Below are 62,962 nucleotides of genomic sequence, written 5' to 3'. Positions count from 1 at the left end.
AGGACAGTCTAGTACCCGCACTCTTTTACTACGAAGCCACGCTGTTGTAACACGTGCAGAATGTGGCTTGGCATTGTCTTGTTGAAATAAGCAGGGACGTCCCTGAAAAAGACGTTGCTTGGATGGCAGCATGTGTTGCTCCAAAACCTGGATGTACCTTTCAGCATTGATGGTGCCATCACAGATGTGTAAGTTGTCCGTGTCATGGGCACTAACACACCCCCATACCATCACAGATGTGTAAGTTGTCCGTGTCATGGGCACTAACACACCCCCATACCATCACAGATGTGTAAGTTGTCCGTGCCATGGGCACTAACACACCCCCATACCATCACAGATGTGTACGTTGTCCGTGCCATGGGCACTAACACACCCCCATACCATCACAGATGTGTACGTTGTCCGTGCCATGGGCACTAACACACCCCCATACCATCACAGATGCTGACTTTTGAACTTTGTGCTGGTAACAATCTGGATGGTCTTTTTCCTCTTTTGTCCAGAGGACACGGTGTCCATGATTTCCAAAAACAATCTGAAATGTGGACTCATCAGACCACAGCACACTTTGCGTCTGTCCATTTCAAATGAGCTCGGGCCCAGAGAAGGCGGCGGCGTTTCTGGATGTTGTTGATGTTTGACTTTCACTTTGCATGGTAGAGTTTTAACTTGCACTTGTAGATGTAGCGACAAACTGTGTTAACTGACAATGGTTTTCTGAAGTGTTCCTGAGCCCACGTGGTAAGATCCTTTACACAATGATGTCGGTTTTTAATGCAGTGCCGCCTGAGGGATCAAAGGTCACGGCCATTCAGTGTTGGTTTTCAGCCTTGCTGCTTACGTTTAGAAAGTTCTCCAGATTCTCTGAATCTTCTGAATATATTATGGACTTTAGATGATGGAATCCCTAAATTCCTTGCAAGTGAACATTGAGAAACATTGTTCTTAAACTGTTGGACTATTTTTTCCTGTAGTTGTTCACAAAGTGGTGCTCCTCACCCCATCTTTGCTTGTGAATGGCTGAGACTTTTGGGGATGCTCCTTTTATACCCAATCACGACACACAATTAGTGTCCTCAGTTCCCAAATGCTTATTGAGTGTTGTTAGAAGGAAAGGTGATGTAACACAGTAGGAAACATACCACTGTCCCAGCTTTTTTGAAATATGTTGCAGGCATCCATTTCAAAATGAGCAAATATTTGCACAAAAACAATAAAGTTTATCAGTTTGAACATTAAATATCTTGTCTTTGTGATGTATTCAGTTGACTATAGGTTGAAGAGGATTTGAAAATCATTGTATTCTGTTTTTATTTACATTTTACCCAACGTCCCAACTTCATTGGAATTAGGGCTGTAAAACACTACCACCACCCCCCCCCCCATGATAAAATCTGTGGAATTTTGCAGATCAGCAGAGTTTTTTCACAGCCCTGTGAAATGGGTGTCTACAACACATTTCAAAAAAGCTGGGACAGGGCAACAAAAGACTGGGAAAGTTGATGAATGCTCAAAGAACACCTGTTTGGAACATTCCACAGGTGAACAGGTGAACCCCAATTCCAATGAATTTAGAATTGGGGTAGGAGAAGGTCATAACTCTGAGCATGTGCCGGTGCATTCACCAGTGTGGAACCATCTTCAGCCTAAACCTAACCCTAGCCCCTATTGGAATTAGACCCACCCCACTGTATGAGACCACCCCTAATAGAATTAGGGACAGTTTTGACAAATTAAAGAATTATAACAAGATGAACCAGGTGCGTTCAGGGTCGGCCCCTCATCACACATGAAATTTGGAGCAAATCGGTCAGTGTATGAAGGAGTTATAACAAGTTGATGGTTCATCCAATAGGGGCGCTCAGAGCATGACCAGATGGGGGCAGGTGCGTACAGGGGCAGACATTCGTCACACAGTTCAAGTTTCAAGCAAATCAGACAATGCATGAAGTAGTTATGACAAGTTGATGGTTCATCCACTAGGAAGTGCTCAGAGCACAAACAGAGGGGCCAGGTGTGTTCAGGGGCTGACCTCATTACACGTGTGAAGTTTCAAGTCAATCAGACAAAGCATGGAGGAGTCATTATGATTTGAAGTTCCATGGCGAAGGATCAAAATGGCGGCGCCATAGCAGCTGCACCCTTCAATTTGGAAAGAAACCTTTTGATAACTTTTGATCAGTATTGTCTTTGGGTGATATGAAAGAAATTTGAAGTGTATTGAACAAAATCCCTAGGAGGAGTTCATTCAAATATAACATGTGGAAATCACACAAAAATGACACGAAAATTCAAAATGGCTGACTTCCTGTTTGGATTAGACCAGTGGTGCAAGACTTTTTTGGGCGTCTATGCACACGAGTCACACGTGTACCAATTTTCATCTCCCTACTCCCAAAAAACCCCTATGGGGAGGGGGTTTTGAATGTTTCAAGGGGGTGCTATAGAGACATTTTGCGCCGCCCATGAGGGACACGCGTGCTCGACCTGTGTATCAATTTTCATGATGATTTGACAAAATTAAAGCCATCAAAAGGAAGAATGTAATTTCATGGCAAAGGGTTGATGTTCGGCACGCCGCCATACGGACGCCGTTACTCATGCTACTGGTAATGTTGGATCTTACGGCAGCTTTTGATACTGTGGACCACTCTCTCTTGGTCTTCAGGGCACTGTGCTTCAGTGGTGTCAGTCCTATTTGACTGACAGGAGCTTTAGGGTCATGATAAATGATCTTTCATCTTCTACTGTTCCTGGAACAACAGGTATGCCTCAAGGTTCCATTCTTGGTCCATTACTGTACTCCTTATACATGTTGCCATTGAGTTCTGTAATATCCAAACATAATCTGTCCTTTCATTTTTATGCAGATGATCTGCAAATTTATTTACCAGTCACACAAAATGGGTCCTGTATACTGCTGTCAATGTAAGACATTAAACATTGGCTGTCACAGGATTTTTTACATCTCAATCAGAGCAAGACTGAATGCATTTTGTTTGGCTGCAAACTGGGTGACCTGATTTAGGTGATCTTGCTCATTACCGTCAGTCTACTGTAAGGAACCTGGGTGTCAAATTTGATGTTTTTAAAATTTGACAGGCAAACTGACTGTAGTGAAAGCCAGCTTTATTCAGCTTTGTCTTCTGTCTCAAGTTGAACCTTTTCTTTCAGAGACAGACCTTGAAAAGGCTTAGCATGCCTTTATTAGCTCCAGGACTGACTACTGTAATGTATTTGTATGTGGGTGTCAACCAGAGCATTCTTCAGCGTCTGCAGAGGGTTCGAAACGCTGCAGCCCAAGCTATTCATGGACTGGCACCTTCTTACCTTTGTGAACTGTTAACTGCATACAAACCCACCAGAACTTTGCGGTCTGCTGGTCAGCATCAGCTGGAGGTCCCTAGGACCTAAAGCGGGCAGTGGGGTGAGCGCTCTTTTGTTGTGGCTGGGTCTAGACTTTGGAATTCTTTGCCCCTTGAGTTGCACTCGATCAGTACCTTGTCTCTGTTCAAAGCTAAGTTAAAAACTTACTTGCTTTTAGCACGTAGAGTCTTATGATGGTTGTTTTGTTGTTGTTGATTTTATGTATTCACGTAAAGCACTTTGGTTCAGAGGTTACTGTTGTAAAGTGCTATACAAATAAAGTTTGATTGATTGATTACTCATAACTTCACGGTGATCATCGCCTACGTTCACCATGTTCTGCGTGTTTTAAAACTGGAATGAAGTTGATGGGGTTAACTATGTGACATCACAGCCTGTTAAAGTATAAATAGAACATTTCCTGTTACCACTGGGGGGCGTGATGAGTTAGGTGGGAAGTTTGAGCCCTCATGTCCTACCCCTCCTCTGTGTCCCTGCGTTTCTGTCCCCACCCCGGCCTCCACTCTGCCCCTCCGGGAGGCCGCACAGCACAGCTCACCATGATGTTAAGAGACTGTTTTGTGTGGTAAATGTGTGTACCGAATTTCGTGAGGCTACGACAAACAAATCCCAATAGGGAGGGTCTTTTGAAAATTTGTAGGGGGCGCCATTTCACTGTGAGCATGTGCACAAACCCCAAAGTATAGAATTTCAGACAAGGCTGTGAAATGAAAATTGTGAAATCCGAGGAAAATTTGCAGGGGGTCTCCCCCCCCTGAGGAGCCGGGGTGTAGGGCCTTGTGGGGCCCCAGAAACCAAATTAAAAATGTTCATCTACTGATACATTTTCAACATCTCCTGGAAGAACAAATCTCAAAATGAGTGCACATTTAAATAATCCTATATTCAACCTTTCATTTGAACCGTCAATGATGATGTTGAAATAACAGAACATGAGGTGGAAGTTGGACCTGGAATGATTTTCCTTTTAATTGTAAACCAAATTATACATTAACTCAGAATTAAACTACATGAAATTCATGAAGACTGAAAAGACTGTTACAGTATTTCAAAAACCACAGCTAAAGATTGTAGAATATTTAAAAATCAGGGTAAAATATCAATAACATACCTTATAGTAAAAAGCCACACATTCTGTGTAAATTCCTGTAAATTCATTCAAAGCCAGTCTTTTTCCAATGAAAGAAAGTCTACATTAATTAAAAAAGTCACATAATCTTGTCTGACATCCTGTTTGAACAGCACAATGCTTATTTTCCAGAGAGAAAAAAATTCTTACCAGTTCACTTTTCCCGTTTCTTTTATCTTTCAGGTGTGTTGATGAAACCAGCAACAATTCCACAGATTCTTGTCCTTATCAGACGTTTTTAAAATGTTTTTCTCACCATCTTCTCTCTGTCTGATGTCGCGCCGTGACACAGACATGCTGCAAAATTCTTTTTAAAAACTTGAAAGCTCTAAAACTCTGTGATGTCCACATGCTACGTTCATCTTAAGCTTCGCACAGGAGCTACAGTGTCGCCGCAGCAACCAACCAGTCCCGCTTTACGACAACTGTCGTAACAGCTACGCTTTGAGTGGCATTTTTTCCTCCGCGAAACTCCGCAGATCCGAAGAAACTGACGTGTATCTGTAAGACACAGATCAGTGTCCACGGACTTATAAAACTTGCATGATGTCGTAAAAAAGAGAACGCTTTGCGATAAGCATTTTAAAAACTCAGTAACGATCACGATTAAAGTTGAGTTTTCACAGCCCTGTTCAGATCCGGCTGAACCAGTTTTTGAGCATGTGAAAGGGCCGAAATTGGGCTTGAAAAGTGTGAAGAATAAATAATAATAATAATCAACAGCACAATTACAACAGTGTCCTTGTTGGATGACTTTTACTGCTGCAAGAACAGAATATCAACATGCTAATAATCTGAGAAGGCGGGGTGGGGGAGGGGCCTTTAACTGCTTTATTGTGAAAAGGTAAAATGAGCTTCCTGGCAGTCACAGTTTATCAAAACTTTAAGTACATACAAATACTTATCACGCATACAAACTTTCTTTTGAAATACTTCATGTCTATGTTTATCATTTTGGAACTACTACAAAGAATAAATAAAGCTCACATGTTTCTATGGTAATAAGAGCACTAACACCAGAAAACATCATCAATGTGTGAGAGCAGCATGCTGTCTGACAGCTAGGGGGCGTTGCAAGAAGCACTCTGTCTGTTTAACAGCTCAGAGCAAAAGAAGAAACACTGTTTGGTGAAAAAAAAAATATATAACTTAAATAAAAATAACAGAAGCAAAATGAAGATCCTCACTGACCCGCCCACTTCACGGAAACCAATGATTCGCCGCTCTTTAGAGCAGCTGATGCCTTTGGAACATTTTATTAGCTTGGTTACATTCACACAGTTAGCATAGCAGACTGACAGAGGAGATACTTTGGACTTTCATGATGAGTAATGGGGCAGTCTCCTTTGAAGCCCTGCGTGATGTCGCGGGATTTGACCAGTTCAGGTGACAGCCTGCACAAACATAGCGCCACTTCCAAGGGAAAAATGGTGTACAGCTTTGTTTTCAGCTGTAATCACAGAAGCAGTAGTGAAATGTGCAGGGGTTTTTTTTTTGGTTCCCAGTGGAGAAGAGAAGACAGCAGGGGTGGTGGCCAAGTGGTTAATGCGCTTGGTTTCAGTTCGGAAGGTTCTGGGTTCAAATCCCACCCCTGCCACATTTCTCCATGTAATGTGGAGTTGCGTCAGGAAGGGTATCCGGCATAAAACCTGTGCCAAATCAACATGCAGATCCACCTTGGATTTGCTGTGGCGACCCCGACTGCAAACAAGTGAGCAGCTGAAGGGACTTTTTAGTGGAGAAGACGAGGCAAATGGGAGAGGTTGTGTCGCTAAGTGTTAGCCTACACAGCTAGTCAGAATAGCTGCAGTCTCTCACCTGCACAACCGCCTCGACATGTTTGAGCTCGGGTGTCGCAGCCTGACAAGTCCCCGTTTGCACACCCCCCCCAATCAGTCCTCGTCTGATTGGTCCCCAGTCTGAACGGTCACTCCATCTGATTGGGTTGCCCTGCCTTATTTGCGCATACATCATTTGTGAGCATCAGCAGCGATTCACAGATTAGCACCTCGTTTCTGCTTCAAACTGCCTCCAGTCGTCATCTGTCTCAGCCAAAGACATCTGAAGCTTTTGCACAACAATCATTTCCACATAAGTTCAGATTTATTTCATCAGAAAAGATGGGGGAGAAATTAGAGCGTGACCCCAACGTGTCTGAGTCTGACTCTACACCTACATTGATCAAAGGTGATCATTAACCATCAGATGACAAAGTAAAACCTCTTAAATCATTCTGAAGTCCTTTTGGCAAATGTGTGCACTCCAAATTGGGATGATGTTAATGAAAAAAAAATGCCTGAAAAAATTATTACCTGACCTTAACTCTTCCAATCTGATATGGGGGGGGGGGGGGGGGGGACTTTAACTGTTGGATTAACCCTTACCTTGACAGATCATCCTCTGCCCCGAGCACACTCAAAATCAGCGAAGGCAATTAAGCCTTTCATGAAAGAACTTAGAACAGTCGATCCCCGGCGCATCTTTAATCCAAAAAAAAAAAAAAAAAACTACTTTTCACTTGTCCATCATTCATATACTCATATAGACATGTTATTAATGCATACGCAACTTTTAAATCTAATCTGAGCATGTAAATGTCACCCAATAATTTTATCTATATTAAACTGAATATTCCTGTTCTGGACCAAACTTGGCTCAAGAATTGGAGAAACCAATTACAATACCTGAAAAGTCCTGGGCCGGATGGTTTTCCGGCCAAATTTTATCAAGTATTTTGGGAAGACATAGCACCACTATAATTAGAGGTCTTCACAGAATCTTTTGATCATGGCTCCCTTCCACAAACTGTCCCAGGCCTGTATAGCCTTGCTGTTAAAAATGGGTAAAGATCCAGTACTTTGCAGTTCATACCAACCAATAAGTCTACTTAAATTATCCAAATTACTGGCACGACGATTGGAAGCTGCACTCTCATCTGTCATTGCGAAGGACCAAACAGATTTATTCAGGACAGGCAATCCTTCTTTAACCTGAGGCGGGTGTTCAATGTACTATATAACTGCAATCCTTCCAATTCCACAAAGGCTGTGAATTTGTTGGATGCTGAAAAGGCATTCAACAGGGTGGAACATAATGATCTGTTTTCCATTTTGGAGAAATTTAGTTTTGGCTCTAAATTTAGATCCTGGGTTAGAGTACTGTATTCCTCACCACAAGCTACAGTTAAAACAATGGCTTAAATTCAACCTATTTTTCAATTGAGCGATCCACTAGACAGGGATGTCAACTCAGTCCCCTCTTAGTCGCGATAGCTATGGAGCCTCTGGCTGTTGCCATTCGATGTCACCCTAAATTCACAGGAATTATCAGAAATGGAGTGGAATCCAAACTCGTGCTCTATGCAGATGACCTGCTACTATTCACCTCAAATACATTTCAATCAATTTCAGTAGCACTTTCTATTATGGATTCATTTAGTAAAATATCTGGTTATAAAGTGAATCTCAGTAGGAGTGAGTTATTTCCTATCAATGGAACAACCCCAAGAAAACCATCCCAACCATGAAGCATGGGGGTGGAAACATCATACTTTGGGGGTGCTCTTCTGCAAAGGGGACAGGACGACTGCACCATATTGAAGGGAGGATGGATGGGGTCATGTATTGTGAGATTTTAGCAAACAACCTCCTTCCCTCAGTAAGAGCATTGAAGATGGGTCGTGGCTGGATCTTCCAGCATGACAATGACCTCAAACACACAGCCAGGGCAACTAAGGAGGGGCTCCATAAGAAGCATTTCAAGGTCCTGGAGTGGCCTGGCCAGTCTCCAGACCTGAACTCAATAGAAAATCTTTGGAGAAGATCTGTATGGAGGAGTGGACCAAAATCCCTGCTGCAGTGTGTGAAAACTTGGTCAAGAACTACAGGAAACATCTGAGCTCTGTAATGGCAAAAAAATGTTTCTGCACCAATTGTTAAGGTCTGTTTATCCAGGGGGTCAAATACTTATTTCATGCAATAAAATGCCGCTCGTGACTGGACTGGGGCGCGGCCGGGTATGCCGCCCCTCTCCTCCCACGCAACTCATGTTTGTGGAGAACCTGGTGCTAAATCACTTGCAGACGACCTGATTCTAATAAATTATTCAAGAATTATTATTTTTTATTAATCACACAAATTAAATCTGATTTTGATTGCTGGCCCCTTTTACATTTATCAGTGGCTGCTAGAATCAACAATTAAAATGAACATTTCATTTTATGGACTTCTTTCAGTGCATACCAATTTTCATCCACACTCATTTTTCCATAAACTCGAACACATTAATTTGGATTTCATTTGGAATAAAAATAAATTAAGATTACAATCACTTCAAATAGCGAAAGAGCAGTGGGGAATGGCGCTACCAAATGGGTGATTCTTAGACTACGGGCACTTATTATGTCCTTTGATCATATTGTATGAAAAACAGAAAAAAGGGGAAATTTCACACTTTTATAGTTATCTTTACAATGAAAGTGTGTTAAGAAATTTGTTCTAGTAGTCTATGATGACTTTTTAACCTTTTTTCAGCATCATTATATGCAAATATTGCTGTTTTGTGCTTGTCCCACACCCAGACTTTTGATCTTCAATGATAAAAATGAATGGTAAAGAAACATTTTTTCTAATGTTTTAAAATATCTCTGAATAAAATATCAGTAAAATAATCAAAACATAATTGGGGTATTCAATGTCATACAACTGTTTTTTTTTTTAAAACAAAATGTAGTTGTCCCACACTATTGCCATAATTTCCACCACAACACTGTAATGTCCCTTTAAACAGTTTGTATGAAACATTGTTTGGGTAGTTTCTATGGAGATAAACAGTGACATCAGAGCACATGTATATAGAGCCAAATCACAACAAACAGTTGCCCCAAGGCGCTTTATATTGTAAGGCAATGGTGTGGTGGAAATTACATTTACAAGGCCAGTAGTGCCCGTAGTTAAAGAATCACCCAAATATGTTATTTTATTATTGGGCAGTGAACACAAGAAATCTGAATTTTTAGATTCGGCATGAAAACATTGAGGCTCCACCTGTGTGGTTAACACACCCGATCAACACTGCGGTCTCTACTACATTCACAGCTTTCCCCTTCTGTCTCCAAGTACACAAATAATATCATTGTGGCATCATCACTGAAAATATGGGCCCCATTTCATTGCTATTTTGGTTTCCAATCACTTTCAACTAAATGCTCATTAATTGGTAACCCCCTATTTACTCTGTCATTGATGGATAAGGCTTTTTCAAGGTGGGCTCAACTGGGAGTAAGGTGCTTCAGGGATATATTCATAGATGGGGTATTCGCTTCTTTTCAACAATTAGTAAGCAAATTCTCTGTCAAAAAACCATTTTTTCAGATATCTTGAAGTGCGAAGATATCCCCTCCCGGGGTACTGATGAGGCATTTAGCAGGCTGACATCATTAAATAGGTGGCTGGGGCAATTTTGGAGACAGCAAGGCTTTAGTTTTATTGATAACTGGCATTTGTTCTGGGGCCACTGTGGCTTGCTGATGCCGGACGGCCTTCACCTTACTGGGGAAGGTGCCGCCATCTTGTCTGCGAACACAGATAGAGCTCTACAGGGAGGGTAACATTAGGAATTTACAGCAAGCCACAGAGCAGCTGATTAGCGACCCTGCAAGGCTTATGACAAATGTGGGTGTGGAATCCACTATCTTAGCGGGGAAATTAGTGCAGAAAATTCACTATGGTGATAGTGCAGTTTATCTGCCAGAGAGGAAAATTCAACAACTTGAAATTGTGGCCTGCTTCCGTGTTCAGAAAAATCATAGAGGGATATGCTTTGCAAATGTAATACCCATTACTACATTGGATGACACTGAAATTGAGGATGGCTCATTGGCTGTTCCAGCAATAAGCGATTTCATGTCTGCTACCTACAACACACATGTAATGTCTCAACCCTAAACCTACTTCCAGGCATCTTATATATGCTACTCTGGAACCACCCCTAAATCCAAACAGTTCAACTGTCAACCCCACTGAGGTTCTTAGTCTGGGTCTCATTAACATACGATCACTGTCCTCAAAATTATTGTTATAATAATCAGTCATCATCAGTTAGATATGACTGGGCAATGTGAAACCTGGCTTAAACCTACAGCTGTCCTCCCCTTAAATGAGGCCTGTCCACCACCATATACATTTAGTCACGTCCCTCGTGATGCGAAGCAAGGCGGGGGTGTTGCTCTTATTTATAAATCTAGGTTTGGCTTATTAGCTGTTGGGAGCCACAAATATAACTCATTTGAGCATCTGATTCTCTGCTTTGCCAACGATGCTATGTATTGCCAAGGTCAGAAGAATTAAAAAAAAAAAAAAAAAAAATCAGGTCTTAGATGAATTTGGTGCGTTCATCTCTAACTTGTCAATGAGTGTAGATAACATTCTTGATTGATGGTGACTTTAACATTCATATAAATAAGCCTTCTGATCCCCTCTGCAAATCAGTTATGGAAATTGTGGATGCATTAGGATTTCAGCAATGAATTCAGGACTTGACACACATTAATGGAAATACCCTGGTATTTCCCTGCTATCAAGAAGATTGACATCATGCCTCTTACATCATTGGTCTCTGATCACTCATTTATTAAGTTTATAGTTTTGCTGCCGTGTTTAGTGGAACAACAACCTTATTTCTCACTGCGGTGATGCATCAACTCCTCAACTAAGACTGAACTCGAAGCTAGACTGCCTGATGTTTTAACTTCACGTTTGGAAAATGCCCAATCAGTAGACAGTCTTGTGGATAGTTTAAACTCAGCACTCAAAACTACACTCAACAAGATTGCGCCACCTTTATGAAAACCACGCCCCGCCTCTCCCAAACCTTGGTTCAATGACGACTTGCGTGACCTCAGGCAGAAGGCTCGAGGTCTTGGATGGAAATGGCGCAGTTCAAAATTAGAAGTATTCCACCTTGCGTGGTGTGATGCTATCTTAGACTATAATCATGCATTACTGGCTACAAAGTGGACCTACTACTCTGATTTGATCAACAAAAACAAGCGTAACTCAAAGTTCTTGTTCGACACAGTGGCAACACTTTTGCATGGACAACCACCTGTAGTTCGCTCTCCTTTTACAGCACAAGATTTCCTGGATTACATTGAGAAGAAAATAGAAGACATTAGGTTAAATGTATCCCAGCATGCGTTAATCCAGCCACTACACCCTGCTATTGAGGTGGGCGCCATTACTGAGGTATTACCTAGATGTGGAGCGCCTTGGGGCAACTGTTTGTTGTGATTTGGCGCTATACAAGAAAAAAGTTGATTGATTTAAAAGAATTTAATAGTATCTCACTAGGCATGCTGACAAAACTCGTAACGTCTACAAAAAGCACAACCTGTTTATTTGATCCTATACCAACAAAACTGTTTAAGGACCTGTGGTCCACTCTTGGGCCGACTGTGCTGGAAATTATTCATCTTTGTTTAACTTCTGGATCTGTTCCTAAATGTTTAAAATCTGCAGTGATTAAACCTGTTGTGTGGGCCGCCAGAAGAGGAGGTACTGCTGGCCCACCACCAGAGGGCGCCCTGCCTGAAGTGCAGGCTTCAGGCACGAGAGGGCGCTGCCGCCATGGACACAGCCGGGGGTGACAGCTGTCGCTCATTACCTCTTGACAGCTGTCACCCATCTACTCAACATCATCTCACTCCATAAAGACCAGACGTCATCTCCACCTCGTTGCCGAGATATCATACTTCATTGGAGGTAATATCCTCAGCCGTTTTGTAATTGTAATATTTGTATATTGTGAGTGTTTGCAGGAGTACCAGTTCCTCCGTCGGTGGAAGCTGTGAGAGCGCTGAAGGCACTCTTTTCCCCTGAGGAATCCACAGTACTCTGCAAGTTATTGAGTGAGAGGTGGAGGTGGCATTCCCACCGTTGTTGTTACTGGGTGTACACACACCCACACTTGACTGTCTTTGTTCTTCGCCAGCAGTACCAGATCCGACAGTCGGGGACGGTGATCACCTGGGAATTCGGGACTTGGCGGCTCCAGTATTCACCAGGTTCTGGGGCGGCGGAAATCGTGTGGTTCCGGCTCTTCTTAGGACAGACGTCTTCTATCCTCGAGCCTGCCCACACGTCACCTTTGTGTATTGACTGTTATGATATTCTGAGATTGTCTGTATGTTCGTTGTGCACATTCACAACATTAAAATTGTTATATTTTGGCTCATCTATTGACCGTTCATTTGCGCCCCCTGTTGTGGGTCCGTGTCACTACACTTTCCCAACAAAACCATTACTTAAGAAACCTAATCTTGACCCCCAACAGTGAGAAGTTGGATGTCTAGCAACTTCCTACTTTTAAACTCTGTTAAGACTGAAATGATGGTTCTTGGTTGAGTGAGACATTGGTATCAATTTGACCAGTTAACGCTCAGCCTAGGCTCGCGTTATCATACCTCAGTTTCAATATATTTGCATTTATATAGCGCCAAATCACAACAGAGTTACCTCAAGGTGCTTCACACAAGTAAGGTCTAATCTCACCAACCCTCAGAGCAACAGTGGTAATTAAAAACTCCCTCTGAGGAAGAAACCTCAAGCAGACCAGACCTGCATCACACTGAAAGTGAGGAACCTTGGGGTAATTTTTGATCCTACGTTGTCCTTTGACCTCCACATTAGTAACTAAGTAAGGTTTATTTATATAGCACCTTTCAGGATATAAATCACAAAGTGCTTCACATAAGAACAGATAAATTAAAAACAGCAGAAACATAAAACCATAAAAACTAGGTAAAAGCCAGCCTATACAAAAGGGTCTTTAGCTTCACTTTAAATGTTTCAACAGAGTCCACGGAGCGTAGGTCCAAAGGCAATGCATTCCACATTTTAGGTGCCACCACCTCGAAAGCACAGTCTCCCCTGGTCTTCAGTCTTGTCCTAGGCACAACCAATAGGCCAAGGTCCGAAGACCTCAGAGACCTACTTGTCACATATGGATGTAATAGCTCGGTGATATAAGATGGCATTTGACCATGCAGAGCTCTAAAAGTCAGTACTAGAATTTTAAATTGGAGTCTGAAATGGATGGGGAGCCAGTGCAAGGAGGAGAGGATTGGGGTTATATGTGACCTCTTTGATGACCTCGTCAGCAGCCTCGCAGCCGCATTCTGAACCGTTTGTAAGTGGTCCAAAGAGGACTTGCTAAGGCTAAAAAATAGAGAGTTACAGTAATCCAAACGTGATGACACTAATGCATGAATGATCATCTCCATCTCCGCCCGAGACACAATGCTGCGCAGACGGGCAATATTGCGCAAATGGAAAAAACAAGACTGTGCCAGGCAGATAACATACGCGTCAAAATTGAGGGAGTGATCAATCAATCAATCAATCAACTTTTTTCTTATATAGCGCCAAATCACAACAAACAGTTGCCCCAAGGCGCTTTATATTGTAAGGCAAGGCCATACAATAATTAGGAAAATCCCCAACGGTCAAAACGACCCCCTATGAGCAAGCACTGGGCAACAGTGGGAAGGAAAAACTCCCTTTTAACAGGAAGAAACCTCCAGCAGAACCAGGCTCAGGGAGGGGCAGTCTTCTGCTGAGACTGGTTGGGGCTGAGGGAAAAAACCAGGAAAAAGACATGCCGTGAAGGGGGGCAGAGATCGATCACTAATGATTAAATGCAGAGTGATGCATACGGAGCAAAAAGAGAAAGAAACAGTGCATCATGGGAACCCCCCACAATCTACGTCTAAAGCAGCATAACCAAGGGATGGTCCAGGGTCACCCGATCCAGCCCTAACTATAAGCCTTAGCGAAAAGGAAAGTTTTAAGCCTAATCTTAAAAGTAGAGGGTATCTGTCTCCCTGATCTGAATTGGGAGCTGGTTCCACAGGAGAGGAGCCTGAAAGCTGAAGGCTCTGCCTCCCATTCTACTCTTACAAACCCTAGGAACTACAAGTAAGCCCGCAGTCTGAGAGCGAAGCGCTCTAATGGGGTAATATGGTACTACGAGGTCCCTAAGATAAGATGGGACCTGATTATTCAAAACCTTATAAGTAAGAAGAAGAATTTTAAATTCTATTCTAGAATTAACAGGAAGCCAATGAAGAGAGGCCAACACGGGTGAGATATGCTCTCTCCTGCTAGTTCCTGATCGAACGTAACACCCAAGTTCCTCACTGCTGAACAAACAAAAGGGGCCAGAGAACCAAGATTCCCAACCACAGTGGGAACAAACTCGTCAGGGGCACAAACAAGAACCTCAGTCTTTGCTATATTTAAGGACAAATAGTTGGCCGCCATCCAGTCACCAATAACCACAGAGATATTACGAGGACCGCTTTCTTCCACCTGTGAAATATAGTGACGATTTGTCCCATCCTGTCTATGGCTGATGCTGAGATCCTGATCCATGCGTTTATCTCTTCTAGATTGGACTACTGCAATGTTCTATTTTCTGGTTTACCGCAGTCCGGCATTAGGGCTCTCCAACTGGTTCAAAATGCTGTTGCCAGACTTGACAGGAACCAGAAAGTTTGACCACATTACACCCATTTTGGTGTCTCTTCACTGGCTTCCTGTCCCAGTGAGATCAGCTTTTAAGGTTCTGCTACTAGTCTAGAAAATTGTTCATGGACTGGCACCGCCCTACCTAGCTGACCTAATTAAACCTTATGTACCGGCCCGGGCTCTGTGTTCTCAGGGTGCAGGACTACTTTGTGTCCTTAGGGTGAATAAAAAGTCTGCGGGTCACAGAGCTTTCTCTTATCGTGCTCCTGTTCTGTGGAATGATCTCCCTGTGTCAATGAAACAGTCAGATTCTGTGGAGATTTTCAAGTCCAGACTTAAGACGCACTTATTTTCCCTTTCATATGGCAGGCATACTGGTATAGTATGTTACTATACTTTTTACTCTTTTCGATCACCTTAGTATTTCTTATGTTTTTCTTGTTGTTTAATGCTGACAATTAATACTGTATTTTTTGTCTTTCTGATGCCCGATTCTGTTTTTTTCCTCTCTGTTTAAGGTGCAGCTCCATCCAGAGATGGGTGTGGTGTCTGTTTCTGTAACCCTCCTGTCCTGTGCACCAACATTTCCTGTATTTTCGTTTTGTGAATTGTTCTGTAATTTGTGTTTGTATCATGGCCCAAGCAGAGGGTCACCCCTTTGAGACTGGTCTGCTTGAGGTTTCTTCCTCAGAGTTTTTCCTTACCATTATCACCTGTGTGTTTGCTATAGGGGTTGGTACTTATGCGAAGCACCTTGAAGCAACCTTGTTGTGATTTGGTGCTATATAAATGAAAATAAATTGAAATTGAATTGTGAAGCTTTGTCTCTAAGACATATGCATGTTTCCCTGCTTTACCGCCTCACTCTGACATTGACAACTACATGAATGCTTTTTCATCCCTTAAAGGAGCTGTATCGTCTATATACTCTTAATATTTAGAAATAAGATCAGACTCCTTGGAAATTTATAGAACAACTTGGGAAATGAGCTTGGGTATAGAAACCTCAGGAAATATTTGGGATGAGGCTCTACGCAGGGTGCATAAATCCTCCATTTGTGCTAAACAATGTTTTATTCAATGTAAAATCTTATAACGTGCTCACTACACCAAAGAACGTCTGGCAAAGGACGTATCACCATCTTGTGATAGCTGCCCCCATATGTTTTGGTATTGCTCACACCTCTCTAAATATTAGCAAGAAATTTTCTCTACTTTATCTATAATTACAGGAGTTTTAATCTCACCAAATCCATTAACATACATTTTTGGGGTTGTGCTGCCCCCACTCAGCCTCTCTTGGCCTTTGCCACCCTTCCTGCCTGAATGCGACATGACACGTGAGCAGTGAAGATGGGAACAGCGATCAGATGGAGGGGACCAATCAGACTGCAACACCAGGTCACATGTCCGCTTTCCACCGCGTCTTCAGTCGTCTTTGCATTTTCACTTCGTTTGTCGTGTAATTTGCCCAAAAACAGACTGTGGGGACAGATGAGTGACTGGGTGATAACGGGGCTGTCCCCGGAAGTACATTTATTGCATCATATGTGCTTTCATTTTAAGCCTTTCACGCCTGGCCTCAAACGACACGACCGTACCCAATACTGCAGCAAACTGGATCTTCAGGTTTCCACAGCTACGCTTTTGTGGAGTTTTTTTTTTTAAATATTATTTTGGTCAGATTTAATATAATTTACCAGTGATAAAAAACATCCTTTTATCACATTTGTTGATGGTGGTCAATAGTCAAAATTACTGTGGCTCCACCCACATATACTCGTGAGGGCGATGTTTTGAATTCACATATGTGGCTCTGAAAGAACAAACTCCAGCTCCTGTTGCCATGGCAACAGTGGAGTGTCTTTGGCTGAATTTAAACTGAAAGCTGTCGGGGAGGAATCAAAGCAGATTCAGACTGCAAACATGCTAATAAGGTGTTGTCCCCTCCCACTCCAGCAGGTACTGGACAGTTCCCTGTGGAGTGACGCGTCGAGCCAAAACCTGGTACCGCTCACCATTGGTCAGTCTGCCTGCCAATCCAAAGTAAGAGGAGATGGAAGAGTGAAGGTGGGAGGAGTCAGACAGAAAATGGGAGGAGTCTGATGTCAAGTGGCCGTGGTTTGTTGCTTCATGGTCTTGTAGGAGCCCAGAACTCTCCTCCCCTCCATCATTACCGTTGGACCGCAGACTGTAGCTGTTGCTAGGCAACTTCCTCTTCCTGCTACCCACCCTCTCTCTGAAGACACAAAGCACAGAGGTCAAGGGTCAGAGGTCAGGTAGGGATGCACGATTTCTTGTAAGTAGACAAAGTTTAAAAAAAAAAGCATCCATTTCCTTTAACAGCTCATTAAAGCCTTCACTCCAGCAGCACATTTCCTGCTTCCCTGTCACCTAAAACGCACGTTTCCTGCTTCCTTGTCACCTAAGACCAGGGTTCGATTTTAGCAGTTACCCGGGAACCTGTGGCACCCTACTTTGGGGACGGGCACACAACTCTTTAGACTTGCATTCCCGACTGGAATCCACCTTTTGTATTTCATAACTGTACAGAAATCTATCAAATTTGGACAAAATTTGTGCAGAATTTGACTTTGAGACAGACGCATACACAAAACGTCATCAAAAAATGTTCTTCTCTGTTTGTAATGCCGCGTTTTATTATACACAGATCAAATGGAGCGTTTTTGAGGGAAGAGCGAACAGCAGCCAGTGGAGAGTTTTTTATATTTCTCTACGTGTGCGCGCGAGCAAATCATCCGTGAAGATTATTTTATTTATTAACTACACAGATGTATAATAAAAGCAAATGGTGACTGGTTTATAAACACAATTATGACAGAGTTTTTGAGGGAAGAGCTGCCTTAGATTCTGAGCTTAATTCTGATTCTGAGGAAGAACACCTTGAAGTGCTGCAGAGAATGGCAGATGACCATGATGACTGCTAATAGATTTTCTGTAATCACAAGTGTAATCAACACTCATGGCAGCCATGATTGTTAATGGGCTGGATGTTTAATAAAACATCGGCAGCTGAGATGACCCCATGCCAATCTGCCTGTGCATATTGGCATGGGGTCATCTCAGCTTCTGACAAGGTTAGAAAATTTCGAAATTTCAGAAAATATTACTCCAAAAACACAAAAATTCCCTTCCATAATTTCATCCTGTCTGATGAAGGGCGAGGCCTGAAACGTCACCTTTGGTGTGTTATTAAAGGCTTGTTTTGGAGCTAACTGGCTGTGCGGATCCCTGTTCTTCCATAATTTCACCCCAAATCTGCCCCAGATATCAGCAGAATGCACAATTTGCATCCTTTTATATCAAAATTTTGTGGGGGGCATGCCCCCAGACCCCCCTAGTTGCTTTGCCGCTATGCTGCGTAACGGTAGGTTTGGTACCAAACTTTTCTGAGGGGCACCAAACTTTTTTTTAGATTTTGGTGCCCTTAAGGCACACAACTATTTATTCTAAAAGGCAAACCCTGCCTAAGACGCACGTTTCCTGCTTCCTTGTCGCCTAAGACGCACGTTTCCTGCTTCCTTGTCACCTAAGACGCACGTTTCCTGCTTCCTTGTCACCTAAGACGCACGTTTCCTGCTTCCTTGTCACCTAAGAGGCACGGTTCCTGCTTCCTTGTCACCTAAGATACTTTTTTTTTTTTTTTACTAATAGCCCAATTTCATAGCCTTAAGAGTGTGCATATCATGAATGCTTGGTCTTGTTGGATTTGTGAGAATCTACTGAATCTACTGGTACCTTGTTTCCCATGTAACAATAAGAAATATACTCAAAACCTGGATTAATCTTTTTAGTCACACAGCACTAATATTATTCTGAACACTACTGTAAGTGTGTATTTGATGATATTTTGAGGCTTATTTGTTTGAACCTGTAGTACTATACAGTTATAGTTTATATTATGTTATCACATTTGCAATGTTAGTGGTCTGAGCTTGCTCGATGTACATGTGTTAATGTTGTTATGCTAAGATGCTAACCTATGGCAGTGCTCTATCTTTGCAATGTTTGTAATTATGCTTTCATTGGACAATTAATAGGTTTGTACAACCCCTGGCAAAAATGATGGAATCACCGGCCTCGGAGGATGTTCATTCGGTTGTTTAATTTTGTAGAAAAAAAGCAGATCACAGACATGACACAAAACTAGTCATTTCAAATGGCAACTTTCTGGCTTTAAGAAACACTATAAGAAATCAAGAAAAAAAGATTGTGGTAGTCAGTAACAGTTACTTTTTTAGCCCAAGCAGAGGGGAAAAAAAAATGGACTCACTCAATTCTGAGGAATAAATTATGGAATCACCCTGTAAATTTTCATCCCCAAAACTAACACCTGCATCAAATCAGATCTGCTCATTAGTTTGCATCTAAAAAGGAGTGATCACACCTTGGAGAGCTGTTGCACCAAGTGGACTGACATGAATCATGGCTCCAACACGAGAGATGTCAATTGAAACAAAGGAGAGGATTATCAAACTCTTAAAAGAGGGTAAATCATCACACAATGTTGCAAAAGATGTTGGTTGTTCACAGTCAGCTGTGTCTAAACTCTGGACCAAATACAAACAACATGAGAAGGTTGTTAAAGGCAAATATACTGGTAGACCAAGGAAGACATCAAAGCGTCAAGACAGAAAACTTAAAGCAATATGTCTCAAAAATCGAAAATGCACAACAAAACAAATGAGGAACGAATGGGAGGAAACTGGAGTCAACGTCTGTGACCGAACTGTAAGAAACCACCTAAAGGAAATGGGATTTACATACAGAAAAGCTAAACGAAAGCCATCATTAACACCTAAACAGAAAAAAACAAGGTTACAATGAGCTAAGGAAAAGCAATCGTGGACTGTGGATGACTGGATGAAAGTCATATTCAGTGATGAATCTCGAATCTGCATTGGGCAAGGTGATGATGCTGGAACTTTTGTTTGGTGCCGTTCCAATGAGATTTATAAAGATGACTGCCTGAAGAGAACATGTAAATTTCCACAGTCATTGATGATATGGGGCTGCATGTCAGGTAAAGGCACTGGGGAGATGGCTGTCATTACATCATCAATAAATGCACAAGTTTACGTTGATATTTTGGACACTTTTCTTATCCCATCAATTGAAAGGATGTTTGGGGATGATGAAATCATTTTTCAAGATGATAATGCATCTTGCCATAGAGCAAAAACTGTGAAAACATTCCTTGCAAAAAGACACATAGGGTCAATGTCATGGCCTGCAAATAGTCCGGATCTTAATCCAATTGAAAATCTTTGGTGGAAGTTGAAGAAAATGGTCCATAACAAGGCTCCAACCTGCAAAGCTGATCTGGCAACAGCAATCAGATAAAGTTGGAGCCAGATTGATGAAGAGTACTGTTTGTCACTCATTAAGTCCATGACTCAGAGACTGCAAGCTGTTAGAAAAGCCAGAGGTGGTGCAACAAAATACTAGTGATGTGTTGGAGCGTTCTTTTGTTTTTCATGATTCCATCATTTTTTCCTCAGAATTGAGTGAGTCCATATTTTTTCCCTCTGCTTGGTCTAAAAAAGTAACCGTTACTGACTGCCACAATTATTTTTCCTGATTTCTTAGTGTTTCTTAAAGCCAGAAAGTTGCCATTTGAAATGACTTTAGTTTTGTGTCATGTCTGTGATCTGCTTTTTTTCTACAAAATTAAACAACTGAATGAACATCCTCCGAGGCCGGTGATTCCATCATTTTTGCCAGGGGTTGTATATCTGTAACTGATGCAGGCTGGTTGTTTGCAGTGGAGTGCATATCATGTGATATGGTTATGTTATTATTATTTCAGAGACCATACTGGCTACAGTAGTGCTTTCCTGTGCCAACTGTGCTTCCATGTCACTCTCTAACCGGAGTCCACAGTAGATAAAGGGGCCAGCTCCAGTTGAACGTGTCAATCGCTAATAAACCATTCTTCAAAAAAATATGGGTGGGCGGAGGCTCGGCCCCTCAGACACGCCCACATGGTTATTTGGTTCAAGCTGTCTACAAAGTCAAAGTGAATGTAAGAACTCCCACCTTTTTATTTTATTTCAATTTTTCACATATGCAGCAGACCGTGAACCCAGAGTACAATCTGATCATAAATATTGATCCTTTGGCCACATTCACACTACACTGGTGATGGTGACAAAGAGCCAGACTAAGTGCATCCTTGGTTCCTCAGTAAGAAAGTCTGTTTTCTTTTGAACAGACTCCACCGAGGTCATGTGACTCTCACTGAAGGTGGCTGTTTTGCGGCCCCTGTGACTGAGCTGCAGGGGGACTGTCTGGTACCTGAAGTGGTAGGAGGCGCTGCTGGTCGAAGCAGAACCTGAAGTGGAGGCATCAGTGGAGTCCTGATCCACGCTGACAGTTCTGCTGGAACTACTGAAGAGGAGGAACAGAAAATAAATAGAGGTTTTAGGATTACTGATCAGAACCACAGAACGTCTGCAGGCTGAGCCCACAATCCAGAACCAGGGAGGAGCAACATGGACGGGCCCTCACCTCTTCAGACTGTGCAGTTCGTCCATGGTGAAGTCAAAGATGGTGGCCATGTGATGGTTGGAGGTCCAGCTGCAGGACAGCTCATTCTGCAGACCAACGGGGGATCAGGGTCACCAAACCAGGACTCTGTCAGTCAGCGAGCAAAGTGCTTTAAACAAGGCTTACATTGGGGATGGCGTCTTCCAGAAGCCACTTGGACTTTTTCTTCTTCTTCCTGTCTGCTGAAGAACTGCGCGCACACACATCATACTAATTATCGATTAGAAATCCAAAAAACAAATGAGCGCAGGAAACAAGCCACGCCCCCTCTGTACTCAAACACGACATTTCAAAACAACAATAAAAAAACCCCCACAATGATTTAGAGCCAGTGATTGTCAGCTACCTGGTCCCTGCCACGCCCCTCTTATGGCCCCACCCCCCATCGCTCTGACCACGTTCAGGAAACAGCTTGGAGGGGGGGTTGGGAGGGACGCGAGACCGAAGTCGGAAAATGCACTTCCTCTTCTTGATCTCTTTCCCGCACAGAAACCTGCACACATGAGAAAACACACAGATGTGTAACACACACACACACACACACACACACACACACACACACACACACACACACACACACACACACACACACACACATTGCATGCTCTTACAGTCATGGAGTGTGTGCATGTGCTGCTTACTTGCTCTTGTACTTGTTGAGCGCATCCAGCAGGTGCTGCCCCCTCTCTGCCGGAGGTGTGTTGGTCAACTAAACAAACAAAGAGTTTAGCCTGCAGACACACATCGGTCTAAAGCTGAAGAACTTGGTGACAGGTCTGATCCTCAGAACACTAATGGATCTGGACTCAGGATCCGAGGATTCTGACTCATCCAGCAACTGTGACCACACTTTAAGGATTCCTGCTTCTGACTGTTGTTACATCCAAGCAAGAAATTCAAGTCTTTATTTTTAGATACTTTAACAGAAACATCAACAGAATAAAAAAAAAAACACCTTCAGCTGATTTTGTGTTGTTTAATCTGTTTTATGATGATACTAAAATAAGCAATTTGGAAATATCTGGTTTGTGTGAAGACGAGAGTCTTGGGGAGTCTGAACGGTTAAAATAACTGTCATGAACAGTGTCCCACTCATCGGGTACCTTCCCCAGCTGCAGACACTCCCAGTTTGAGGAGGCGAAGGCCAGGATTTCATCCAGCTCAAAGTACTTCTTCTTACTGCTGACAGACAGGTTGTAGAGGACAAGCTGGACCACATCCACCCAGCGCAGCGGCAGACGCCGGATGTACTCCGAGCCTTTATTACAGACCGAGCACAGGAACATGTAGAATCTGACAAAAGAGAAGCAACAACACGCTCAGCGCCACAACACTGACAGCAGCTGAAACCCACAAGGAACAAAGCCAACGGAGGACACCTCACATTCCCCCTGACGTCAGGCTGCTGCCATACAAGACGCTCACTACACACCAGGAGCAACTAGGGGATTAAAGACCTTGCCCAAGGGCCCTTAGTGATTTTCCACTCAGGCCGGGATTTCAACAGAGGATCCTCTGGTCTCAAGCACAACTCTTAACCACTAGACCATCACCTCCCCTAACGAAGGCATGAGACACGGGAGGTAATAGGGTCGAACCTTCTGGTGATCCCTGAAGCACTGGTTGGTGATCCAACGTTTCCTTCCTTCCACACTCTGTTTTTAAAGCCGGACTTTGCTTCTTTTCTTTGTCATACTGGTCCTGAGGTCAATGGATGAAAAATAAAACTCAGGGGAGGTGATGGTCTTGTGGTTAAGGTGTTGGGCTTGAGACCAGAGGATCCTTGGTTCAAATACAAACCTGAGTGGAAAATCACTAAGGGCCCTTGGGCAAGGTCCTTAATCCTCTAGTTGCTCCTGGTGTGTAGTGAGCGCCTTGTATGGCAGCACCCTGACATTGGGGTGAATGTGAGGCATAATTGTAAAGCACTGTATAAAAGCAGTCCATTTAGGGTTCTGCTTTTGTTATAAAAATCTTCAAGGTCATCCATCGTCAAACCTGATCGAGCCTTTACGTGATACACCTTTCCTGTAAGTTTGGAGACCCTACACCTTTAAATTTCACAGCAATCGCACTTACAAGCCAACCAATGACACAAACCAATGCCAGCCCCCCCCAGCTACAGGGGTGACAACAGTACAAATAAATAAATAAAAAATAGTAAAGAGCAGACTAAAAACGTCACCCTCTCTAGGACCTGAGGCCTGCTGGTGCTCATCTCTGGACTGTGTAGCATGAAGCAGATTAGAGTCTTTGACTTCCGTGGATGGGACACCAGTCCCATGCAGCTGATGGTGTGCTGTAGAGAAAATAACCTGCTCCTGAACACATCCAAAACCAAGGAGCTAATCATAGACTTCAGGAGAAACCAAACAGACATTCAGCCCGTTATCATGGGGGGGGTGCCTGTGTAGAAAGGGTCAGGGATTTTTGTTTCCCAACGCCAGGTAGAGTGGGTAGACCTCAGACTTTCACATCTGCATCTCCATGTGCCCACCTTTCTGGTCCTGTCATGGGTTGCCTGGTACACCCAAAACTCTACCACATCCAAAGAAATAAAAACGTTTTCAAATGTACAAACGTAAGTTGGAAGAGTCGAAACCTGGCTTGACAGTGTTAGTGGCACTGGGTACAAGGCGAACTGTAAGCAAACAAGTACTTTTATTTTTGTTTCCTCTTGAAGTAAAAATGTCCTCACTTTAGAGATCAAAAATACTGGTGTGTTTTCATTGAGTCACGTGAGGGGTACCTGGAAAATGGCTGCCCCTTAGATATGCTCTCGGTCGCCGTCGACAATTATTTATAACTAAATTACAATAACTCTCTGTAAATAGTTTATGGCTGTTACCAACAGTGTTTTTACCTAGTCATCGGCGAAGCAGAAAAATAAAGCGTTCGAAGCTTACGATGAATCAACAGAAACGAAGTGTGCAGACCCGTCTGAAAACTACTGCTATCAGGTAAGCTAGCCCTGCTAGCCCAGAGGCAAGCCAGAAAAACAACATTGAAGATCTTTTAAGATTAAAGATTACGAAAATTGGGACTACTTTAAATCAAGTGGCAACTGACGTGTCAATAATAAAGTCGGACACTACGGAGCTGAAAAACACATTGAGTGGCCTCCAGACACGAATGGAGGAAGCCGAAACATGCATTGCTAATGTGGAGGATAGCACTGCTAATGCAGCTAATGAAAACACGTGGCTAACACAGCGAGTGGAGCAACTTTGGAACCGGGCAGAGGAGCAGGAAAATCGAAGCAGACGGAAAAACATCAGGTTAATTGGACTTAAGGAAGGTAAAGAAGCAGGAACCACCCTGATTGACTATGTCAGGAAGATATTGTGGGACGGCTTCAACCTGGAGGGAGATGAGTATGAGATTGAGAGGAGCCACAGAAGCGGAGGGCCAAGACCGGAAGATAATCAACCACCACCAAATTTCTACGTTACTCAGCTCGACAGAAAGTTCTTGCAGTGGCAGAGAAAGAAAGGGGTCTGAAATGGGAGGACTGCACTCTCTCGATCTACGAAGATATGACCAAGGAGCGTTCTGACAGGCGGAGGCAGTTCTCCCGATTATGAAAACATTGTGGCAGCACCAGGTGAAACACATACTGGCACATCCTGCTCATCTGAGATTCACGTGGAAGGGGAAGAGATGGAGATTCACTGATCCGAAGAAAGCAGAACGCTTCATCCGGGAAAATATTACAACCACGGAGGGAGATGACTGACTGATGCACACATTACGGAGAGCAGAATTTTGTTTTGAAGAATACGATGGGGATGTATGGGGGGGTCACAACCATGTGGTGGGTGAAGTGAATGGACGTAACCGTCCATAGGACCCACACGGACCGGAATCAGCAAGGGATGACGGATTACGCCGTCATGTTCTTTTTAAGGACAGTGGTATTTGAGTTAGGGTTATTTCTATGTTCGTTTGTTGGTCCTGTTACAGGATGCGAGGTTATGTTCTCTTTTTATGTTTATTACGGCAGAGGTTTGGCACTCACTTGTCACAGTGAACTAGGGAATGGTCTGACTTTACAATCAAACATGGGCAAATGTGATGCTGGCAACATCAATGAGTAGTGGGCACATTAATATAGTAACATGGAACATTAATGGTTGTGGTACTCCAGCCAAAAGGAAAAAGATACTTATCTTAAAGCTAAAGGTACAGATGTTGCATTTATCCAAGAAACACATTTCAATAATGAAAATGAAGCCCTGAAAATGAAACGGGATTGGGTAGGAAAGGTGTTTCATAATTCTGTATCCAGCAAGAGATGTGGGGTTGCTATCTTAGTCAATAGAAGGCTCAATTTTATCCTTTTAAAGTAATTTAAAGACCCTGATGGACACATCGTGGGAGTGGAAGCTCTGATTAATTTAACCAAAGTGGTATTATGCAATATGTATGCCCCAAACAATGAAACCCGGCTTTCCCCCATGAACTCAATAAAATGCCGGGTGGCACGGACGGCCAAATCAGTTTAGGAGGAGACTTTAAGTATTAGATAATCACCTAGATCGTAGCAAAGATAGACCCAGCCTGACCTTTAGAGATAGAACTGCTTTACATAGTCTTCAGAAGGACCTGGGTCTAACCGATATTTGGAGACTTACGAACTCACAAGAAAGGGGATACACATTCTACTCCCATTCCCACAGAACATACTCATGAATAGATTTCTTTCTTATTTACTTGTTGACAGGGTTACAGATTGTAATATAGGGGTCACAGCAATAACAGACCATGCACCGGTGGAACTACATCTAGACTTAAATGTTAATAAGAAATGTTCATAATTGAAGAAAATAAGAATAACCTCAGGTTTCTTTTCAGCACTGTAGCTAGGCTGACAAAGAGTCAGAGCTCTATTGAGCTGAGTATTCCATTAACTTTAACTAGTAATGACTTCATGACTTTCTTTGCTAACAAAATTTTGACTATTAGAGAAAAAATTACTCATAACCATCCCAAAGATGTATCGTTATCTTTGGCTGCTTTCAGTGATGCCGGTATTTGGTTAGACTCTTTCTCTCCGGTTGTTCTGTCTGAGTTATTTTCATTGGTTGCTTCGTCCAAACCATCGGCATGTTTATTGGACCCCATTCCTGCCAGGCTGCTCAAGGAAGTCCTACCATTATTTAATGCTTCAATCTTAAATATGATCAATCTATCTTTGTTAGTTGGTTATGTACCACAGGCCTTTAAGGTGGCAGTAATTAAACCATTACTTAAAAAGCCATCACTTGACCCAGCTATCTTAGCTAATTATAGGCCAATTTCCAACCTTCCTTTTCTCTCAAAGATTCTTGAGAGGGTAGTTGTAAAACAGTTAACTGATCACCTGCAGAGGAATGGTCTATTGGAAGAGTTTCAGTCAGGTTTTAGAATTCATCATAGTACAGAAACAGCATTAGTGAAGGTTACAAATGATCTTCTTATGGCCTCAGACAGTGGACTCATCTCTGTGCTTGTTCTGTTGGACCTCAGTGCTGCTTTTGATACTGTTGACCATAAAATTTTATTACAGAGATTAGAGCATGTCATAGGTATTAAAGGCACTGCGCTGCGGTGGTTTGAATCATATTTGTCTAATAGATTACAGTTTGTTCATGTAAATGGGGAATCTTCTTCACAGACTAAAGTTAATTATGGAGTTCCACAAGGTTCTGTGCTAGGACCAATTTTATTCACTTTATACATGCTTCCCTTAGGCAGTATTATTAGACGGTATTGCTTAAATTTTCATTGTTACGCAGATGATACCCAGCTTTATCTATCCATGAAGCCAGAGGATACACACCAATTAGCTAAACTGCAGGATTGTCTTACAGACATAAAGACATGGATGACCTCTAATTTCCTGCTTTTAAACTCAGATAAAACTGAAGTTATTGTACTTGGCCCCACAAATCTTAGAAGCATGGTGTCTAACCAGATCGTTACTCTGGATGGCATTTCCCTGATCTCTAGTAATACTGTGAGAAATCTTGGAGTCATTTTTGATCAGGATATGTCATTCAAAGCGCATATTAAACAAATATGTAGGACTGCCTTTTTGCATTTACGCAATATCTCTAAAATCAGAAAAGTCTTGTCTCAGAGTGATACTGAAAAACTAATTCATGCATTTATTTCCTCTAGGCTGGACTATTGTAATTCATTATTATCAGGTTGTCCTAAAAGTTCCCTAAAAAGCCTTCAGTTGGTTCAGAATGCTGCAGCTAGAGTACTGACGGGGACTAGCAGGAGAGAGCATATCTCACCCGTGTTGGCCTCTCTTCATTGGCTTCCTGTTAATTCTAGAACAGAATTTAAAATTCTTCTTCTTACTTATAAGGTTTTGAATAATCAGGTCCCATCTTATCTTAGGGACCTCGTAGTACCATATTACCCCATTAGAGCGCTTCGCTCTCAGACTGCGGGCTTACTTGTAGTTCCTAGGGTTTATAAGAGTAGAATGGGAGGCAGAGCCTTCAGCTTTCAGGCTCCTCTCCTGTGGAACCAGCTCCCAATTCAGATCAGGGAGACAGATACCCTCTCTACTTTTAAGATTAGGCTTAAAACTTTCCTTTTCGCTAAGGCTTATAGTTAGGGCTGGATCAGGTGACCCTGGACCATCCCTTGGTTATGCTGCTTTAGACGTAGATTGTGGGGGGTTCCCATGATGCACTGTTTCTTTCTCTTTTTGCTCCATATGCACCACTCTGCATTTAATCATTAGTGATCGATCTCTGCCCCCCTTCACGGCATGTCTTTTTCCTGGTTTTTTCCCTCAGCCCCAACCAGTCTCAGCAGAAGACTGCCCCTCCCTGAGCCTGGTTCTGCTGGAGGTTTCTTCCTGTTAAAAGGGAGTTTTTCCTTCCCACTGTTGCCAAGTGCTTGCTCATAGGGGGTCGTTTTGACCGTTGGGGTTTTTCATAATTATTGTATGGCCTTGCCTTACAATATGGAGCGCCTTGGGGCAACTGTTTGTTGTGATTTGGTGCTATATAAGAAAAAAGTTGATTGATTGATTGATAAGAATACGGTTGGACGATGGAGAATGAATACAAGTTTGTTACAGGATGATCAATTTGCAACAAAACTTGGGGAAAACATAGGAATATTTTTGGACTTAAATAAAGGAACAACAGAGAGATTATCCACGGTGTGGGATGCTCTTAAAGCATTTATCAGAGGAAAGTTTATAGCCTACAGCTCATGGAAAAAAAGGAGAGCAAAGTAAGAACACAATCATTAGAAAAGGAAATAACTGGCTCAAAAAATTTTGGCAGAATGATATGATGAACATTTTCAGAAAATTTGTATTGCATGAAGTATATAATAGAAAGACAGAATATTCATTATTCCGGCTTAAAACAAATTTTTATGAAAATGGAGAGAAGACAGGGCGGTTATTAGCAAGACAGTTACAATCCCAGGATGCAAATAACACTATTCCATTAGTGAGAGAAAATGATGAGCTAATCACATCATCTACAGGCAACTTCGTTTTCAAAAAAATTCTACGAGAAGCTATATACATCTACAAATACAACAAATAGTGAAAACATATCCTCTTTTTTTCCAAAAGATAAAGCTGCCACAGGTTTCTCAAATGGATAAAAATAGTTTGGATATTCCCATAGTGAATGCTGAAGTAAGAACTGCTATTATGTCTATGAAAAATGGGAAATCACCAGGTGTGGACAGCTTCCCAGCAGAATTTTATAAGAAATATATAGATTTCCTTTGTCCTGTGCTTACAGAGGTTTTTCATGAAGCATTTCAATATGGTTCACTTCCGGATAGTTTTAACAAGGCTATTATATCCCTAATACCAAAAAAAGATAAAGATTCTGCAGACCCAGCCAATTATAGACCCATAAGCTTAATTAATGTTGATTGTAAACTACTATCAAAGATATTGGCTCTGAGGTTGGACAAAATTTTGTCAACAATTATACAGAGAGATCAAGTGGGATTTATAAAAAATAGATCATCGACTGATAACATGAGGAGACTATTACATCTGCTATGGATGAACAGGACTAACTCACAACCTGTGGTAGCCATATCTTTAGATACTCAAAAAGCCTTTGATAGGGTGGAGTGGGCTTTCCTATTTGCGACTCTGTCAAGGTTTGGATTTGGTGCTACAACCCCTGGCAAAAATGATGGAATCACCGGCCTCGGAGGATGTTCATTCAGTTGTTTAATTTTGTAGAAAAAAAGCAGATCACAGACATGACACAAAACTAAAGTCATTTCAAATGGCAACTTTCTGGCTTTAAGAAACACTATAAGAAATCAGGAAAAAAAAAATTGTGGCAGTCAGTAACGGTTACTTTTTTAGACCAAGCAGAGGGAAAAAAATATGGACTCACTCAATTCTGAGTAAAAAATGATGGAATCATGAAAAACAAAAGAACGCTCCAACACATCACTAGTATTTTGTTGCACCACCTCTGGCTTTTCTAACAGCTTGCAGTCTCTGAGGCATGGACTTAATGAGTGACAAACAGTACTCTTTATCAATCTGGCTCCAACTTTCTCTGATTGCTGTTGCCAGATCAGCTTTGCAGGTTGGAGCCTTGTCATGGACCATTTTCTTCAACTTCCACCAAAGATTTTCAATTGGATTAAGATCCGGACTATTTGCAGGCCATGACATTGACCCTATGTGTCTTTTTGCAAGGAATGTTTTCACAGTTTTTGCTCTATGGCAAGATGCATTATCATCTTGAAAAATGATTTCATCATCCCCAAACATCCTTTCAATTGATGGGATAAGAAAAGTGTCCAAAATATCAACGTAAACTTGTGCATTTATTGATGATGTAATGACAGCCATCTCCCCAGTGCCTTTACCTGACATGCAGCCCCATATCATCAATGACTGTGGAAATTTACATGTTCTCTTCAGGCAGTCATCTTTATAAATCTCATTAGAACGGCACCAAACAAAAGTTCCAGCATCATCACCTTGCTCAATGCAGATTTGAGATTCATCACTGAATATGACTTTCATCCAGTCATCCACAGTCCACGATTGCTTTTCCTTAGCCCATTGTAACCTTGTTTTTTTTCCTGTTTAGGTGTTAATGATGGCTTTCGTTTAGCTTTTCTGTATGTAAATCCCATTTCCTTTAGGCAGTTTCTTACAGTTCGGTCACAGACGTTGACTCCAATTTCCTCCCAGTCGTTCCTCACTTGTTTTGTTGTGCATTTTCGATTTTTGAGACATACTGCTTTAAGTTTTCTGTCTTGACGCTTTGATGTCTTCCTTGGTCTACCAGTATGTTTGCCTTTAACAACCTTCCCATGTTGTTTGTATTTGGTTCAGAGTTTAGACACAGCTGACTGTGAACAACCAACATTTTTTGCAGCATTGCGTGATGATTTACCCTCTTTTAAGAGTTTGATAATCCTCTCCTTTGTTTCAATTGACATCGCTCGTGTTGGAGCCATGATTCATGTCAGTCCACTTGGTGCAACAGCTCTCCAAGGTGTGATCACTCCTTTTTAGATGCAGACTAACGAGCAGATCTGATTTGATGCAGGTGTTAGTTTTGAGGATGAAAATTTACAGGGTGATTCCATAATTTATTCCTCAGAATTGAGTGAGTCCATATTTTTTTTTCCCTCTGCTTGGTCTAAAAAAGTAACCGTTACTGACTGCCACAATTTTTCCTGATTTCTTATAGTGTTTCCAAAAGCCAGAAAGTTGCCATTTGAAATGACTTTAGTTTTGTGTCATGTCTGTGATCTGCTGGATGGATAGATGGATGGATGGATAAGGATAAGGATTGATGGATAAGGATTCTGTATTCGAATCCAAGGGCCACAGTTTTTACTAATGGGATAGTGTCTCAGTTTTTTAACATATCTAGATCAACATGTCAAGGATGCAGTCTTAGCCCACTCTTGTTCACAATATTTCTTGAACCTTTAATGATAAGAGAGGAATCAAAAAGTCAGAGGAGTTACTGGAGGAGGTAGGGAGCATAAACTGTTTCTTTATGCTGATGACATTTTGGTACTGTGTCAAGACCCAACCAGCTCTATAGAAATGCTGTTGGAAATTATCAAAACATATTCTAGAGTCTCAGGGTGTTGTATTAACTGGCATAAATCAGAACCCAGTATCCCAGACACCTAAACACCTTTAACCCCAAATGGGTCCTGAAGGGTATGCAATATTTAGGGATAGAACTAAATCCAGATATAGGAGAAATTATTGTTGCAAATATGGATAAACTATTAAATAAAAGTTAATTTGGATAACTGGAGCAGGCTGAATTTAACACTCTGGGGGAAAATAAATACAATTAAAATGGTTGTTGCCCCTCAAATAAATTATCTAACGGGAATGATACCTATATGCATCCCTCAACAACTATTGTTAAGATATAAAAAGATGATAAATTACTTTCTATGGGTTGGAAGGAAACCCAGAATTCACAAAGAGAAACTATACCAACCAAAGAAGGAAGGGGGCTTGTCTTTACCAAACATATTTTATTGCAGTATCTCTTTTGAAATGGCGAAACTTGCAAAACACTGGGGTGGAGCAAATTATGATTTGGACTGGATTCTAATTGAGCAAGAGCTTACCTGGCCTTTTAAACCCACTGAAACCCCGTGGCTCAAGTGATAAAACAGAAGGACAATAATATGATGAATCCTATTCTAACACTCCAGGAAAGTTTGGCAGGAAGTACATAAGAAATGAAAAAATTCCCACAACACCCAAACATATGCATCTATTTGGCACAATACTAAAATAAAAATAGGAAAACAGACAATTTATTGGGCACAGTGGTTGAGAAGAGGTATCAGAATATTGGATGACCTGTTTGAGGGGGGTAGTTTTCTCTCTTATGAGAGATTAAGAGAAAAATTTAATCTGGATGGAAGAGGACACTTCTGGAAATACTTACAGATTAGACACTGCATTAAAGAAAAGGTTTCTGTAAATAGAGATATACACATAATCAGGTGTTACCTACAACTGCCACCACCATCCCAAAAAGCATCCAAGTGGTACGAGATATGACCGTGGAAGACTAACCAGGACTGTGGTTATTTAAGGAGAATATTGGAAAAGACCAGAGTTGTGCACTGGATGAAAAAACATGGGGAGGAATTCTTTTCAACACTGATGAGTACATCAGAGAAACCAGGAGTAAATTTATTCAGTACAAAATAATACACAGATATTATTATACTCCAGGAAGACTTTATAAAATGAAGCTAATGGGAGATGATTTATGCTGGAAATGTAAGGGAGAATGTGGCACATACATGCATTTAGTGGTTAAATGTCCAAAGGTTTTTCCTCTGTGGGAAATCATTTTGGACTATTTAGGAAACTAGTTGAACTATAAACTCCCAAGATCCCTGAGACTGTGTATCCTTGAAGACAGATCAGTAGTGCCACACTTAAATAAATTTAAATTCTGAATACTGAAAGCTGGTCTATTAACCTGCCAACGTCTGATCCTATGAGGTCTGTTAGAAAAGTATCCAACCTTTTTATTTTTTTTCAAAAACCATATGGATTTGAATCACGTGTGCTTGTATGAGCAAACCTTGAACCTTCGTGCGCATGCGTGATTTTTTTCACGCCTGTCGATTGCGTCATTTACTGGTAAGCAGCCTTTGTGTGGGACGTATGCAGTGCGCTCAGCGTTTTTTCATTCCAAGGAAAAAGACAGAACAACTGGAGCAGCGCGACTGCATCAAATTTTGCCAGAAACTGGGTGACAGCCAGGTGGAAACCATTCGGATTATTCAGACGGCTTTCTGTGACGATCCTCTGGGCATCACACAGATTAAGGAGCGGTACAACCGGTTTAAAGACGTCCACACAACGGTGGAGAGCGAGCCGCGCTCCGGTCGGCCATCAACATGCTGAAATGACCAGATCATTTCCAAAGTGAACTCTGTGGTGATGTGGGACCGTCGTGTGACTATCCGAGAAATTGTGTAAGAGGTAGACATCAGCACTTTTTCGGCACATTCCACTGTGACAGAAGATTTGGCCATGAAAAGAGTGGAGGTGAAATTCATACCGATGGCTTTGGCACGAAGCTGATGGTGCAGCAAAAGCACCACCGTGTTGAAGTCTCACAGGACATGCTGGACTCCGAAAAATTATGCCCAGCTCTTCCACCATTTGGAAGATTCAGACGGCTTTCGGTGGCTTTTCAGTCGTGCAACTATCCAAGAAATTGTGGACGAGGTGGGCATGTCACAGCATGTCCTGTGAGACTTCAACACGGAGGCGCTTTTGCTGCGCCATCAGCTTCGTGCCAATGAATTTCACCTCCACTCTTTTCATGGTCAAATCTTCTGTCACAGTGGAATGTGCCGAAAAAGTGCTGATGTCCACCTCTTCCACAATTTCTTGGATAGTCACACAATGGTCCCACATCATCACAGCGTTCACTTTGGAAATTATCTGGTCATTTCAGCATGTTGATGGCCGACCGGAGCGCGGCTCGCTCTCCACCGTTGTGCGGACGTCTTTAAACCGGTTGTACCGCTCCTTAATCTGTGTGATGCCCAGAGGATCGTCATCGAAAGCCGTCTGAATAATCCGAATGGTTTCCACCTGGCTGTCACCCAGTTTCAAAATTTGATGCAGTCGTGCTGCTCCAGTCATTCCGCCATTTCCTTGCAAAGAAAAAACGAGAGACTCCACCCATCCTCACACAAAGGCTGCTTACAAGCAAATGACGCAACCGACAGGCGTGAAAAAATTCACGCATGCACACGAAGGTTCAAGGTTGGCTTATGCAAGCACACGTGATTCAAATCCATCAGGTTTTTGAAAAAAATAAAAAGGTCGGATACTTTTCTAACAGACCTCATAAAATGTTGGAAGGAACCACAAACTCGCACACTGGCAGTTTTGAAAGGTTCAAATGATGGAAACAGCTGCATATGAAAAAATGCTGACGAGACTGAACGGAGGCAATACAGAGGCTGATGAACAATGGGAAAGTTTTAAAGAATACGAGGTCTATTAGAAAAGTATCCGACCTTATTTTTTTCAAAAACCATATGGATTTGAATCATGTGTGATTGTGTCAGACAAGCTTGAACCCTCGTGCACATGTGTGAGTTTTTCCACGCCTGTCGGTTGCGTAATTCGCCTGTGAGCAGGCTTTGAGTGAGGAGTGGTCCACCCCCTCGGCGGATTTTCATTGTAAGGAAATGGCGGAATGATTTGGGCTTTTTTTCCCATCAGAATTTTTTCAGAAACTGTTAGAGACAGGCAGATGGAAAGCATTTGGAAAATTCACATGGCTTTCGGTGAAAATTTTACGGGCTTCACAGAGAATAAGGAGTGTTACTACAGCTTTAAGGGCGGCCCACAATGGCGCACGGCGCGCCGCGCTCCGATCGACAGGCTGAGTTGGCGAGTGTTTCGGAGCACGCCGTTTCACTTCGATCAGCTGTCACGCCCACATACTTTAAACTTGCTGGACATGATGAGGTCTCCGCCCTGAACATCTGCATATATTAACTTCCCAACTAACGCATAGCGCCGCCCGGTGGTAACAGGAAATGTCCTGTTTTTACTTTAACCGGTACTGATGCCACATAGTTAACCCACTCATCTTCATTCCACTTCTAAAACATGCAGAACAAGTTGGTTAATGTAGGCGATGATCACCGTGAAGTAACGAGTAACGGCATCCGTGTGGCGGCGTGCCGAATATTGACCCTTTGCCATGAAATTATGTTCTTCCTTTTGACGGCTTTATTTTTGTCATATCATGAAAACTGATACACAGGTCGAGCACGACAACCTCTTACAATTCATAGGGGTGTCGCCCATGGGTGGGGCAAAATGCCTCAATTGTGACCCCTTGAATCTTTCAAAAACCCCACCCCATAGGGGTTTTTTTGGAGTAGGGAGATGAAAATTGGTACACGTGTGACTTGCACGGACGTACAAAAAAAAGCCTCTTGCACCATGGGTCTACTCCAAACAGGAAGTCGGTCATTGATCATGAATTTTCTTGTCATTCTAGCGTGATTTCCACAAGTTGTATTTGAACAAACTCCTCCTAGGGATTTTGTCCAATGCACTTCAAATTTCTTCCAGATCATCCAGAGACGATACTGACAAAAAGTAATCAAAAGCTTCTTTCTATGTCAAAAGGTCTGGCCACTATGGCGCCGCAATACCCTAACCCTAACCCTTCAGCATGGAACATCAAGTCATGATAACTCCTTCATGCTTTTTCTGATTGACCTGAAACTTCACCTGTGATGAGTGTCTGCCCCTGAACACACCTGCCCCCTCTGTTTGTAGACTGAGCGCCCCCTACTGGATGAACCATCAACTTGTCATAACTGCTTCATGTGTTGCCCGATTTGCTTGGAACTTGAACTGTGTGAAGAGGGTTGGCCCCTGAACAGAAATCACACTGGCCTGGGGAGGCGGTGGCGCGGACACGAGGGCCCGTATATGACTGTTTGCAGTGCTAGCTATGTTTATTACTGCACACTTCAGTGACTGCAGTGACAGTTTATCATTAACAGCTTCGTGTTAATGAAACGTTTTAAGCTTTTTTCACAATTAAATATACCCCTCCCTGGGTGGTGGTAGTGGCCCTGAGAAGCTGTGGTGGGTGTCCTTTATTTTCATTTCTGAAAGGTGGCAGAGCTAAGTGATATTTTACGATAGAGTCGATGGCTAATGCAGCAGTTAAGCTAGTGTACGCTGGGCGCACTGTTGAGCCTAACTGCAGCTAGCTATCTATTTCAAACAGGATTTCTCTTTCTGGCCAGAAACAATCCACATCTTAATTTAACCACTGCCTCTAAATTTCTGTCCACTGTTCAAAGAGGTGCACGACACTTAGCCTTAGACAGGAAGTTAATACAATCAAATATTTGACTGTGAAGGAAAAGTAACATTCATGAGGAGTTCTTATGATTTATCATGTTAAGGAACGTTAAAAACATATAATGATTCTATTTTGTGGTTCATGTTTCTGCTGAGCTTTAAATCCTGGAGGATTCTGTGATCTTTGTACAATCATCAAGACCCTGAAGTGTTTGTGTTCCCAGAGATCCGTCACTTGTTTTTGGATCTGAGCCCCAATGTGCACTACGAGTCCCGAAGGAAGACAGATGGTCCAGTGAGAACACCAACAACAGCCTGTAGGCGGCACCACAGTCAGAAGGAAGGAAAGTACCTGTCTCCAAACATCATGGCCTCCTGCAGACACTGAGTGCATGCTTCATGGAACCACTGATGACACCTGAAACACTGCAGCATCTTCAAGTACCACCTGAAGCACAAAGATCACATCAATTAAAACACAGAAACATCCTGGAAACACCAACAATGTGCACTCAGAGGTCTGTGTGGAATAATGGGTAAGCATTTCCACCGCAGCCTACAGCGGCCGGTCAGACCGCCACTCACGTCAACGACAATGACTTCCTGTCCAACATCCAGCCTGGTGCTCAGAGCAGCGTGGGACTGGAGAAGACGTGCCATGACCCCAGTTTAATGGGTGGCCATGTGAGCTGCTGGAGTCGCGGCCCTTTATAGTCTAAGCTCGTGATGAGTTTTGAGTCAAGTTCACTTTGTCAGGTGGTTAGTGCCACAGAACTAAAAGCTTCTTCAGTCCCTTTGATCTCAGTCAAGGTCACCTCAGAAATCCAGCAGTGGTTGAACAAAGGCATCTGACTGGACGAGCACCAGTCAGCAGGTCACAGTGAGACGGATTAATTTACAGACTGAGTGATGGACAGATCATCCAATCAGCCATTTCATTCTCCCGCAAAGACATCAGGCTGACCTCTGAGATCTCCCCAGAGATCCAGCGATGTCCGGAGACGGGGTCCCGCCACCTGAATAAACGGCTCCTTAAGTTGTGGAATGAAGCTGGTTTGAGTTTTGAGCAGCACTCAGTAAATGGCTCCTCAGTCTTACGTACAGCTTCAGTCACCCCGCAATTGCCTGCTGCAGTTTTTCGAGCTCTTTTAGTTGCTGAAATAACTGTGTTTGGTTTCTCCTTAACAGTGTTCACTCGCGGGTGTTTGTTTATGCGGCACACGTCTTCTCGTTTCTGTGCGGGGGACTTAAACCTGGCCTGACCTCGTCGCTGTTCCTCAGTCAGCATGAAATGTAAAACCAGGATCCCCTGACTCAGCTAAGTCAAGCTGAGCTTTTCCGCTATGCTATATTTCTGGATTCTGCTTTACTGGGTCTGTGGAGCGGTTAAGACAAACGGCTGCCTCTGATTGGTTGGTCTTACTCTCCGGGGCCTCCACAGTAGCAGTAACACTGCTGTTGGTTGGTCCGATGCTGTGAGTCCCAGTCCAGAGAGTCCAGGTCATACAGCAGCACCTGCTTCATCGCTGACAGTGCTTTGGCGATGGGCCCTTTCTTCAGAGCGCCTCCTTTCTGTCAGGAAGACACACAACACAGCCTGGACCATTACGACGCAACAACAAAGGAATGCTGAAAGAGTGTGTGTGTGTGTCTGTGTGTGTACCCTGACAGCCAAGGCAAAGACACAGCGTCTGCAGAACCAAGGACTGAGACCACTGCTGCCCTCTACAGGAGGAACATGACACTGCTGGTGGAAACCTGGACAGAGTGATAATGTGCAGTAATCTTAACTATCTATAAACTATTAACTTTTCATGCAAAAATACATCTCTGTGCTGAATCCCTCCTCCTCGAGTGCTTAAATAGAGTGGCGACATGAGTCAAATAAAACAGTCATGTGACTCGTGGTGCCATCTTTTGTTCAAAATAGTGTTGGCTGTTAATGTGTCTGCATGCAAATCCAGCTATTTTATTTATTTATTGGCTGAAAATGTCGGGTTGTTGTGCATTTGAAGGCACAAATAGACACAACAAGGGCTTCAAGATGTACAGATTCTCTTCAGATCTGAACACAAGAAACATTTGGGAAAATAAAGTCAACCGTGTGGGATGGAAGTAACTTCATCATCAAAGCTTTGAGAGGTAAATTTATTGTTCAGTCCCATGTTCAGTAAAACTCACCTAAACCGTCATCGTATAAACCAGATATTCACAGTCACCGGACAAAAAAAGTCCCAAAGTTTTTATATTGTTTTCCAGGTAATAAACACTGTATATAACAGATTTTGTACAGCAGATTTTTCGCTCACTTCAGATAAAATGTCTCGTCCGATCACAATGTGTTTCCATTAAAACCCCGAGCAGTCTGGACGTGCACAGTAACAGAGGTATAAATTAAAGTTCAGCTCTGACACTCGTAGATTTGAGGAAAGTGGGACCAGAGTCATTTCTGTGATTAAAAGTCTGACCGTTTATTTGTTTCACACCGTGTTCAGACTCGGACCTGCAGCCTGATGTGCGTTCTTTCATATTTTAATAATTTTTGCAGTGCACACACTGATAAATGGATCAGAAAAGTACACACATTTACAACATTAAGTCAGTAAAAGAGGAAATTGTTCAGTTTACCTTTGATTTGGAGGTGATGATTGTAGAAAGAAAAGCTTGTTGAGGGTCAAATTAATCCAGAATAAAGTATAATCCAGAGATGGAGAACTTTAAAACTGTCACACACGTCATTGTATGACACGGAGTTACAGAGCTGCAGCTGCATAAATCAGGCTTTAAATTCATTAAATAAATCATCATAAATTGTACATTTATATAAATTTGACAGCTTAACTATTTTTATATATATTATGATAGCACCTGTACCTGGATCTGTTGCTGTTTGTGGTTAAATGATTTTAAATATGTTGAAAACATTAAAGATTCATTCAGTAGTTCAGTGCAATTGGAACAGAAATGGCGCCATGTTGAGTTGAAGTTACTCTGTCAAGGCACTCTACCTCGCTCCCCCCCACCTGATTTGATACAAAGAAAATGAGAAATACATTTCTTATTTCTTTAATTATTTGTATAAATTGAAAAATAAAGCAAAACTACAACTCTATAACCTTGAAATATGATCAAATCTGTACCATATCAGCAACATTCCAGTTCATTTTTCAGAAAGTCCGTGCTGGGCAGCACTGCCAATTTGAACCAGAGAGCCAGGAAGAAATTTGCAGTACCTGGCGGCGCCACCTGGTGCCGTTCACCATGGCTGGAACCCTGCTGCACTGACTGCATAGATATTTATTCATGTTTCTACCAGTGGTGGGCACACTTCCGATTATCTGATAACAGATAATTATCGAAGATAATGTTTTCATTATCGGATTATCTTTTTAGATAAATTTAAAAACCATCATCGGACTAATTATCTTCCGATGAATTACCGTCCGATAACTTTTAGACCGATAACGTACCAAACTAAGCTGAACAGTGAAAAACATTTTTAAAACTGTTAAAGCTGTTGAGACTTATCTGTTAAAAGTTTCCTAATAAACATGTTATTCTAACCTCTGCAAACAGAAACCACTTTTTCGTCTGTAAACAAAGGAGAACTGGTGACCAAAAAAAAAAGTCATTTCCTTTAATACCATACTAATATAATCGCAATGTCACCAAGTCATCCAGAGGCATACATGTTTAACTTATGGTTCAAATTTTAACCACTCATTTTAGACAAGTTATTTAAAATTATTGTCATGTCTGAAGTTTATAAAGTGAAAATATCAGATATATGTTTTCGTTTTAAAGTAATGTGCTAATTTTTAAGGTTTTGTGAGCACATGCTGTGCCAGGCAGCAATGCATTATGGGTAGCATAAGGTAATCTCAGACGTTCACGACAGGACAAATGCATTTCAGACACTCTGTTCAGGGTCCACAGATAACATTAAACTCTAGTGCCTAAAACTCTCGTGAATATATTCTCTGGGTTTATAGACGTTAGTGTATTTGCGTTTGTTAAATTCCACGCATCTTAAATATAGCAGACACGGATTATCTGGAATTTTGTTTGACATTTTTTCAAGGCCGCTACTGCCATCTACTGGCCAGGAGTGTTCATGGCAGTATTAAACGTCTGGGTACATGGCTGCTCTCAAAGTGTTGGTATTGTCCATTGTCCAGGCGCTTTTTGTGTGCATATATTTGTTAACTTTGTATTCTAAAACTACGGTTAGAAGTAATTCTGACTCCTTATCGGTCCACACGAACGAGGTTGGCGCCATGTTTTTAGTTTTTGTGAAAGTGACGACAATAAGGCTCCTGATTGGATAGAATTTTAATCAGTACCGCCACCCAAAGGTTTGGCAGACTAATTACAACACATTTATACGGTTCGATGTGGATGGATTTTTTTTTTTAAATCAACTCAACCAATCAATTTTTTTTTTATATAGCGCCAAATCACAACAAACAGTTGCCCCAAGGCGCTTTATATTGTAAGGCAAGGCCATACAATAATTATGAAAAACCCCAACGGTCAAAACGACCCCCTGTGAGCAAGCACTTGGCAACAGTGGGAAGGAAAAACTCCCTCTTAACAGGAAGAAACCTCCAGCAGAACCAGGCTCAGGGAGGGGCAGTCTTCTGCTGAGACTGGTTGGGGCTGAGGGAAAGAACCAGGAAAAAGACATGCTGTGGAGGGGGGCAGAGATCGATCACTAATGATTAAATGCGGAGTGATGCATACAGAGCAAAAAGAGAAAGAAACAGTGCATCATGGGAACCCCCCCACAGTCTACGTCTAAAGCAGCATAACCAAGGGATAGTCCAGGGTCACCCGATCCAGCCCTAACTATAAGCCTTAGCGAAAAGGAAAGTTTTAAGCCTAATCTTAAAAGTAGAGAGGGTGTCTGTCTCCCTGATCTGAATTGGGAGCTGGTTCCACAGGAGAGGAGCCTGAAAGCTGAAGGCTCTGCCTCCCATTCTACTCTTACAAACCCTAGGAACTACAAGTAAGCCTGCAGTCTGAGAGCGAAGCGCTCTATTAGGGTGATATGGTACTACGAGGTCCCTAAGATAAGATGGGACCTGATTATTCAAAACCTTATAAGTAAGAAGAAGACTTTTAAATTCTATTCTAGAATTAACAGGAAGCCAATGAAGAGAGGCCAACACGGGTGAGATATGCTCTCTCCTGCTAGTCCCCGTCAGTACTCTAGCTGCAGCATTTTGAATTAACTGAAGGCTTTTTAGGGAACTTTTAGGACAACCTGATAATAAAGAATTACAATAGTCCAGCCTAGAGGAAATAAATGCATGAATTAGTTTTTCAGCATCACTCTGAGACAAGACCTTTCTGATTTTAGAGATATTGCGTAAATGCAAAAAGGCAGTCCTACATATTTGTTTAATATGCGCTTTGAATGACATATCCTGATCAAAAATGACTCCAAGATTTCTCACAGTATTACTAGAGGTCAGGGAAATGCCATCCAGAGTAAAGATCTGGTTAGACACCATGCTTCTAAGATTTGTGGGGCCAAGTACAATAACTTCAGTTTTATCTGAGTTTAAAAGCAGGAAATTAGAGGTCATCCATGTCTTTATGTCTGTAAGACAATCCTGCAGTTTAGCTAATTGGTGTGTGTCCTCTGGCTTCATGGATAGATAAAGCTGGGTATCATCTGCGTAACAATGAAAATTTAAGCAATACCGTCTAATAATACTGCCTAAGGGAAGCATGTATAAAGTGAATAAAATTGGTCCTAGCACAGAACCTTGTGGAACTCCATAATTAACTTTAGTCTGTGAAGAAGATTCCCCATGTACATGAACAAACTGTAATCTATTAGACAAATATGATTCAAACCACCGCAGCGCAGTGCCTTTAATACCTATGGCATGCTCTAATCTCTGTAATAAAATTTTATGGTCAACAGTATCAAAAGCAGCACTGAGGTCCAACAGAACAAGCACAGAGATAAGTCCACTGTCCGAAGCCATAAGAAGATCATTTGTAACCTTCACTAATGCTGTTTCTGTACTATGATGAATTCTAAAACCTGACTGAACCTCTTCAAATAGACCATTCCTCTGCAGGTGATCAGTTAGCTGTTTTACAACTACCCTCTCAAGAATCTTTGAGAGAAAAGGAAGGTTGGAGATTGGCCTATAATTAGCTAAAATAGCTGGGTCAAGTGATGGCTTTTTAAGTAATGGTTTAATTACTGCCACCTTAAAAGCCTGTGGTACATAGCCAACTAACAAAGATAAGTTGATCATATTTAAGATTGAAGCATTAAATAATGGTAGGACTTCCTTAAGCAGCCTGGCAGGAATGGGGTCTAATAAACATGTTGATGGTTTGGATGAAGTAACTAATGAAAATAACTCAGACAGAACAATCGGAGAGAAAGAGTCTAACCAAATACCGGCATCACTGAAAGCAGCCAAAGATAACGATACATCTTTGGGATGGTTATGAGTAATTTTTTCTCTAATAGTCAAAATTTTGTTAGCAAAGAAAGTCATGAAGTCATTACTAGTTAAAGTTAATGGAATACTCAGCTCAATAGAGCTCTGACTCTTTGTCAGCCTGGCTACAGTGCTGAAAAGAAACCTGGGGTTGTTCTCATTTTCTTCAATTAGTGATGAGTAGAAAGATGTCCTAGCTTTACGGAGGGCTTTTTTATAGAGCAACAAACTCTTTTTCCAGGCTAAGTGAAGATCTTCTAAATTAGTGAGACGCCATTTCCTCTCCAACTTACGGGTTATCTGCTTTAAGCAGCGAGTTTGTGAGTTATACCACGGAGTCAGACACTTCTGATTTAAAGCTCTCTTTTTCAGAGGAGCTACAGCATCCAAAGTTGTCTTCAATGAGGATGTAAAACTATTGACGAGATACTCTAACTCTCTTACAGAGTTTAGGTAGCTACTCTGCTCTGTGTTGGTATATGACAATAGAGAACATAAAGAAGGAATCATATCCTTAAACCTAGTTACAGCGCTTTCTGAAAGACTTCTAGTGTAATGAAACTTATTCCCCACTGCAGGGTAGTCCATCAGGGTAAATGTAAATGTTATTAAAAAATGATCAGACAGAAGGGAGTTTTCAGGGAATACTGTTAAGTCTTCTATTTCCATACCATAAGTCAAAACAAGATCTAAGATATGATTAAAGTGGTGGGTGGACTCATTTACTTTTTGAGCAAAGCCAATAGAGTCTAATAATAGATTAAATGCAGTGTTGAGGCTGTCATTCTCAGCATCTGTGTGGATGTTAAAATCGCCCACTATAAGTATCTTATCTGAGCTAAGCACTAAGTCAGACAGAAGGTCTGAAAATTCACAGAGAAACTCACAGTAACGACCAGGTGGACGATAGATAATAACAAATAAAACTGGTTTTTGGGACTTCCAATTTGGATGGAAAAGACTAAGAGACAAGCTTTCAAATGAATTAAAGCTCTGTCTAGGTTTTTGATTAATTAATAAGCTGGAATGGAAGATTGCTGCTAATCCTCCGCCCCGGCCCGTGCTACGAGCATTCTGACAGTTAGTGTGACTCGGGGGTGTTGACTCATTTAAACTAACATATTCATCCTGCTGTAACCAGGTTTCTGTTAGGCAGAATAAATCAATACGTTGATCAATTATTATATCATTTACCAACAGGGACTTAGAAGTGAGAGACCTAATGTTTAATAGACCACATTTAACTGTTTTAGTCTGTGGTGCAGTTGAAGGTGCTATATTATTTTTTCTTTTTGAATTTTTTTGCTTAAATAGATTTTTGCTGGTTATTGGTGGTCTGGAAGCAGGCACCGTCTCTACGGGGATGGGGTAATGAGGGGATGGCAGGGGGAGAGAAGCTGCAGAAAGGTGTATAAGACCACAGCTCTGCCTCCTGGTCCCAATGCTAGACAGTCACAGTTTGGAGGATCCAAGAAAATTGACCAGATTTCTAGAAATGAGAGCTGCTCCATCTAAAGTGGGATGGATGCCGTCTCTCCTAACAAGACCAGGTTTTCCCCAGAAGCTTTGCCAATTATCAATGAAGCCCACCTCATTTTTTGGACACCACTCAGACAGCCAGCAATTCAAGGAGAACATGCGGCTAAACATGTCACTCCCGGTCTGATTGGGGAGGGGCCCAGAGAAAACAACAGAGTCCGACATTGTTTTTGCAAAGTTACACACCGATTTAATGTTAATTTTAGTGACCTCCGATTGGCGTAACCGAGTGTCATTACTGCCGACGTGAATTACAATCTTACCAAATTTACGCTTAGCCTTAGCCAGCAATTTCAAATTTCCTTCAATGTCGCCTGCTCTGGCCCCCGGAAGACAATTGACAATGGTTGCTGGTGTCGCTAACTTCACATTTCTCAAAACAGAGTCGCCAATAACCAGAGTTTGATCCTCGGCGAGTGTGTCGTCGAGTGGGGAAAAACGGTTAGAGATGTGCACGGGTTGACGGTGTACACGGGGCTTCTGTTTAGGGCTACGCTTCCTCCTCACAGTCACCCAGTCGGCCTGCTTTCCCGACTGCACGGGATCTGCCAGGAGGGAACTAACGGTGGCTAAGCCACCTTGGTCCGCACCGACTACAGGGGCCTGGCTAGCTGTAGAATTTTCCACGGTGCGGAGCCGAGTCTCCAATTCGCCCAGCCTGGCCTCCAAAGCTACGAATAAACAACGTAGTGTGAATGAAGTTTTTTCCCCAAACTGAAAGGGTAAGATATTCGGTTTTACAAATACCCGACAACGTGTGTACATGGCCTTATGTCTGTGAAAGGCACTATATAAATAAGTTTACTTACTTACTAACTAAAAACATGCAATTGCGATGACACTTCCAGGGCTCTGTAAAAATGCCTGTTTTTACAAATAAAAATGGAATATTTTACAAAAGCACATTTATCTTTAAACCAACACACGACACACGTCACATTAACATGTTGGTTTACATAATGGATTATTGAACCAATCACTGTTTAGCACTTTTACCCAGAATGCTTTGCGGTCTGTGTTTGTTACAAAACCTCAGAATTAGTGCCTTATTCAACATTAAAAGATATATGTTATATTTTAACTTTGTACAAATGACAGAATTGACATTAATGGAGTTATTCTATCAGTATTTTCAAAAAAACATAAGTTAGTATGACTATTTTTCAAGACCTCTGCCTGACCAGAGTGTTGAAATTGATAGGGAGCTGGTCTTATGGCTGCTCTCAGTGTGCCTCTGTTGTGGGAGCACTGTTGTAAACAAGCTTCAGCAGGGGCAGAATGTTGAAAGAAAAATGATTATGATTCGTAAAGAGTTGATTTCGTGGGTGCTTTCAGGATTTGTCTGTGCTGCTTCCTGCAGGGGGCAGCATGGTCAAACATTCTTGCTTATTCTTTAGCTCTTTTACCGCTTTTGATGCTTTCAAAAGCGATCGTGTTAAAAATCAATTTCAGCTCTTTAGTAACTGCAAATGTCCCATAGACAACACCGGAATTTATCGGTTATCGATTATCTGTAACTTCCGATACATTTTTGGGTGGTTTATCTTTATCAAAGATAACTTTTCAGTTATCTTATTATCTGTTATCAAAATTTTTTGGTTATCTGTGCCCACCACTGGTTTCTACATCCGTTGGGACCAAACAGGAGGACTGAGCCTGTTGTCTCCTGCTGTCAATCATCTTATCTGTGTTCCATTAATGTGGACTGTTCCTCTGGGACAGTTTTTACTGACTCGGGTGTTCAGCAGCATGAGCCGCCTCGTCTTTGGACCGGGTGCTGACCCTGGACCAAAGACCTGATGCCCTCCTGTGGTTTCTTCTTGTCCAGAGACATCTGTCCCCCTTCACAGCATGACCAGCTGTCTGTTTGGGTGGTTACTATCCAGGACCCAAGGCGGTTCTGCGGTGTCATGATACGGTGAAGTGCGGCACCAACATAATCCTGGACTTTTTGTTTTTAAGTAGTCACCATATTTTTATATAGAAGCAACAAATTATCCATGAAAAGTTTAAACTTTTTTACACTGAAAATAAAGAAATAGATGAATTTAATAAAACTACAAAGAAATTTCAGGAACATGATCCACATTTAAAGTGTGTTTGTTTAAAGTCCCGTCCTTACAGCTGCCGATGGATCATTGATCGGTGATCATTGATCCATGATTTGGACCTTTAATTTTACTCAGCACTAATGTTGACTGAGACCTCAACTTGTCGTCTGGTTTTAAATACTTCCTCCCATCTTTCAAAATGTCAATCAAATGTTTTACTGCTGCTGTTTATTGATCAAAATGCCACCGGGGCGTCGCTACTCGTTACGTCTTTCTGAAAACATCTCAAAATATCTACTGACAGATTTCAGACAAACTGCTTCAAAGCTCATTTCCACGTCTTTGGGCAGAACTCTGGTTCGCTGAAGAACGTCGAGTCTGTGGATGCTGGAAAACGCTGTATCGCTTTGTTTCTGCCGTCCCGAGTTAACGATAAGATCTTCATGGATAATGTTCGTCTTCTGCTTCCATGGACACCAAAGCGTGTCAGCTTGTTTTGTGTAAAGGTGCAGCAGCATGTGAACCTGATCCTCTCCAGCTGCAGCTCAGGGCGGGTGAAGGTACAGATTTCAGTTTCACTTTCAGTCATGTCACTTCTGACACCACATGAAACTTTCTGAGGGACTTTTCAATCATCACCAAACGTAGCACAGCTAGCAGACAGACGGGGGACAAACTGTCCCTGCTGCCAGACAGCAAGGAGAACAACGACAACTTCAACTTACCAATGCCACACTTCCCACAAATGAGAATCTGGTTAGCTTCATCTGATTGGCTGTCAAAGTTTAGCTCCATCTCTCCGCAGACAGAGCAGCGAGGCTCCTCCCCTGGAACTCCAGCTGCAGCGTGATTGACAGACACAGAGGAGCAATGAGCTGTGATCTCCAACTTGTCTTACACATTACCCATCTCTCCCTGTTTCGCTCAAACCTGATTGGCCAAGTTGAGTGCATGGTGGCTCGTTAAGCCAAATATACCAACAGAACCAAGAAGGAACATCTGCAGGTGACCAAAAACAACCCGACGGACAGCAGGAAGCGTCTCTCTAAAGACCCGACAGAGCAGGACGCGTCTCTCTAAAGACCCGACGGACAGCAGGACGCGTCTCTCTAAAGACCCGACGGACAGCAGGACGCGTCTCTCTAAAGACCCGACGGACAGCAGGACGCGTCTCTCTAAAGACCCGACGGACAGCAGGAAGCGTCTCTCTGAAGACCCGACGGACAGCAGGAAGCGTCTCTCTGAAGACCCGACGGACAGCAGGACGCGTCTCTCTAAAGACCCGACGGACAGCAGGAAGCGTCTCTCTGAAGACCCGACGGACAGCAGGACGCGTCTCTCTGAAGACCCGACTGAGAGCAGGACGCGTCTCTCTGAAGACCCGACGGACAGCAGGAAGCGTCTCTCTAAAGACCCGACTGAGAGCAGGACGCGTCTCTCTAAAGACCCGACTGAGAGCAGGACGCGTCTCTCTAAAGACCCGACTGAGAGCAGGACGCGTCTCTCTAAAGACCCGACTGAGAGCAGGACGCGTCTCTCTAAAGACCCGACTGAGAGCAGGACGCGTCTCTCTAAAGACCCGACTGAGAGCAGGACGCGTCTCTCTAAAGACCCGACTGAGAGCAGGACGCGTCTCTCTAAAGACCCGACTGAGAGCAGGACGCGTCTCTCTAAAGACCCGACTGAGAGCAGGACGCGTCTCTCTAAAGACCCGACTGAGAGCAGGACGCGTCTCTCTGAAGACCCGACAGAGCAGGACGCGTCTCTCTAAAGACCCGACAGAGCAGGACGCGTCTCTCTGAAGACCCGACGGACAGCAGGAAGCGTCTCTCTAAAGACCCGACGGACAGCAGGAAGCGTCTCTCTAAAGACCCGACGGACAGCAGGACGCGTCTCTCTAAAGACCCGAGGGACAGCAGGAAGCGTCTCTCTAAAGACCCGACGGACAGCAGGAAGCGTCTCTCTAAAGACCCGACGGACAGCAGGAAGCGTCTCTCTAAAGACCCGACGGACAGCAGGATGCATCTCTCTAAAGACCCGACGGACAGCAGGAAGCGTCTCTCTAAAGACCCGACGGACAGCAGGAAGCGTCTCTCTAAAGACCCGACGGACAGCAGGATGCGTCTCTCTAAAGACCCGACGGACAGCAGGAAGCGTCTCTCTAAAGACCCGACGGACAGCAGGAAGCGTCTCTCTAAAGACCCGACGGAGAGCAGGAAGCGTCTCTCTAAAGACCCGACGGACAGCAGGAAGCGTCTCTCTAAAGACCCGACGGACAGCAGGACGCGTCTCTCTAAAGACCCGACGGACAGCAGGACGTGTCTCTCTAAAGACCCGACTGAGAGCAGGAAGCGTCTCTCTAAAGACCCGACGGACAGCAGGATGCGTCTCTCTAAAGACCCGACGGACAGCAGGAAGCGTCTCTCTAAAGACCCGACGGACAGCAGGACGCGTCTCTCTAAAGACCCGACGGACAGCAGGAAGCGTCTCTCTAAAGACCCGACGGACAGCAGGACGCGTCTCTCTAAAGACCCGAGGGACAGCAGGAAGCGTCTCTCTAAAGACCCGACGGACAGCAGGAAGCGTCTCTCTAAAGACCCGACGGACAGCAGGAAGCGTCTCTCTAAAGACCCGACGGACAGCAGGATGCATCTCTCTAAAGACCCGACGGACAGCAGGAAGCGTCTCTCTAAAGACCCGACGGACAGCAGGAAGCGTCTCTCTAAACATAAGTGGAAGCACCACTTACCGTGCTGGATGTCCTTCCACAAAACCCAGAATTTGGAGTTGTCCTCAAACATCACAAAGCAGCTCTGTCTGGGTGGGCTAACCTGTCAAATCAAGCACAACACAGAGCTTCAGCCAATCACAAATCACATATTAACATAAACATCTGTACAGGTTCACATAACAGAGCTTAAGTCAAAGCAGTTGACAGATTTATTCAAAGTGACAAACAGCTCGACTTAAACCCGGTTTAACCGGTTTAATCTCAGTCTATGAAGTCGCGTCCCCACAGTCACAGCTTCTGGCTGCAACAGCGCCACCACAGTCAAACTCTGGTGTGTCCCAGGGACAGCCTCAGCGCATCCTGATCCATCTTGAAAGCAGTCCCGGTCATTCTTGGATGTTGGCGGAGAGTCGTGATCCAGGGCGGTCCTGGTGGTTCCTGGTTCGAGTTGACAAACTTGCTGTTAAAAAGTCTTATGTGTTGACAGGACGTGGTGTGTTTGTGGACAGTCATGTTCAAATTTGCGTGTGTGGGTTCTGGACTTGACTGCTGACATCATCATGCCTCAGCGTGGTCACCATGGAAACAGTCACAGCGTAGATTACCTGGACTTACCCTCTGTATCTTGCCCAGGTAGTAGAGTCCATCCGACCAATGACAAAGGACAAATTGTCCCATGGTAAGACTGGACACCCCGCCTTCCTCTTCGTCCAGGCCACGCCCTGTGTGACCAGCCCCGCCCACTGGAGACACCTGAGGCTCACGACCACAGAAGACCTGAACCAGGTCCTCAAACATCCTGGAGACAGACGGACCACATCAAAGCATAACATGATGCATTTTAATGCTTTAAACGCCAGCAAGATGGTGAAAAGCCTCAGAGGCTGGCTACAGGGTCACAGGTTCAATTCCCTGACCAGACAAGTGTCCCACTGCCTTTATCCTATCCTTGCTGTGGAGGGCGGTGCCCAGACATCAGCAGTAAAGTGTTAATCCACCCACGTGCCCCGCCCCCATCTCTTACAGTTAACGATTAATCAGAAAATAAAATCCAATAATCAATAATCATGCTGAGTGGGCAAAGCAGCTTCAAAGGTGGCGAAAATCAGCATGACATACACGCCCACTTCCGGCCCAGCACGCTTCCTGACTGACGTCATGTCAGGGGGATTTTGACATGTCAGCACTGCTCACCACGTCATAAAGCAAAGCAAAAGAAATTACAGCCCAAAGTCAATGAAAATGAGTTTAAAAAGAAAAGAAAAAACTAAATTCAAACTCACCTCAGACAGACGGTCTAAGTCCAGACACACTGTTCCCGTCGCTGTCCGTGTGTCTGTCCCCTTACAGACACGCTGTCCGTGTGTCTGTCCCCTTACAGACACACTGTTCCCGTCGCTGTCCGTGTGTCTGTCCCCTTACAGACACACTGTTCCCGTCGCTGTCCGTGTGTCTGTCCCCTTACAGACACACTGTTCCCGTCGCTGTCCGTGTGTCTGTCCCCTTACAGACACGCTGTCCGTGTGTCTGTCCCCTTACAGACACACTGTTCCCGTCGCTGTCCGTGTGTCTGTCCCCTTACAGACACGCTGTCCGTGTGTCTGTCCCCTTACAGACACACTGTTCCCGTCGCTGTCCGTGTGTCTGTCCCCTTACAGACACGCTGTCCGTGTGTCTGTCCCCTTACAGACACACTGTTCCCGTCGCTGTCCGTGTGTCTGTCCCCTTACAGACACGCTGTCCGTGTGTCTGTCCCCTTACAGACACACTGTTCCCGTCGCTGTCCGCCGCTAAACTTCAAACGCAACACACCGCCATTTTTTTCACTTTTCCCGCGACTTCTTTCCACAGTTCGACGTCATCAATCTGGATGACTCATCGCTCCCGTCCGCCATGTTACCACTCCCTTTGTACCACCTGTAGAAGCTAACAAAAACACTAGAGCGGACACCGCCTTCGTTTCTGTGACCTGTTTACCCGCCGTCTTGTATAGGGAACTGTTTCTGAAGCGGGCGGAACCGCAGCAAGACTGTTTGAACGGACTCCTTGTGCTGTTTGTGCACAAGAAGAATAATAATATTAGACTTTGTTCTGAGGCTGTACTTTGTGGTGAAATATGCACTAAAATACAGGACATCGTTAAGAGAGTCATGAAAAACAGCAGATCTGCGTCGTGTGCAAAGATGAAAAGCGACGGAGGAGAAACAGCTCACGTGACAACAGATTTCTCTTTGTGGCCAAGAGGCCGTTTAAATCCTACACACCTGCATGTTGATTACGTGCGTCTATGTGGATCACGTGATTTGCTTTAAAAAAAAAAAACTTAAAAGGGACCAGAATTCAACACGATCCACAAACACAACATTAAGCCAAACATAACCATTTGAGAGCATATTTAACACCACACTTGTTCTCAAATTGTAAAAAAAAACAACAAAAAAGATAACAATAGAAATCGCAGTTCATTTAGATCTTAATCTACATATTCTCAACTTCCAAACAAAAACTTTTCAAACTTGAGCAGTTTAAACTTTGTTGCAGGTTTTGTCATGATCACATCAGCAGGACAGAACTCCAACCTCGCTTTGGCGTCATTCACGGTTGACCTAGGGGCGGTCATGGTCTAGTGGTTAAGCGTTGGGCTTAAGACCAGAGGATCCTCCGTTCAAACCCCAGCCTGACCAGAAAATCACGAACGGGCCCTTGGGCAGGGTCTTTAATCCCCCAGTTGCTCCTGGTGTGCAGTGGGCACCTTGCATGGCAGCACCCTGATGTTGGGGTGAATGTGAGGCATTATTGTAAAGGGCTTTGAGCATCTGATGAAGATGGAAAAGCGAGATATAAATGCAGTCCATTGATCTCACCATGACGTGTTTACATCTCATTCTGTTTACAGGACTTTGATAACAGTCCCTGATTGTGCATAAAGACACGTGTCAATGCGTCCAACCGCTGTGCAACATACAAACATGCAGCTAAAGACCCTCAGCCTCACGAGTCCACAGAGCGACTGTGGGCTGCTTTTGGGTTTCCCAGTATATTAAAGGGCCATTTTTGTTTAGACTTGCAGAGTATCCAGATGTGTTACGTCTATCGGTTACATCAGAAGCCCAATCTGCATCACTGTAGGCCTGTAATCCCAGTGTCACATCAGATTTTTTGTAACATACCTCTTTCTCAGCTGTGCCTTTTAAATATCTAAAAACGTGTTTCACGGTGGTCTGTCAGTTTGACTACAACCCCTGGCAAAAATGATGGAATCACCGGCCTCGGAGGATGTTCATTCAGTTGTTTAATTTTGTAGAAAAAAAGCAGATCACAGACATGACACAAAACTAAAGTCATTTCAAATGGCAACTTTCTGGCTTTAAGAAACACTATAAGAAATCAAGAAAAAAAGATTGTGGCAGTCAGTAACGGTTACTTTTTTAGACCAAGCAGAGGAAAAAAATATAGAATCACTCAATTCTGAGGAAAAAATTATGGAATCACCCTGTAAATTTTCATCCTCAAAACTAACACCTGCATCAAATCAGATCTGCTCATTGACATTGACCCTATGTGTCTTTTTGCAAGGAATGTTTTCACAGTTTTTGCTCTATGGCAAGATGCATTATCTTCTTGAAAAATGATTTCATCATCCCCAAACATCCTTTCAATTGATGGGATAAGAAAAGTGTCCAAAATATCAACGTAAACTTGTGCATTTATTGATGATGTAATGACAGCCATCTCCCCAGTGCCTTTACCTGACATGCAGCCCCATATCATCAATGACTGTGGAAATTTACATGTTCTCTTCAGGCAGTCATCTTTATAAATCTCATTGGAAAGGCACCAAACAAAAGTTCCAGCATCATCACCTTGCCCAATGCAGATTCGAGATTCATCACTGAATATGACTTTCATCCAGTCACCCACAGTCCACAATTGCTTTTCCTTAGCCCATTGTAACCTTGTTTTGTTCTGTTTAGGTGTTAATGATGGCTTTCGTTTAGCTTTTCTGTATGTAAATCCCATTTCCTTTAGGCGGTTTCTTACAGTTCGATCACAGACGTTGACTCCAGTTTCCTCCCATTCGTTCCTCATTTGTTTTGTTGTGCATTTTTCGATTTTTGAGACATATTGCTTTACGTTTTCTGTCTTGACGCTTTGATGTCTTCCTTGGTCTACCAGTATGTTTGCCTTTAACAACCTTCTCATGTTGTTTGTATTTGGTCCAGAGTTTAGACACAGCTGACTGTGAACAACCAACATCTTTTGCAACATTGTGTGATGATTTAACCTCTTTTAAGAGTTTGATAATCCTCTCCTTTGTTTCAACTGACATCTCTCGTGTTGGAGCCATGATTCATGTCAGTCCACTTGGTGCAACAGCTCTCCAAGGTGTGTTCACTCCATTTTAGATGCAGACTAACGAGCAGATCTGATTTGATGCAGGTGTTAGTTTTGGGGATGAAAATTTACAGGGTGATTCCATAATTTTTTCCTCAGAATTGAGTGATTCCATATTTTTTTCCTCTGCTTGGTCTAAAAAAGTAACCGTTACTGACTGCCACAATTATTTTTCTTGATTTCTTATAGTGTTTCTTAAAGCCAGAATGTTGCCATTTGAAATGACTTTAGTTTTGTGTCATGTCTGTGATCTGCTTTTTTCTACAAAATTAAACAGCTGAATGAACATCCTCCGAGGCCGGTGATTCCATTATTTTTGCCAGGGGTTGTAAGTATTGTGACAGTTGGCTGATCACAAAACTTAAATCTGGTCTTGTACTCAAATAAACCTGGCTGCTGCCCACAGCGTTTTTACTCGTTTTTTTCAGCATCATCTGAGTAATTTTGTTATGTGTCGGACGCAGCTCGGAGAACCGACCAGCGTTTGAAGGACCCAGTATGAAATAAGCAGAGCACAGTACAAAGGCTAACTGAATTTAATACATAACAGTGATACAAAAAATAACAAAAGAAAGTGCGGTCTGGCGTGGTGCGCTCCCAGCAGCGCTAACGGTCCGGAGCCAGAAGCTGTTCGGACCCAAGGACCCCGCCGACACCCCCCAGGTGGCCGCAACAAACCAAGTCTGTGAAAGAAGGAACCATTATGTGAGTCCACACTCTACACACAGAGAGAACACTTAAAGGTGTACAAACAGCAAACACTTCCTGGCTTGATTACTAATCAGCTTCCCAACCTGCAGGCATGGAACATCCAGTTCACAAAACTCCACTGCAGTGGAAGCCGATACATGACTAACATACAGCTCAATATAATAAAGGTGTGAGGGACACCACATTTACTGACTATATAAATGTTAGTCACAAAATCTAACGTACCTCAGGAAGTGTGCTGACGAGCGTGAGACCTCACCCCCTCCTCTTTCACAGACCGTGCATCAAACCCTGGACGTTCTCTGCATCCACTGATGATGAGATGGCTCCCGAGACGACGATCTCACCCGTCTGGTCACAAGGTCGAGTCTCTGGCAAATACACACTGTATACTCCAGTCTTAAATGCCACCATGTTCCAATCCATGTAGATGCACCTCAGCTGTGAGTCCTGACGAGCCGCAGGTGATCAGGGTGAGGTCCTGATAACCTCAGCAACACAGCCACTCAGTCCCAAATGCAAGCCACCTGGAAGGAAAAACAAAAGACAGACACAAAAAGGCAGCCAGGCCCCCCAGCCATACAACAAATTTAGTTTCTGTTCACACGGTGGCTCCAGTGTTATAGTCCTGCATATCAAACCTTTTTCTCCACATATTTCTTTTGTGTCATTCTTACACATCCATCCCAAAAAATGTTTCAGTCGATCCAAGTCTGTCATCTTGAACCCAGCTGTCTTTAACAACTTCCAGAGTTTTCATCAGTGGCAGCAATAATCACATCGTCAGCCCGTATCATTAAGATCAGCTTTCTGTTTGTGGTTTCCCTCGTGTAAACTCAAAGATCAGCAGTGAAGAAAGACACTCCTCGAAGTCAAATCATGGGGACATGAGCACTGAGGGTCACACAGATTCTTAGGGTCTTTGCAGCCTCTATTGATGGACCTCGTAGCTTTGACAGACCACGGCTTGTATGGAGTGTCAAGAGTGCCAGGACTGTGCCCATCTCTGGGTCCTCCTCTGCTGTTACTTGAAGGGAAGTCTGGAGACAAGAGGACGAGGTTGAGTAACGTCTTGTAAGAGAGGTCCATGGCCCGAACTGAGCTACTCATGTACACCATGGAACGGCAGGACATCACTCCACCGCCGCTGGGGGCTGTTGAAAGCTTATGGAAGAATGCCCCCACAATGGCTATAGGGGAGTGGTTGGCAGCTAACAGGCTAAGATTGACGAGGCACAGGTCATCGCGTGAGAATCCGCTGGCAAGGAATTCCTCCAGAAACCATAGGTCAGACTGTACCCCAGTGTCTGCAATGGCAGATATGTTATCCAAGACTCGGCTGACGAAGCTGTCTCTTGGCTCAACTGACTTGTTAGCCAAGATGGAGATAAACACACAGGGGTGATCTCTCACCTCCATTCGCCCCTAGAGAAAATGTGGTGTTCGAGCCTGATGGGCGTGGGTTTGTTAATATTGCTGTGTATCGTCGAAGCACGGCATCAATGATGGCGCCCTTGACGTCTGTCGGCGTGTGCTCCAGATTGAACTGACTAAATCTGGAAGATCGGCTCTCACTCCATGGCAGCCTGCTGACTGTTAGATGACGGCTGTTGGCGTTTCTTCTGCCGGCGGGCCCTATAGCAGTCAATGCAAATTTGGTAAGACTCGGTGTTCCATCTGTGAGATCACTCCGTGAAAACCTTAAAGGTACTTTTACAGTCTGGGCATGAGGCTTGTTGTTGTCTGCTGGGGCTGGGGTCGGGTCTGGGCTCACCTGTGAGCTTTTCTTCAGGCGCTGGAATGACGACATGGCTGACAGAGTGGATGATGGGAGAGCATTGCGGGCCATTTCTTTGTTTTCAACAACTGCAGCCACATCATTCACTGGTTTTGTCAGAATATGCACCATATGTCTGAGTCATAAACACCATTGATTAAAACATCATGGATAATGTGGCCAGTGTAGTCTACATTCTTGCCACACTCACATACCGCAGTGTAGGCACATGTATCTGCCTTTTATAGCAATCTGGCAGTGACGGCACAAAATGGTTCATCACGTTCCTGGTGTAGCTGAAGCAGCTCTGTGCGCAGGACACATGTGGCAACCAGAATGACTGCCAGTGAGCACATGGCAGCAATCAAATCCTTCACGGTTCTGGAAGCGATGTCAGGATTCACTTTCAACAGGCTGTCTCCGAGGTCCGGCCCAGCACACTGAAATAAAAGGAAAGAGGCCTGGGAAGCTCCTATGCCAGAGCCAGTGCAAAAGACATCCCAGAGCTGGATGAACACATTCCATTCCTCTATCGATATGCCCACGTCAACTTTAGGCCTATCAAGTTTTGGGCCCTGAGGAGTTGGGGCTTGGGCTGGCACAACCACGGTGGGTGGTTGTGTTTGTGTGTCCTCAGACTCTGGTTTCATGTGTTGGTTGTGTCTGACCCGTCTCGTACTTCTTATTACTTATTACAAATCGTCATCCTCAAGTCAAGTATCTGTCTGTGCCTCCTGCTCAACACTTCTTTTCGTTAGGAATTTAACCAGTGTGTGTTTCTGTGTCCTCCCACTGTCAGGGTGGTACACCATGTAGCCGGGGCTACTTCTGTCATACACTGTTAAACCGAACACTCCATTTTAATACAATAATTAAGGTAATGTAACTCAAACTTTGAAGAAAGTTCCATCCATCCATCCATTTTCTTCCGCTTTATCCAGAGTCGGGTCACTGGGGCAGTAGCTCAAGCAAAGCCGCCCAGACCTCCCAATCCACACACACCTCCCCCAGCTCCTCCGGGGGAACCCCAAGGCGTTCCCAAGCCGGCCGAGAGATGTAGTCCCTCCAGCATGTCCTGGGTCTTCCCCGGGGCCTCCTCCCAGTGGGACGTGCCCGGAACACCTCTCCAGCGAGGCGTCCAGGGGCATTCAGAAAAGATGCCCGAGCCACCTCAACTGACTCCTTTCCACGTGGAGGAGCAGCGGCTCGACTCCGAGCTCCTCCCAAGTGACTTTGAAGAAAGTTCTACTCACTCATTTCCATTAATAACAACTCAGTTCCTTTAAGTGTATTTAACGTTTTGGGCCATTTAAGTGTTGGTGATGTATTTCCAGTGCATTCCACTCACTCATTTTAATTGAGTTTATACCATTATGAAAAACTCCAAGTTCTGTTCATGGACTACTGGCATTTTTCATTCTGTTGTCATCCTTTTAGATATTTCTTTAGACAGCAGATTATTGTCAACAAGTAAACCAAATAATGCATCCAAAAATTTAATCCAAAATACAATGCAAATTTTTTCAGAGTGTCTATAGGGACAGTACCGGCCCAATAGGAGCAGTAATTATTGATACAGTACCGTATCAATACCACTTCCGCGAAAGGCTACGGGAATATTTGCGCATGTGCAGTCATGTAACCGCCTTGTTTAGAAGTGAAGGCAAAGTTTGGCACATTAAGTTAATTGGAAGCTGCGATCGGAGCGTATCAGGAGAAACATCTTGTGTAACTATACAGGCGTAACACTAGAAGCATAGAGGTGTATGCACAGAGAGTGGCAGGGCGAAACCTGCTGGAAACAGCCACGATGGAGCTCAAATACACAGAAATGGACCTTATTAGTAGTTAATAAATTTGTTTTGTAAGCTCCCTTTTTCTGGCCCGTTGTAAACTGTTTTCACTCCGAGTTGCCCACTTTAAGTTGCTTCTTAGTTTAGCTCACAGCTAGTTAGCCTGCCTTCCACCGACGTCACGCTGCACTTCCCCCACTCTCTCTCCCTCCAGCTGGCGAGCTGCAGCCGGCGTCCACTATTTAAAGATACGTACCTTCAGAGTCTGAATAAAAGGTACAGCAAGAGGATTTCCATGTCAGTATGGGTAATAACGTGCTCTCCCGTACCTGTCCATAAGTGAGCAACATCTGATGATTGCATTATGTCATTTGGCTTCATACAAACCAGTTGCATTGCCGGTAGGTACGGTATTATTGGTATGGGTCCAGAAATCATTTTCCAGACCCATAATAAATCCACTAGAGTCACGGAAATGTTCCCATGTCAATAGCAGAGCGTCTACTTGACCAGTACCAGACCCGTAGACGCAGCCTTATTTTTTAAGCAGAAATGTATTTGTCAGTTTTTTTTATTGGAAAAACATAAACTAGATTTACATAAGTTTAACTAACTATAAATTGTTATGTTACTAAAACTTTAACAATTAAATTTTTAAAAATGATTGAAGTTGGCGCGCAGCCGCTCTGCTCCGTGTCAGTCTGATCCCCTAAGCAGTGCAGCATCTGGTTAGTACTGGTTACTCAGGAAGGGCATCCGGCGTAAAACTTGTGCCAAGTACCAGTGTGGATCTATCCGCTGTGGTGACCCCGAACAAAACGGGAGCAGCTGAATAGACAACACATTTTATTGAAGTTTGCACACTCAAATGGTTTGAGTTCAACTAACTGACTGAGTTTTACAGTGTAGCCAACAGAAACGCTTCTCTCACATCCAGCGTCCAGCTTCTTCCTTTCCTGTTTATACGCAAAACACTCAGATCCAAACGTTTGCATTCTGGACAGGTTTGACTTTCCACCTGTCAAAAGGAAACATGGCGTCTGTTTTGTGCGATCTGCACTGCGCACGTCCACAGCTCCTTTGACAAGTTACTCTCAAGTCAGAGACATCTAGTCATGTCAAAAAGTGTTGGCCAGTCCCGTTGGACCGTGTGCCGGTCTGCTGTGGTGAACACGGTGCTGAGGTTTCAGGCTTCATCCAGTTTTTTCTGAGTCGTGTTTTGAACCCATGAACTCTGCCCCGTTGTGTGATGGGATGCGTTTCACCCTCCCATGAGGTGCTCCATCTGAAGGAAACTCCTGTGTTGTCTGCACTGAGTTGCTCTTTTGTTTCAAAAATATGCAAATACCACGGCAGAAAAGTCGTCAGTAAATGATATGGATAGGCTGTGGGCGTGTTGGTGCCGATGTGCCAGTGTGTACCAGCTCTCACATCAGGTTCTCTGTTCCCCGTCTGAATGAACGTTCCCCGAGTTCACACTTCACACTGTGGTGCAGTTCTGTTTGTTCCTGAACCCTCACACCATCAATGACACCTTGTCATTTCTGGATGTCATTTTATCACCACATTCATCTTTCTCAGTGCACACACACACACACACACACACACACACACACACACACACACACACACACACACACACACACACACACACACACACACACACACACACACACACACAGGAATGTCAAATTTTAAAGTGTAGCTGACACCAACAATCACTAAAAATGACGCCATGCTGATATTTTAAAAGATAAAAGTAGATATAAGTGCGCAGGTGAAGGATGAACAGCAGCTGTCTGAAGCCTGCGCTCTGTTTCAGCCCTCAGCCGCGGACATGTTGCTGCTACGTCATCACCAGAACGGCGCCTGCTGATTCAAACCCAGATCAGCTGTAAACACAGCACAGGTCCAGCTGCTTTCTACTGTGGAGTTTTTTTTTTCCTCTAAAGTCCAGTCTGAAGGTGGTTCTGAAGCAGCTGTGGGGACACAGAGTTTATGGTTTAGAACCTTATTTAGATGACAACAAACTTTGGAGGAAAAGCTTCAGTCCAACAACAGTGAGCACACTGTTCAGAACACAGAATGGTGAGTTTAAAACATAAATATATAAAAAATAACGCAGGTGATTCCGGCATGCTGGTGGAGGTGATGAACTGGGTTTTTTGTTTATTTGTTTGTTTGTTTTTTCCAGCTCTTTGGTCGTAATCAACTGATTAAAAAATAGTTTTACTGTCTGTGAAATTACAAAAAAGTGATGAAGTGCAGATTTTTTTTATTTGTTTTTTTTTCTTAGAAACAATTTCAAATGTGCAAAAAATGACACGAGGGGCTGAAAATATCAGCTATTTTTTAAAATAATATTGTTTTCCTTCTTGAATACATTATTATTAAATATTAAAACCTTTCACATAAGAAGTAAATATATAGTCTTACCTGTCCATTTCAGTGAGATCATCTTTAAACTTATCCACCTTTACAAAACCACATCTGAAAATAGTTTAAGTCCTTCTGTCCTGGTTGAAGAAAACCCCATTTGTTGCCTCTTTGGTTCCAGGTTCCAGCTGTAATCCGTTATTGCGGCTGATCGATCCAGTCTGTGTTGTTAACGAGCGGCTTTGCACTGCAAGAAAAACACTCCCAGCGCCTTTTAACGTCTCAATCTCTAAGTGACGACATTATCCCATGATACCGAAAACAATAAAATAGTCTGAAGGTCCTCAGTTTTGTCTGGAGCAGCCAGGGAATCCGTGCAAGTGCCCACTTGTCAATTTAAGTGTTCAACTGCCATTCTGCCAGCAAAAAGAAACCGTTCTGACCCCGGAAACACAGTGCAGCTCCGGCCCTAACCACAGTGATGTCATTAACCTGTAAAAATCCATCAATTAATGGGACAATTAAGCAACAGTATCAAAAGCATCAGGCAAAAGGCGTGGTCGAGGTACACAAGCAGGTAGTCAAAAAACAATGAGGCAAACAGAGCAAGGCAAAAAATCCAGGAACTGAGCTGGAAGGAAGGCACAAGGCACATCAATCTGGCAAGGGACAAAGGCAAACTGTGAGGCTTATAAAGCACCCAGATGATTAACTGCAAATTAAGAACAGGTGTGTGGAAAAGCTCCCAAAACCGGGGTGTGTGGCCAGACAGAGAGAAACACCCACCACCAAGAGCCAAGAGAGAGAGACAAGAAAAAGCAGGACAGAGAAAAGCAGAAAGACAGACAGAACACAAAACAATCCAAGAACCTGACAAACCTTAACCCTAACCACAACCTAATCCTAACCCTAACCATAACCTAATCCTAACCATAACATAACCATAACCTAATCCTAACCCTAACCCTAACCTAATCCTAAACCTAACCCTAACCTAATCCTAACCCTAACCATAACCTAATCCTAACCATAACATAACCATAACCTAATCCTAACCCTAACCCTAAACTAATCCTAACCCTAACCATAACCTAATCCTAACCATAACAAAACCATAACCTAACCCTAACCCTAACCCTAAACCCTAACCCAAACCCTAAACCTAACCACAACCTAATCCTAACCCTAACCATAACCTAATCCTAACCATAACATAACCCTAACCTAATCCTAACCCTAACCCTAACCCTAACCTAATCCTAACCATAACCATAACCTAATCCTAACCCTAACATAACCATAACCTAATCCTAACCCTAACCATAACCTAATCAATCAATCAATCAATCAATCAATTTTTTTATATAGCGCCAAATCACAACAAACAGTTGCCCCAAGGTGCTTTATATTGTAAGGCAAGGCCATACAATAATTATGTAAAATCCCAACGGTCAAAACGACCCCCTGTGAGCAAGCACTTGGCTACAGTGGGAAGGAAAAACTCCCTTTTAACAGGAAGAAACCTCCAGCAGAACCAGGCTCAGGGAGGGGCAGTCTTCTGCTGGGACTGGTTGGGGCTGAGGGAGAGAACCAGGAAAAAGACATGCTGTGGAGGGGAGCAGAGATCGATCACTAATGATTAAATGCAGAGTGGTGCATACAGAGCAAAAAGAGAAAGAAACAGTGCATCATGGGAACCCCCCAGCAGTCTAAGTCTATAGCAGCATAACTAAGGGATGGTTCAGGGTCACCTGATCCAGCCCTAACTATAAGCTTTAGCAAAAAGGAAAGTTTTAAGCCTAATCTTAAAAGTAGAGAGGGTGTCTGTCTCCCTGATCTGAATTGGGAGCTGGTTCCACAGGAGAGGAGCCTGAAAGCTGAAGGCTCTGCCTCCCATTCTACTCTTACAAACCCTAGGAACTACAAGTAAGCCTGCAGTCTGAGAGCGAAGCGCTCTATTGGGGTGATATGGTACTACGAGGTCCCTAAGATAAGATGGGACCTGATTATTCAAAACCTTATAAGTAAGAAGAAGAATTTTAAATTCTATTCTAGAATTAACAGGAAGCCAATGAAGAGAGGCCAATATGGGTGAGATATGCTCTCTCCTTCTAGTCCCCGTCAGCACTCTAGCTGCAGCATTTTGAATTAACTGAAGGCTTTTTAGGAAACTTTTAGGACAACCTGATAATAATGAATTACAATAGTCCAGCCTAGAGGAAATAAATGCATGAATTAGTTTTTCAGCATCACTCTGAGACAAGACCTTTCTGATTTTAGAGATATTGCGTAAATGCAAAAAAGCAGTCCTACATATTTGTTTAATATGCGCTTTGAATGACATATCCTGATCAAAAATGACTCCAAGATTTCTCACAGTATTACTAGAGGTCAGGGTAATGCCATCCAGAGTAAGGATCTGGTTAGACACCATGTTTCTAAGATTTGTGGGGCCAAGTACAATAACTTCAGTTTTATCTGAGTTTAAAAGCAGGAAATTAGAGGTCATCCATGTCTTTATGTCTGTAAGACAATCCTGCAGTTTAGCTAATTGGTGTGTGTCCTCTGGCTTCATGGATAGATAAAGCTGGGTATCATCTGCGTAACAATGAAAATTTAAGCAATACCGTCTAAT

The 62,962-nt window shown here is 43.1% G+C and overlaps 1 protein-coding gene across 2 annotated transcripts; it reads right to left on the bottom strand.

Moving 5' to 3' along the window:
• Nucleotides 1-16,026: 16,026 nt before the first annotated feature.
• On the bottom strand, nt 16,027-51,092 carry phf19 (PHD finger protein 19). 2 transcript variants are annotated; one of them, XM_034171433.1, is made up of 14 exons: nt 50,559-51,092; nt 49,891-50,074; nt 49,294-49,375; nt 47,270-47,383; nt 38,148-38,242; nt 37,908-38,056; nt 36,837-36,932; nt 22,719-22,908; nt 22,257-22,324; nt 21,962-22,108; nt 21,742-21,805; nt 21,577-21,662; nt 21,364-21,456; nt 16,027-17,284 (listed from the first exon to the last, which is right to left on the bottom strand). In XM_034171433.1, the coding sequence occupies exons 2-14, from the start codon at nt 50,071-50,073 to the stop codon at nt 16,975-16,977; spliced, it is 1,677 nt and encodes a 558-aa protein (XP_034027324.1). In that variant the 5' UTR covers nt 50,074; nt 50,559-51,092; the 3' UTR covers nt 16,027-16,974. The 2 variants fall into 2 exon arrangements, with proteins under 2 accessions (XP_034027324.1, XP_034027325.1); XM_034171434.1 differs by having other exon boundaries at nt 21,364-21,453.
• Nucleotides 51,093-62,962: the final 11,870 nt, after the last annotated feature.

This window comes from Thalassophryne amazonica, chromosome 5 (assembly GCF_902500255.1).
Source record: "Thalassophryne amazonica chromosome 5, fThaAma1.1, whole genome shotgun sequence".
Lineage (NCBI taxonomy): Eukaryota > Metazoa > Chordata > Actinopteri > Batrachoidiformes > Batrachoididae > Thalassophryne > Thalassophryne amazonica.
Note: the sequence above shows the minus strand (reverse complement) of the source record. Positions and strands in the feature narration are given on the sequence as shown.

Excerpts from the sequence above, each read along its gene's own strand:
- phf19 (XM_034171433.1), bottom strand. The coding sequence starts at position 50,073 with ATGTTTGAGGACCTGGTTCAGGTCTTCTGTGGTCGTGAGCCTCAGGTG. Across the intron at positions 38,243-47,269 it reads TTGTGGGAAGTGTGGCATTG|GTTTCCACCAGCAGTGTCAT; the intron begins GTAAGTTGAAGT and ends CACTCTGTCCAG. Across the intron at positions 21,457-21,576 it reads GAACTGCACAGTCTGAAGAG|TAGTTCCAGCAGAACTGTCA; the intron begins GTGAGGGCCCGT and ends CCTCCTCTTCAG.